Source organism: Epinephelus moara, chromosome 17 (assembly GCF_006386435.1).
Source record: "Epinephelus moara isolate mb chromosome 17, YSFRI_EMoa_1.0, whole genome shotgun sequence".
Classification (NCBI taxonomy): domain Eukaryota; kingdom Metazoa; phylum Chordata; class Actinopteri; order Perciformes; family Serranidae; genus Epinephelus; species Epinephelus moara.
The window spans coordinates 26,882,941-26,947,652 of record NC_065522.1 but is presented as its reverse complement, the minus strand read 5'-3'; the positions used below and the strand labels follow the sequence as shown (position 1 = coordinate 26,947,652).

Below are 64,712 nucleotides of genomic sequence, written 5' to 3'. Positions count from 1 at the left end.
TGGGGCGCCTGCTCTACCGATAAGCCACCGACGCCCCTGTATTTCTATTTCTACTTTGCACGGAGCATTGGAACAAAAACAATTTCCCCCCAGGGATTGATAAAGTATTCTGAATCTGAATCTGAATCTGAATCATTTCTTGCTGGGATAGTGCAAGGAAAGGCAGTTGGTTTTTAACCAAAATATCAGTATTTTCAGCTGTAATAGTGTCAGGAAAAATAGTTGTACTTTACAGAGAGAGCGCTGCATTTCCTGCAGGGATAGTGCCATGAAAAGTGTTTTTTTTTTTTACCAAACTATCACAGTATTTCTAGCCATGATAGTGCCACAAAAACACTTTTTTTTACAGGGACATCACTACATTTCCAGCCAGGATGGTGCTATTAAAGCGGTTGTTTTTTACTGAGACATTGCTGTTTCCTGCTGGAATATAGTTAAAAAAGCAGTTGTCTCTTACCAAGATATCCCTGCATTTCCTGCTGGGATAGTGCGAGGAAAGGCAGTTCGAGACATCGCTGCGTTTCCTGCCAGGATAGTGCCATAAAAAGCGGTTGTTGTTTTTTTACCAAAATATCAGTATTGTCAGTCATAATGGTGACAGGGAAAACAGTTGTTCTTCACAGTGAGATTGCTGCATTTCCAGCTGTGATAGTGCCACAAAAAACAGTTGTTCTTTACAAAGACATTGCCCTGTTTCCTGCCGAGTTTGTGCCATCACGACTGTTTGTTTTAAGCCCAAACGTGATCTTTTTCTAACCGTAACTACATGGTTTTTGTGCCTAAGCGTAACCACACAATAACCACAAAGTTTCAAAGTATCTGCTACATAATAACATACAAATGTCACGTCATCTGTGCTTTGCATAAATGTACAATGACCACATTTTCTTCTGGTGATTGGGTCGACCTTGCAGGAGGTACACAGTGAGCAGCAAGGCCCTGAAACCAACCTGGAGTCCCCCGATCTCCGTCCAGTCAGCACATCTGGACCTGGACTTCCACCTCAGACTCATGACAAGTGAGTCTGATAAACTATCTCCCATTTACTGTGAAGATGACCTACTAGAAAAATGTGCCAAGGCTCACAAACAGGGCCAAAGCTGCTACCATTACGGGCAGTGAGGTCCTAAAATTCAAATACAAGACCTGTTTAAAATCCAAGTTATAGCCCTGCCCTAAAATGCTCATTTCACTGAAGAAACTGCTGTGAAAAGAGGTGATTTTTGTTTTTTTGGTGTGTCTTGTGATTCCTCAGATGACTGGAGCAGCAAGAGAAGGTCATCTGTTTACTTCCTGGGTGACGTGATGAACATCGAGGCCTCTTTAGATCATCCTCACCGTCCTCTTCGTCTGTATGCAGACAGCTGTGTGGCCACTCTGACTTCTGATGTGACTTCTTACCCCAGATACGCCTTCATAGACCACCAGGGGTGAGTCATTGTGTCTGTAACGTCTCCACTGGTTCCTGCGATTAATTTTCCAAATGAAAACGACTTCCTTTTGAACACATTTCGGTGGCCCACATCAATCTGTATCCCATTCTTATAAAATGCACCCAAATTACTGGTTAAATCTGATAAGGACATGTCCGCTCTTCGCAGATGTTTCACAGACTCACAGCTGGACGGCTCCAGCTCCCGTTTCCTGCCCAGAGTCCACGACCAACTCCTCCACATTCAGCTCCAACCTTTCCTCTTCCACCAGGACCACAGACACACCGTCAGCACTATTTCACATGTTTTTAATATATCGACGGTGTAAAGAAAAACGCCTCAGCATGTGTCACACTGTCTCCTGCAGATGTATATAACATGTTACCTGGAAGCAGAGCCTGTCTCAAACAAGGAGCCTGTGAGAAGGGCCTGTTCTTTCATTGGTGGGAGGTCAGCATCACCAGTCTCATAACTTAAATGTTGAACCTATTCTCAAAAACATGTGGCATCTAAAAGATTTAATGGTATATTCTGAATCCGTCAGGTGGAGGTCAGTGGATGGTGATGACCGTGTCTGTGAGAGCTGCAGCAGTGGCGCCAAATCCAACCACAGGAGGGCGATACGGAGCAAAACAAAGCCCAGACACACTGGTACTGCAGCACTGCTCATGCTGTGTCTGATACTGAATACTGTGCATTAACACAGGCAGTTTATGAGACACCAAATTACAGACTGGTTAATTAACTCAGCCTTTCTGTCCTTGCAGAGCTGCATGGAGAAACCACCGTGGGTCCAGTGATATTTCTCCCTTTACAACACACATATCTGTATGAAAGTGACTGACTTTAATAAAGGTGTTTAAGCACTGTGACATTGTCTTTATGTGCAGACTAGAGTGGGTGGTACACACACACACACACACACACACACACACACACACACAAATGTTGTTCCCTGAGCAGTTCTTTGGCGTGGGATGAGGTGCTACATGGCACCGCTGCAACACAAGGAACTGTTTAAGCCCCTGTATTGTTTATTGTTCTTAAGAGGTTCTCTGGAATACAAACACTGCACTAAATAGCCAGCAAACAGTGTGTTTCTAGAGGATAACACATTAAAGCATGTTCATCTCATGTACACAGATTTTTTTTCTGACATTGCATTGTAAAATCTCAAAAACTGGTATTATAGTTTGATGTTTACATTGTTAACATGTAAATACATGTTGTAAATATCGATAGTGCAGGCAGAGGAGTTGCACTGGGGCCCATTGGGTGAGGAGGCCCATAGAGAGTGGGCCCTCCAACTATATGTCAGGCAGAAAACAGGCCCTTGTGAGTAATTTAGATTACCACCTTAAAATATGCCTGAAGCAAAACTCACATTTAAATAAAAAATGGTGTCAAACAATCAATTCCTGACTTTCCTCAGTATTTTTTGTCTTATACATATATGCAATGATGATTTTTTTGGGTGATATGTTGATGTTATCCAATGTCAAGTCTCTATTTGATCATGTGACGCCACATCACCTGAACAGGTTCCCCTGTGCTGATGAGCTGAACAGTTACTGTGGGTACTGTTTAGCTCAGTTTTGTTCAGAGTAAACTGGCACAACTTTACCATTTATATGATAAACATAATAAATAATAATGACCTTAACACAGGATTAAGTGCTTTAAGTGGTTTCGCCAGGATTAAAACACTTCATAGCTGCAATGAGGCAAATCAAATCAAATACTTAAAACCATTATGGAATAAAATACGTAACAATTATACAAGATTAAACAAAATATGAATTAAAGTGACTGTAAAATTGTTAACACTACACGTGTTGCTGGAGCTTTTACCTTTAGTTTAGCTTATTTTAGCTCAGTTTACCTTAGCTTAGCTTAGTCTAGCTCAGTTTAGTGTAGCTCAGTTTAGCTCATTTTAGTTTAGCTTAGTTTAGTTTAACTTAGCTTTGTTTAGCTTAGCTTTGTTTAGCTTAGTGTAGTTTAGCTTTGTTTAGCTTAGTGTAGTTTAGCTTTGTTTAGCTTTGTTTAGTTTAGCTTTGTTTAGCTAAGTTTAGTTTAGCTTAGTGTAGTTTAGCTTTGTTTAGCTTAGTTTAGTTTAACTTAGCTTTGTTTAGCTTAGTGTAGTTTAGCTTTGTTTAGCTAAGTTTAGTTTAGCTTAGTGTAGTTTAGCTTTGTTTAGCTTAGTTTAGTTTAACTTAGCTTTGTTTAGCTTAGTTTAGTTTAGCTTTGTTTAGCTTAGTTTAGTTTAACTTAGCTTTGTTTAGCTTAGTGTAGTTTAGCTTTGTTTAGCTAAGTTTAGTTTAGCTTAGTGTAGTTTAGCTTTGTTTAGCTTAGCTTAGTTTAACTTAGCTTTGTTTAGCTTAGTTTAGTTTAGTTTAACTTAGCTTTGTTTAGCTTAGTTTAACTTAGCTTTGTTTAGCTTAGTGTAGTTTAGCTTTGTTTAGTTTAGTTTAGTTTAGTTTAGCTCAGTTTAGTTTAGTTTGGCTTAGTTTAGCTCAGTTTAGTTTAGCTTTGTTTAGTTTAGCTGAGCTTATTTTCGCTTAATTGAGTTTAGCATAGTTTAGTTTAGTTTGGCTTAGTTTAGCCCGGTTAGCTTACTTTAGTTTAGCTTAGTTTAGCTCAGGTTAGCTTAACTTAGTTTAGCTCAGTTTAGTTTAGTTTAGATTAGCTTAGTTTAGCTCAGTTTAGTGTAGCATAGTTTAGCTCAGTTTAGCTTAGTTGAGCTTAGTTTATCTTAGTTTAGCTCAGTTTAGTTTAGTTTAGTTTAGATTAGCTTAGTTTAGCTCAGTTTAGCTTAGTTGAGCTCAGTTTAGTGTAGCTTAGTTTAGCTTAGTTTAGTTTCGTGTAGCTTAGTTTAGTTTAGCTTTGTTTAGTTTAGTTTAAGTTAGTTTAGCTTTGTTTAACTTAGTTTAATTTAGAAGGGACGGCGCAAAATACTAAATACACTTTGTATAAAAATGCCAAAATTAGCCAAAAGGTTATTTTTCATCCGTAGTCCCTTCGCTAAGATGTTACACAAGGCTACCTAAAATATAACAAAGCACAAAAACAAACAAAAAACAGGGTATACAATATAAAAGACCTCTTTTTTTAAGTCACAAAAATGTAATGATCATCAAATGCTCAACTAAACTAAGATAATCTCCAAAAAATAAAACATGTTTTCAGATGTACTTTCAGAAATTCTATGGGTGTTTTATGTGTAACTTTCTGAGCCTTTTTAACCTTAGATGGTTGTGAATATAGTTTGATGAGTTCCTGTTTGAAGGTTTTACCAGAAATCATGTGACATCACACTCACCCGCATCAGTTTTGTGATGCGTACTGTCTGGTAATCATGCCACTGTTTGGACACATGCTGGCTGATGAAAGACATCTGATTGGTCAGTCTGCAGTCTGATTGCTTTCATCATCGAGGCTTTCATCTTTGCAAGATGCACTTGAACCATAACTTAACTCCAGGAGTCACAGTCTGGCTGGAGGGATCAGTCAGAGGTTTGACATATGTAACCACTAATTCAAATTTTTATCTGTTTGTGTTTCTTTTTCAACCATGCATGATAAAACCTTAAATATCAACATGTGTCAGCACATCTGTATTACACACTCGACTTCTTCTGACGGTAAAACTCCAGCTAGACTCCACTACAAAAGCAAACATAAACATTTTTATCCTATTATGTGTTGACATTGGTGGTGATGTTGTTCGTGTGGAAGCTTTCATTTTTGAGCTTTTATTGGACGAGCTGCTCTCCCCTCAATTTGTTTCTCACTCAACTGTAAAATAAAAGGGATCTGGGAACGATCTTGTAATCAGATACCTTAATAAGAATGAAAAGTAGAAAACTTCTTTGATTTGTGGGCTTTTACTTCATTTGTAAAGGTGGGTAGTGGATAAAAATACAACATGCTGTGCACAAACAGGTGGTTTCTCTTTCTCTTGGCTAAAAAAGGTCTCTGATCTGCATCTTAGGCCCAAACGCTACCAGGACGTCCCACAGTGATAGATGAGTTTCTAAAGGAAGAGGGGACGGTGGATGACATGACAACGAGCCAAAATGGCTGCCAAGCAACAGACAGCAGCAGGCCACTGTTCAAGAGCATCAAACAACACACCAGGGATTTTTAAATGAGACGTTTCCAGCCATGTTTGTCATGACCAAACCAAGTGTTTTTAATGAGGTGCTGGGACATTTCCAGCTCTGTTTGTGGCGACACAATCGGGTATTTTTAAACAAGACATAGGGACATTTCTTGTTGTATTTGTGGTGACAAAACCAGTTACTTTGACAAGATATCGGAACATTTCCAGCCACATTTATGGCCACAAAACCAATTTTTTTTTTAACATGTCAGAGCATTTCAAGCCCTGTTTGTGATGAGAAAACGGGGATTTTTTCGAAAAAAGATGTCAGAGCATTTCCAGCCATGTTTGTGGCAACACAACCAGGTATTTTTAAACAACAAATAGGTACATTTCTTGTTGCATTTGTGGCGACAAAACCTAGTATTTTTAACAAGACATCGGGACATTTCCAGCAAAACCAGGTATTTTTTTAACATGTCAGAGCATTTCCAGCCATGTTTGTGATGAGAAAACTTTTTTTTTTTTTTAACGAGGTGTTGGGACATTTCCAGCTCTGTCTGTGGCTCCAAACCAGATATTTTTCATGAGATGTCGGGACATTTCCAGTCCTGTTTATGGCAACACAACCGGGTATTTTTTAACAACATGTCAGAGCATTTCCTGCTGCATTTGTGGCCACTGAACTGGGTATTTTTTTCATGAGACACCAGGACATTTCCGGACACATTTGCTGTAATAACACTGAGTAATTTTTCGTAAGAAGTCGAAGCATTTTTAGCCATATTAGTGATGACACAACTGGGTATTTTTAAACAAGACCTAGTGACATTTTTTTGTTGTGTTTGTGGGGACAAAACCAGGTATTTTTTAAGCAACATGTCAGAGCATTTCCAGCTGTGTTTGTGATGACAAAGCTGAGTTTTTTTCTAAGATATCAGGACATTTCCTGCTTTGTTTGTGGCAACAAAGCCGATTATCTTTTAATCAGTTGTCGGGACATTTCTGGCCACATGTTGCTACAAAAAATTAGTATTTTAACGAGAAGTCAGAATGCTTCCAGCCATGTTTGTGACGATATGACTGGATATTTTTGATGAGATGCTGGGACATTTACGACTATGTTTGTGAACAAAACTGGGTATTTTTTCAGTGATGCCTCAGGACATTTCTAGCCATTTTGTGCCAACAAAACTGGATATTTTTTTAACAAATTGTTGGGACATTTCCAGTCATGTTTATGCAGAGAAAACCGGGTATATGGAAACGATACGTTGGGGGATTAACAGCCATGTTTGTGGCAACAAGACCAGGTATTTATATTAACACATTAAAACATTTCCAGACATTTTGTGAGACCAAACCACTTATTTTAAGCCAAAAAAAGATAATTTCCTAACCCCAATCAAGTGGGTTTTTTTTGCCTAAACTTAACCATATATTAACCATAGTGTTGTCACAACATAAAACTGAAAAATGAAATGTAAAACAATGTAAAGTTTCAACATATTTGCTACATGTGATACATATTTCACATATTTGTGGTTTGCAGAAACTTACAATGCCAACATATTTTCTGGTGTTTAGGCTGCTATTGTGTGTGGCCTGATGAATTCCTGTTGGAATATCTGGATTTCTAGCTTGCTTTAGACGGATTTTTCTTCCTCTTGATCTTTGATCCCTTAGCAAAGCAGGTTAAGTTGCGGTTTATTGGTGAGTTTTCCTTCGCTGCACAACAACCGTCTGCTCCCCATCTCCATCCAGCACCTGTCAACACTCGCGTCAAAGTCAGGGAGGCTTGGAAAAACAAAAACATTTGGATTCATGGCAACCAGGATAATTTTCCAGTCTGCTCTTTTTGCCAACCATGTTTAAAAGCCAGAGCCTTCAGTCAAGGTTTGTTTTACAGACATCTGTCGCGTTGTTGCATTAAAACAAAAACATCATAGTTACCAGCAACAAAATGCTCCCTGTGGATTGTTGAAGAGTCACAATAAATAAATAAAACATCTAAATGTAAGTGTCAATCATCCAGACCAAAGTTCATAAGTCTGTTTCAGGGTCCAGGACAGTTCATTTTTAAAAGTCTGTCCGTCATTTCCTTCCTCTCCACACTGCTGCTGCGCACACTGGAGAAGGTCAGAGGGGAGGCAACATGATCTCCTTGAAGATCTACTCAGATGACGGGAGGCGACCCCTGAAATGAACGAGACATGTGAGATACACCTCCACGTTAGTAAAGGATCTTCTTACAACCTCTGAACCTTGAAGTAAAACATACAGTTATTTGTGCTCATTTCTTTACCCTAATTGATTAAGTTTTTCAGAAGATGCTCCTGTGCTAAAAGTTTGGACCAAACATCAGCTTGAAGACTTTAACACAGCGTGGGAGTAACTACTGTGACACAGTTATTTCTTTATCCCTTTGTTGTTGTTGTTTTTTGCTATCTACGACCAATTTGAATATGATCTAAAATAAAAGATCATGTTTCTCTTTTATTGTGGAATTATGATATTGTATTTGCCTTTTACCCCCAATTTTATTTGTATGACATATGTGTATACAACAGTGTCATCGGCATACATTTCCACCGTAATAATTGTCTTTTTAATTTACTCAGTTTTTATTTATTTCCTTTTTGAATCTTCATTGTCAACTCAGGTTTGCTTGTTTTATTTTATTTTGTTTTATTTTGCTTTATTCTATTGTATTTTATTGTATTTTATTTTATGAAGAGAGAGTCTGAGAAAGAGTGACCAAAAAAGGTGTCCTTAAACGTCAGCATGGTACAGTGCACGGCTGGTTGGTGTTATAGTTTAACAGCGCCTGGCAGTGTCATGGGGAAACGCGACGGGACAAGGGCAAAAGTTAAGACGATGAAAGTCTGACTGGGGCGGGTGGGAAAAAACCTCTATTCACGAAGTTGTACCGACATAGTCTGTTTATTTTGAAAGAGACTGTATGTAAATGTTAAATTTCCAGTGAAAACAGAAGTGTATCTTAAAAGAAGACAATGCATTTTACAGGCAGAACTTGACATGATGTCCCAGAACGCCAACAACCAACACACCCAGGATACCTTGTACGTTGTATGTGGACGTGGAAAGTCCATGACCAAACGTTGATATGTGACGAGGTCGGAGTTAGAATATGTTGAAACGTACAATTCTGACATTTTCTTCTGGCAACTAGGTTGTATATTAGTTAAATGGTAAGGGGCCTTACACAGATCCTTGGGGTACACCCATTGTCGTCAATTAATATTTCTCGTGCTCCGAGTTGTAAATTTGGGACCCTCCTTAAAAGATTATGAAAATGCTTCCACATTCATTTACTGTTACCTTTTGCCCCCTTCATTATATTGAGATAAAAATCTGATTTAGCTAACCTCAGTTGTAAAACAACTCAGTCTCTGAAGCCTTTATAATTCTACATACCATCTGCACCGCAGAGATTTATTGGACTGGGGTGAATCACTACTGTCTACCTGTACAATAAATCTTTCCCTTGCAGAGGTAATACCACTTGTTAATGTGCCACAGCCATATTTCAGATAATCAGACGATGGCACATCATCCCATTTGTGGTGCCAAAAGATGCATTTCAGGTTCATTTAGAGCATTCATGGTGTTTCTTTGCTTCTGTAATTAGAAATAAATGTATGCTGTGAGTGCAAATGAATATGTTTTATATAAATTGCATCTTCACGTTCACATCTGATCATTAAACCAGAGTACAAAGCCATATTGTTGCACTTTGAATATTTAAGCACAGCTAATCCATCAAACAGACGACGCCCATGTATTGTGAAATCTGCTCTTATTCTGTCATGGTGGCTTAATGTTGACTCTTATAATTACACCTCTGTGGTATTTTGTTTATTATGATTTGAGTCTCTCAGCACACTCCTAGCTGCAGGGTGCAAACGTTGGCAGCGCGCGGCACCTGTCAAGGACCACCTGAGGTGTTTTATTAAGCCGTTAAACTTTTTCCTCATATCGTTTTTAGCAATGATTTCTGTTATCAATTTGTGTTACTTAAATCATTCTTTAAATGGCACCAATTTAATCCCCCCTCTGCCTCAGCTCTCTGAAATCTCTTGTGTCTTTGTGTTTATGCTGCCAAAGTGCAATATTGACGCATAAACGTGCCATTTCACAGCTCAATTTACTTTATTGCACTTGTCCTGCGTCCAAGGATAGCATTTCTTAACTGCACTGTAACTGCCGCACACACACTCAGACACACACACACACACACACACACACAAAGCACACCTGGGGAAACATTCCTCGAGGGAAGTCATCAATCAGTTTTATGGCTTTCTCTGGGAAAGTTTCCTCCTCTCCAATCAAGCGTCTTCCCTCCCTCCCTCCGCCCTCCTCGATCCTCTTTCTTATATTTCCATCTGTATCAGTTTTGGTTCACATCTGAGAACGATCCACTCCAGCCAATTAACTTCAACCATTTTTTTTATTCCACTGAGGGATAATTGGAGCAAACTGGGGAGTGAGATCTTTGCCTGGACGGTACAAGATAAAGGCTATTACAACTGGCTTTCCTCTGTGTGCTCAATTTGCCCTCCAGTGGTAATAATCCTGAAGGTGGAGGATCTCCACAAGGTAAATAATGTCTTTAACAAGCTGTGAAATGTTGAATTGAGTTCCAGTTTTGTTTTAAAGAGGAAAAAACTGCCTTGTAAGTTGCATCTGAGGCAGATCAACCTGTTTCAGGAACTGTTTCCCCTCAAGTGTGTTGACGTTGGTTTGTCTGATTTTCTCCAGAGCTTGTAACAACAAATACAGTGAAATGGTTTGTTTTCAGATAAATTATGACACTCAGCGTGCCATCAAGTGACGTTAATGTGTTACCAGTGGTGGAAGAAGTATTTACTCATACATTAGACCCTGAAAATGAATTTCTTCAATGAGCTTCTTATTGTGAGCAACAGGATCCTACAAGAACAGGAAACAGGATTTTCTGCCAAATTTTAAACAGTTTTTGTCATTTCAACTGAGCGATTTTTCATTTGCTTTGCTGGAACAAGCTAACGCCACACATTTCCATGCACCAATTAGATTTTGGCAATATTTGAACAGAAGTTTGCAGCCCAGTCACCAGAAGAAAGCGTTTGTATTGTACGTTTTGAAAACCACGCAAGGAAAATTGTAATTCAAGTCAATAGGAGTACCCCAAGGATCTGTGTTAGGCCCCTTACCATTTAATCAATTTACAACCCAGTCACCAGTAGAAAACGTTGGCATAGTACATTTCTGCAAACCGTATGTATAATATCAACGTTTCTAAAGTGATGTAGTATTTGGGCTGATTTTGTCATTGGAAGGAGGAGGGGATAGTGCAACACATCCTTATTCCAACCTTGTCACATACCGACGTTCGGCCATGAACTTTTTACATCCAGAGATGACATGCAAGGTACCCTGGGTGCGTTGGTTGTTGACGTTCTGGGACACCGTGTCAAGTTCTGCCTGTTACATGCATTGTCTTCTTTCAAAATTCACTTCTGTTTTCACAGGAAATTTACCATTTACACACAGTCTCTTTCAAAATAAACACACTACATCGGTACGACCTCGTGAATAGAGGTTTTTTCCCACCCGCCCCAGTCGGACTTGGTACAACAGATTTGACATTTTTTTCCTAATGCACATAATTGGGTTTAGGCAACAAAAGCATGTGGTTAGGTTAAGGAAAAAAGAACAGGGTTTGTCGCAAACACCACTCTACCTGGTTTTTCTTGGACCCATCCATCACCTCTTCCACCCTAACTTTTGTTCTTGTTCCGCAACATTTCCCCCGATGCTACCAAGCATCTTTAACCTACAATGGTGACCGGCCGCATAGCATGCTGACAGGAAAGGACGGCTTTGTCCAGTGGCGTCTGCTTCAAGTCACTGCTCAAGCGCCGGATTTGGGCAACTTCAGATTGAGACCGGGTGGGATAGGTGCCAAGCTGCAGACCATTGTTCAAGACAAACAAAAATCACTGATTGTTTTTTTGGTGACCCGTTTACAAGTGGTGTTTGTGTCACCAACAGCATTTTCTAGTGTTTTATCAGACCGTCGCTGCAACTTTTGTGCAACCACCGAACATGGGTGTTTTAAGCCAAACCATGATCTTTTCATAACCCATAACCAAGTGGCTTTTGTGCCTAAACATGACATCACCTACAGCATTTGAGAAACAATAAGTTTCTAGCTATCGCTACAACATAATGGTTATTTGGTTGGTTTTGATTACAGTCATGGCAATGTTATCTATAGCCCTTAATTAAGTGACTTTTCTATGAGTTAAATACTTAATAAATGACAGATAAGGACTGTTTTCCCCTCAAACCTTAACTTTGATTGTTGGTTTGTGCCTTTTCTGTATTGTATCTGTATTTCTGTATTTTGTCCTTGTACTTTCATGTATGCAGAACTATGAAGAGTTAAGAATAAAGTTACATTACTGAGCACCAGTTTGAAAAATAATAACATTTATCTTTTCATTTATTTTAATATAAAATATGAAACACGCAACAACATAGCTGACAATTTAACCTCAAATGAAGAATAGTCTTATAGAAAAAGTCTTTCAAATTTAGGAAAAATATAGACATTTTTCAATATACCAACTGAACAATATTTGAGGAGACAGTTATGAAAACACAACATTTATTCTGTTGTGGTTAAGAGTGCTGTATGCTATGAAAGTGCAGTGTCAGCACCACTTTATTATGATTTAGTTCAGTTGCACTTCTTTAAACAAATAAATCTAAATTTAACAAAGCATTTATAATTTTTGTAAATTTAATATATCATTGCTGTCTTGTTAAAAAGGCTTTACATTTGGTGAAATGCACATGACAACTTGTTTAGGACTCGAAACTCAAAGTTTAAGACTTAAGACTTGCAAAACAATGACTTGGTCCAACCTCTGACTTATAATATGAAAAATAATAGTATACTTAATGCAGGATATTGCCTCTACAGGTGGATGATGTTCTGTATGTAAAGTCAATCAGACTTTTATTTTGACAAATTAAGGACATTTCCACTATAAACTGATGCAGAAAAAGGCACAAATTGGAGCATAAAAAGTCACCAGCATGCAGGAAATTAAATGTTTGACGTTTAAAATTTGGGGGGTCCTTCACCAAAAAAATCTGAGCATCAAACTTAATTTTCTTGAGTTCTGGTGAATTTTTATGCTTCAATTTGTGGCTGTTCTGGAGCCATTTATGGTGCAAATGACTTCTTATGATGATCCTCTTATTGGGGAGGACAAATGCACATGTTCTTAATATTGAGGGGGGACGTGTCCCCTGCGTCCCCCCCTCTGAAACCTCCACCTGTGAGACTCTGTTTAATAGAAAACACCCTGCTTGTTTGAGTTTGATACATTTTGCCATGTGAGTTGGTTTGGCTGCGCGTCAAGCAGGATGTGACTCCCCTGGAGGTGGGAGCACTTGGCTCACTTCAGTTACTATATGCAGAGACGCACCTCCCAGCTGATCCCGTTAATTTATCTTCCTCCCCTCTCCCTCCCTCCTCCTCCTCTTCCTCTTCCTCCAGTACCCGGTGTGTTGCCCTCTCTCGGTAGGTTTGTCTTCTTGCTCTGCTCCTCTGCAGCAGACGCGCCGGAGCTGGATGTGTGGACACTTGCTGCTGCTGCTGCTGCTGCGCTTCTCTTAATGATCCGGAGGAGCAGGAGAAGTGAGGAGAAGGAGAATCACTGGGAGGCACATGGTGAGTTGATTTATTTCTTCCTCTTTCTGAGAGTTTATTGGCTCTGCGTGGACTCTGTGGGGTGTTTGGGAGGTTTCATCTGGCGCTGAAGTCGCGCGTAAAGAGAAGAAATGAACGGCAGGACAGGGCGAGCTTGTGTTTTTGGCACTGAGGGCAAAGAAACGGCAGAAAATCATCGAAATTTATTTGCAAAATGTGCCATAAAAGACACGCATTCATCACTACTTTGTAATTGGTCTAATAATTGAGCGGATTAAGTAGCCTGGTATTTTTTTATGGCATCGCTGCTCAACTTATCCTTAGAAATCCAGCCGATGTGCGTCTATCAGACATTATTTTGTATTTTTGCAATATATAAATATTTAGTAATTTAAGTTTATTCTACTTTATTTGACTGATTTTAGTGCAGAAATTTATTTAGACAGTAGGCTAAATGGATACGTGTGCCTTAATCTTATTTGTGATATATAATTATTTTCCCTACAGCTCATAAATCCAAAGTTGACGCTTTTATTTTAAAATCTAAAACCGAATTTCCTTAAAATTAATTAACTATAAGAAGTGTTATAAACATGAAATTACTGCTTGGACAATCCCACCGTTATTATGATTTAATTACAAGTAATTTTACGCATATATGTTTGATTTTTGTCATTTTGTTGCGAGCTAAATAAAAAAAAATAAAACGTGAAAACATGCGTGTTTTAACCTTCCATGGTACGCGTTATGATGGCAGTTGTTTTAAAAAAAAATGTTTGTAATTTTTTCTCCATAAAATATACCAAGCAAATATAATTGAAAGATTTTTTTAGGATTTATTTATTTATTTATATTTTTAAAAATATTTTTTTTCACTTCAGGCTGCATTACTTTAATTAGTTTGACTGGATTTAAATTTGGAAAAAATGAAAGTTCGTATAGCCAAACATACATGACTAATAATCAAGATTTTTTCAAACCCTCTGAGTGAAGTTTTCAGATCAAACTGTGATAACCCACCTCTGTAAATATTATTTTTCCTCTCCTGCGAGATAAAGCCAATTGACTGCAGCCAATTTGTGCCTAACAAGTGCAATTAGCTCTGCAGAGTGGAGGCAATTAGGCTCCGGGCTCCGCTGTTTAACTCTCGCCAAAGTAATCACACTAAATATGATAAACATTTATGTTTAATGAACCGTGGGTGAGTGCATCATTATTCCCGGGTTCATTAAATGCAACGCCCGCAGAGTTGAAGTGCGTGTGACTGCGGGCTGTTTTCCTTTTAAGGTCTGTGGTTGATTAGTTTGTGTGAAAATCCCTCTGCAGAGAGAAACTTTACCGTATTTACTTTAATAGACATTTAAGGTGGGTTTTATTTATTTTACTTTACTTTACAGGGGCGTAGCTACACCTCTCAGTCATGCATCTAGCCTTTGGGTGGTGCGAATTATTCAAAACAGACTGTTTATTTCCTTCTTCTTATCATTTTAATAATAAATCAGCCAACAGAAAAATTATGGGTGCATTTTATTTGTTGTTGTGCTCATAAAGGCTGCAGCCCCGGAGTATTCCTGTGTTTTCCTGTTTATTAACCCCCCCCCCCCCCCTCCTCTGTAAGACATTTTTCTCTGGATTTAATTGACAAGCAATTACAGCCTACAGGCTCTACTTTTATTTCCACCGTGCCCGAGGTTGTCCTTGGCGTGACTGCAACATGAAATCACAATGATTTCATTTCCATCTGTTTTTCAATATCAACATGTGAAGCCGGAGCTGCTGGAGAGCGGCTTGCCAACTTGTGTGAGGCTGTGAAGGGGTGGAGGAGGTGGTGGTGGAGGTGGCGGTTGGGGGGGGATTGACAGGAAACTTTTAAATATCAAGTGGGTAACATGTGTTTTTTTATTTAAAAAATGAAGTTAGCAGGCTGTACGGGTCAGCGCAGAGGCACAGAGAGGTGCAGTTGGCCCCTGGAGGCCCCCCGTGCACATGCACCGGATTGGGCGTTTTGTTGGAGGTGCAAACGTGAAGGACAGAGGCCTTTAGCTAAAGATACAAGCAGTGATAATCCATTTTGTGCTGTCTGTTGCTCTCGCCTCCCGGGCTGCCCCCACTAAAATTAGATTATTACACCTAAAACAGAACGGGTGGAATCTGCTCCGTGTGGAATAACACACAGATGGGCTTCGACTGTGCCGGCAGGAATGCAGTTTGAGAATACAGACGTACCCGAAAGCCCAGTGTTGTATTTCTGAGCGGCTGAGGACAATTGCAAATTAACAAAGGTGTCAGTGTGGTAACATGCGCCAACAGGTGCTTTGGTCCGGCTTCAAACATGTAGGCTACGACGCAGAGAGCTTATATAATTGATCAGATTTATTTAAAGGCTCCGTGCAGAGCTGCTGCAGTGAACCCTGGGAAATCTTCCCAGCGACTACTGACCTGTGTTTATTTACCCAAACCTTGTTGTTTAGTCTTTGGAAGCTCGTCGCAGAGCAGCAAAACAGTTTGAATTCGAACGTATCTGCCTCCGTCTCGCCGGCCAGCGCTGCTCGGCCATGACGAGGAATGTTAAAACGTGTGAGACGGGCCAAATCCAGCTCATCTGCTCACCAGAAACAGCTCCGATAAAGCCAGACAGGCCCACAGCTCCGAAGTGTGAACAGGCCAAAGAGAGTTAACAGGTAGCGAGAGAGAATACCACACACACCCCGCGCTGCCACGCTTTATTGTCAGAGCTTAAAGCTGCTTTTGGGAAAAGAACTCGTCATATTTGCTGCAACTGTCACGACGTGCTGACAGGATATCTGTGGAAAAACTCACGTCCTTCCTCCTCTTCCTTCTGCCTCTGATAGCGTTTATTAAAATCAGCTGCGATGCACCAAAAGCAACCAATCAGAGCCGAGGATTCTCTAACACAGCTGTCAATCACGGCTCATGAAGGTAGCACTGATCAAATATGAATCAAGATTCTGTCACTGCATTGCCTGTTTCTCACCTTAGTGTACTGTTTAGCTGTAATATGAGAACACTTGCTCACCGCCTGTTTTGTTTCAGCTCGGTTGTTTCCAACATGCCGACTGGGTCACAAACTTTCTTACTGGTAAGGCCATTAGACGCACTACAATGCAGCAGAGTAGGCGCAGGGATGCGACTCATTTTACACACTATCTGGGCCTTTCCAAAACCGAACCGAACCCAGCCTTCAAAGGACGCAGCCTTCGCAGTCAACGTCGGCCGCGTCCTTTGAAGACTGCATCAGCCAAACCGAACGGTCTCTGTCTCTGAGAATTTCCTGGTTGCGTCACCAGTTGTTCTCGCCCCAGTGTTCCCGTTACCTAGCAACCAGCTGCGCCTGACGAAAAAAGGAGTAAGCTAGTAAGTTAGTTCGCCCTAAATCATGGACCCAGAAATTCTTACTATATAATTTTTATTTAATACTTGAGGAGACGATTCACCGCCGCCATTTGATATATTTCAGGCTGTTGGACCGTTTTTTTTAAGCTGTGTGCTTTTAGCTAATAGTAGCCAAATGTTAACAACAGTTAACCGTTAGCTAGTTAACATCTTGGGATAGGCTGGTCCACGAAGGCTTCATCCATTGCATCGTCCAAATTTTGGGAAAGAATGTTGAGTTTCTCGGCCGCATTTGAAGGAGCCTTTGAAATGGGACAGCCTTGGTCGCGCTGATGTGACGTAATCAAATTCAAATGTAGCCTTCGAAGAATTGAGACACAGCTCATTTGTAGTCACCTTCACAGCCAAATGAAGCTCCCTGTATGAAGGTGTAGGGCAAGCCAAAATCTCGAGGCACAACTGTATTTAAATCTGTGCACATTAGCTTCTAGAACACGATGTAAGACAATAAAAACATGACAAGTAGTTTTCGCTTTTGGTGTGTCACACAGTAATAATTCCCATGCACGAATGACGACAAATAGCTTCTCTGTGAAAGGGTTTTTAATTGAATTAAATAACAATTTTTAGCCAGAGTTTGCCTCTTTATTGGGACATGAGCGCGCACAACACACTGATACAGTCAGTTAAAAACTAATTCATAACGTTTTGTTTAGGTCCAGTTGAATTAGTGGTTAGCGCACCATTCGAGAACCACTGGTTGTCGTGACGAGCCCATACTTAAGTCGCTACTGGTTGCTAATAGGCTGAATTGTTTGGACGTGTACCCAGAAAATTACTCCCACTCTTGTCCGTAATGTCTGTGTAACTTCCGGTAAATACAGCTATATACGTTTAAATTTAAACACCAGCCAGTGACGTAAGCCACCTAGCGGCGTGGCGGGATACCAGTGATCAAACATATGGCTCCAGCGTTGGTGTACGGTACAAATACGGCAGCAAGCTTTGGCACAAACTTCCCTCTCTGTGGCGGATAAAGAAACTGTCGTAATGTTTCGTAACCATGTAAAATAAAGCTTCAGAGGTGAACTTATCCGGCCATATCAACTGGAAATCAACAAAGCCTCATTTATGCAATGGATCAGAGATGATGAGCACTCTTTAAAATATTCTCAGACAAAGTTTTATACAACCAAGATACGCTGTCCTTTGCTTGAGTTAAACATTAATATCATAATATACTGGTGCCCCTTTAACGACTATAATTATAGCAACAAGACATTCAAGACGAGAATTTACAATCTGACCACTCACGTCTTTTTCTTTTTTGTATTAACATATATAGTCAATTGAAGACAGTACTTTTGTCTAGTCTTTGCTGTAGTTTAATGTGCATGTATATGTCGACCTTGGAAGGGAGAGGAGGGAGGGCTCAGAGTGGGAGACATCAGCTGAAACTCTGCACCAAACTCAAATTTAAGTCTATTAAAAAAAACGAAAAAAAAAACTTTAATTCAATTCTATGTATTTGTCAAACTTAAATTTGATCTGTAGGCTACGTGCTGCCATTTACCAAAAAATTTTTTGTCTGTAAAAGAAATAAATAACTCAATAACTTAAAAGAAATAGTAATAATAAATAAATAATAAATAAAAATGAATAAATTGAAATTAAAATTACCCCTAAGCTTCCTTTCTCCTGCTCTTCTTTGGTGACATTTCTTTTTTTTTCCCTGCAAACATCTGCTCACTTTTAATGCTTATAAGCTGCTTGTTTTTTTGCAACAGTTCCTGTAAATATATAAATTTACAATCAAATGTACACGACCACTGTTTTCTAGACACTACAGAAGAGTATGTTTGATCCTAAATACAAAGGCAGGGGTGTCAAACTCATTTTAGTCCAGCTAATTTGATCTCTAAACCACTGAAACCACTGCATAATAACCTATAAATAAAAAGTGTTTCTTCCAGTCTGCAAACGTTCATCCATTTACCAAACAAAGAAGAAACAAAAATCATGTGCAGATTCAGTAGTATGTAATTTCCCACTAAAGCTGAAGCTGTTGAAGACGCAGGTGATGTCGTCCCCTGCCTTACAAACCATCTACAGTCTGATGTCCTACAGTCCTCTGATTGGACTCTTTGGTGCCGGTTCTTGGAGGATAGATAGATGAATAGATACAGGTTATTAATGAGCCAGAGGGACATTTAGGCACCCAGGAGCTTATTACACAAGGCATACAAAAACACAGGCACACATAGGGAAACAGAAAATAGGTAAAAAGAATATAAAAATATAAAAACACACAGCAGTGAAGTGAGAGAGCTGTTACAGAGCAGTCACACTGAACTTTATATGTGCAGAGCTTCTTCCGTGATGAACACAGTATGCCGTCGCACATGGTCAGTAAATCGGCAGGGTTTTATGAGCCACTTCCACTCCCCACTAGTTGGTCGGGGACGGCAGGACCCTCCGTGTGACCGCAGGAACAGAGTGGAAGCAGGGAAGATGAGGGTGCAGGGGGTGGTTTGAGAAAGGCCCTCGGTCTCAGCTTCAACGTTTCCTGTTTAAGTCACAGCAGTTTAGTTTGTTGCAGCAGAATAAAGCTGTGAACATGTAAATTTGTGGCGTAAAAGACTGATAAATGATCATGTTGCTACGTCTTGGTGATCTTATTTTACTGTCACTTCTTAAAAAAGGCAACAGAAGACATGCTGTACAAGAAATATAGACAGAAAACAAAAGCAATAATTAAAAACAAATAGACATGTGTGCAACACTGCTGCAAACATGCAAATAAAAATCTCCTTTGCATAGGTGTAGGTTTTGTTTCAATACTGGGGGGACAAATATGATATACATGTGCACTCTGGTTAACTTTTCTGCATCAGTTTATGGTGTAAATGTGTTTAATTTTGTCAAAATAAAAGTCCGCTGCTACTCCCGTGTTTTATAGAGGGGGACAAATGCATTTGTTCTAAATACTGAGGGGGACGTGTCCCGTGCGTCCACCCTGAAATCTACACCTACGCTCCTTCATGCTCCATCTCGCGTCGTCTCTGATCTCAGAACATTTTCTCTGTTTTATTAGTCTTGTTTAACACCACCGTACTCGTAAAAATACACTGCAAGTCAGAGTCATTGTTTTGCAAGTCACAAGTAAGTCTTTGTACTTAAGTCCCAAGTCCTGAACTTTGAATTTCAAGTTCTATACGAGTCAGAATGCACTCTCCACCAAATGTATTGTCATTTTAATCACAGAGAAGTAATACATTACATTTACAAAAGTCATGAATGCTTTTTAAAATTTGTATTTATTTGTTAAATCAAGTTTTGCAAAACAAGTGCAGCTAAACTTTATTATAAAAAGTAGTGGTGACATTGCATCTCATACTGGAGAACTGTTTTTATAGCTTTCTCTTCTTAAATTTGTAAGACATTTCCTGTAAGATTATTCCCCCTATAAAGACATACTGTACACTGTTGAGTGTTTTCCTCCCATTATTCAAATATACTCAAAATGACCACTCCAATATATTGATTAAAAAAATATAAATAAAAACTATTCTCCAACAGGCAAACACACACCGCTGTCAAAAATAATCATGTAACTATAATCAACAAATTGCCATTACTGCAGTAGTGTGATGTGGTGTGCCGAAGCTCTGTGTGTGGTTTGTCCCAGTGGTGTTGCCGTACCCCAGCAGAGCACAGCTCATAGGTGCATTCAACTTAAGTTAATGTCATTTTTTGTGTTATATTCAGTGGAGGAGGAAGTACTCAGTCACTTTACTTCAGTGAAAGTATGAATACCACACTTAAAAGTTAAAAAGTGAAAAGTGCTGCAGGGAAAACGTCACTTAATGCTACTTTTTAAATTTGTTTTGTTGTTTTGTACCGTTAAAGTCACTACTGTTTTAATTTTGAACCAATAAAAAATAAAAATATACTTTAGTAAATGTACGTAATTATAATCCAGAAAATGTACTTAAAGTATGAAGAGTAAAAGTACCCAATGCAGAAAAAAAACACCAGAAAAAACAACCTCAAAATTAGAAAAAAAATTGACAATTACTTAAATGTGTATCAAAATAGTTGCCAATTAATTTTCTGTCAATCAGCTAATTGATTATTGTCTCAGCGTTACTTTTGTAAACTGTTGAGCAGATTAATAAGTTACAAAACATCATACTTTATAAACTCAGATTTTTCTGCAAAAGTTTTAATTGTAAAGTAACTAGTAACTAAAGCCGTCAGATAAATGAAGTGAAGTAAAAAGTGCAACATTTCCAGCTGAAATGTAATGGAGTAAAAGTATGAAGTGGCATAAAAAGAAAATACTCAAGTATCTCATGTTTGTACTTGAGTAAATGTACTTTGTTACATTCCACCACTGGTTTAATTGCTAAAATAGCCCACGTGAAGTCTGAGTTAAGTGTCAGTGATTTATTTTGTGCTGCATGTGTAATTTACATAGACAGTAGGAGCTTTTATTCATTGCATATTCACACAGTATACTGTATAGCCGCACTTGCTTATGATAAATGATATAATATATAATAGATTTTTTTTTAGAAGGTGGGGTGGACGCTAGTTAACCATTTGTTATTTTCTCCTGTGACTTGATTTGATGCCGCCAGATTGGTTCAAGCAAACAAATTAAGTGTCGACTTGCTGGGAATTAATAGCGTCAGTTAATCAATTCAGGGAATAAATTGGGGAGACGTGAAGTCCAAGTGAAGTCACAAGTCATTGGTGTTAAAGTCCAAGTTCAGTTGTAAGTCTTTTATTTAAATTTCATTTATCAAGTTGAGTCTAAAGTCATTGAATTTGTGCCTTGAGTCCGACTCGAGTCACACCTCTGTTACAAGTGAGTATAATACTGACTCTGAGAGGGTGAAAACTAATTAATTTAAGCCACTAACTCAACTTTGACATATTAAGTCCCACTAAATCTACTTTAATTCAATGTTCTAAGACAATAGAGTAAACTTCCAACAGGGGGGTGAGTAGTTTATCTAGGCGATGTATATGCTCAACAAATGACTTCAGCCTGCACATATAACAGTGCCTTCGTTTCTGTTCACCCAGCAGACACATTTCAGCATAATGAAATATAGAATGGCATTATGAAACAAACGGGGACTGCAGAGCACGAACATGAGCGTCGCTCTCCCCGCTCTCCTCTGTTCGACTATGCTGTAAACATGCCCCCAGGTTGTCAGCAAGTATTTTTCCAGCCCCTTGCCAGCCAAGCATAGCTGCTTCTAAAGATCACCCGCCGGAGATGTTGATCTCATCTTACCACTATTTGGCTGTATAAGCTTTTTGAACACACACACAGATTGCTGCCAAGTCGCTTCAAAACTTTTCAAAATGGAAGTTTGTATTCTTTGAGGGTTAGACCTCAGAAAAAGGGTTGACGGCGTCTTTTAAACATTAAGAGACTTGGTGAGTCGCTCATTTTCCTGTTATCAGACGTCACTTTAGCAGGAATGCCGCTCGTCTTCAACATGTTCTCCCGACACCCGGCTGTGTGAATTTATGGAAAGCAGCAGAGAAAAACCGTTGAAACCATATCCGGTGGGTTACGGTGGCGGTGCCAGACAGATGATCTGGTTTCGGGAGAGTCTGGATTTGGCCTAGAGGGGCGCATTAAAAAACCTCAGGGGCCTCGCTCCGCTGAGCATCCATTTATCAAAGTGGTTGTAATGGGCCGATGTTTAATTAGTCATGTAATGTGACAAAGACAAGAGCAAGTGCATGTCATGGGAATGTTAAACAAGCGCCGCCTTCCTCTTGTAGCCTCGTCCCAACCCTGAACCCCCCCCCCCCCGTCCGCCTACGCTCGCTCCTCATCCAGAGTGAATTCCTCCACCGCTTCCCTGAATCCTCTGCTAACCTTTACCCTGCACATAATCCCTTTGACACTGGCTTCCCTTCGTATGCAGCCGGAGCACTGACACCGAATGAAACCAGAGATCTAATTAATCATCCGATCAACTTATAAGTGCTGCTTTCTATCAGTGCGTTCAGGTTCCCGTGGGGCATGTCTCGACACGTCAGGAATGACCAGCCGAGGCATTCTGGACCTCAGGAATGTGGCCAAGCGGCACCGGGGTCACAGACAGGCGCTCATCGCCGCGCTCTGTGCTTGTTTCCTGTAGCAACACCACAAACAGGCCTGATCTTGGCTTGTGTCCTAACCCAGGTCTGGCCGATCCACAGCGGTGTCAGGAGCAGAGCAGCGTGTCCGAGGTAGTGCCACGGCCTCCTCGCAGGCCCCTCGGAGCTGTGTGGTCCCCGAGGGGAGCCTCATATTTCGGTGGTTGGCTAATTGAGCGGGATGACGAGGCCGGAGAGGCTCTCAGCCCCGTCCTCTCCTACGGGTTTGGTTTATGCAGCCCTGCTGACTTTGCTGTCAGTGTCAAACGCTTGTTAGGGCATCATCAATCTCGCAGCAGTTAAGAATATTCCCAGAACAGAATGAAGGGGGCAGGTGATAGATGAGGAAGGGAAAGTTGTTTGAAAATGTGGAGGGAATATTGATGAGAAGGAAAGATACAAGGAAAGTAAAAGTGGCAGGTGTTCTGAGGAAGGAACAAATAAAAGAAGTGCTTGTTGGGAATGTGCTCCGGGCGGTGAAAACAATAAATCACTGCTTCCAGAGAATGCATTGTTCGTTTTGTCCGCATGCCAAAATTAACGCTCTCGGGTATCGAACCTTGACAAGAGAAATAAATTACACTCATCACCAGTTGCAAGAGACGGGAAGGGATTTGTTCACGCAGCGGACGTACACAAGTCCGTGTTTGTCTTTACCACGGAAGTTTCCATGTAGGGGCTCAAGCCGAACACACATTTCGATCTATAAATCATCTCCTACCATCCTCAAGACTAATCTCCAGCTCCTCTCCTTCCCCTCATTTCTTTTTCTCATTCTGCCCGATAACACTTCACACCGCTCATGCTCAGGCCCCTCGCTCGCCTGCAGCACTGACCGACGGTAAAGTGATTTGAAAAGGAGGGCCATAAACGTGATGGATGTGGTCCAGCTCAGGGTTTAGCCCCAGCTGTCGGGCATGTTTTTTGTCATTTCAGACAGACCCGCTGGGTGCGCGCCCTTCTTCATCCACTCTTCTCGGGGTCGAGGGGAGTTTTAAGACAGATATGTTCTTAAAGGCTGTCAAGGTCACAGGTTCAAACCGGTGGCTGACACTACTGTGAAGATCAGGGATTACATTTTTACGGGATGAGATCTTTACTGGCATCTACTGCAAGCCAATAAGGTGCAGTTGAAGTGATGCAGTGAGCTGGTATGGTGTGTTTTCAATAAAGGCACAGGTGGTCTATCATAGATTTCCTGCTCTGGCTTCAGATGTGAGTCATATAAATCAATCAGTTTGTGGTTTTTTTTTTCCGTTTATGATCTCGCTCCCATGGTTTTCTTTTAAACATCATCTTATTTTTCTTCCACAGGCTCGATGACATGATGTTCCTACCCTTCTCCCCTCCCCCCTCCACCTCTCTCTTCCCCATTTTCCTTCTACTCCTCCTTTTCCTCCCTCCATCCCTCGTCTCCTCTTCTCTCTCCCACACCCCATTGAGCTGGACTTCGCCTCACGACCCCTGCTACTACCTAGACGGCCGCCCGCGGCACTGCCTGTCGGAGTTCATCAACGCCGCCTATGGCGTCCCGGCCAATGCCAGCCACTCGCTACAAGGCTCCGATTATGACAGCAACATCACCACCCTGACGGACCTCCACAACCCCCACAACCTCACCTGCTGGATGGCTCGTGGAGGTGCAGACGCTGGAGACTGGATCATCACGCTACCTCTGGGCCGCCGCTTTGAGATCACATACATCAGTTTGCAGTTTTGCCAACAGGGGGAGCCGTCGGACCCCATTTCAATCTCCATCCTCAAGTCGATGGACTATGGGCGCACCTGGAGGCCGATGCAGCACTACTCCAGCGATTGCTTGGGAAACTTTGGGATGCCCTCGCAGACGGTGGCTCAGACAAGACACCAAGAGACAGAGCCGCTCTGCTCAGACCCTCGACCCCTGCAGAAGCAGAGAGGCGGCATGGTGTTGGCCTTCTCCACCCTGGACGGACGGCCATCCTCGCCTGATTTTGACTACAGCCACACCCTACAGGACTGGGTGACAGCCACGGATATCCGTGTGGTCTTCCACCATGTGTCCAAAGATGCTAAAGTGGGTACACCAGATAAGAAAGAGGAAGTGCGATGGCGTGACAGTGCAGAGGAAGACAGAGGGACTGGGCTTCTGAGGTGGAGATCGGGCTCCAAGGGTCGCACTGGAGGTCAGGACAAGTTAAACACAGAAAACACACTGGCATTTTTTGAGAGGGAGATTAAAAACTCAGACATAAGGGGGAGGCACAAAGTGGACAAACATGGACGGAAGGGACATTATAAAGGGTCAGATCAAGACGAAGATGGACACAATGTGACCAGCAAGGAAGGAGGGGACAGTTTTAGCATGCTCACTTCCTCAAAGAAAGGTGGGAGAGCCAGAGGGCGTGGCCGCAAGAAGGAAAACAACCACTGGCTGCCTTGCCCCGTTGGAGGTTGTAATTGGACAGTTGAGGGGCGGAGCAGGAACAACAAGGGGCGGGAACTGAGGAAGAGGAGGAACAATAATCTCAATGCAAAACAAAGCTCCAGGAATCTGCAGGCAGCCCCGCCCTCTGCCCTCCGAGCTGCCCTGGCTCTCTCAGACATACAAGTTGGCGGCAGGTGTAAATGTAACGGACACGCTTCCAAGTGTCGCCGTGACGACACAGGCCAGGCTGTGTGTGTGTGCGAGCATCACACAGCAGGGCCAGACTGTGATGTGTGCGAGGATTTCTTCTGTGATAGGCCGTGGCATCGAGCTACACCCACGCACCCTAACCCTTGTGTTGGTGAGTCCTGCATCCTGTCGCTGAATTAAATCATGAAAAGAAAATGTTTTTGAGACTGTCCTCCAAAATGCGACTACACAGGGTGTTTTTACAGGCAGAAATTACACCATTTATTTACACTTTTTATTGCGTGGCGACCTCTAATGGCCATAGTGAAGGAGGAAATCAAGCGACATAGTATAAGGAGTAACAAAGTCCGCTTACATTACTTACTTGAAATTTTAAGATGATGAATAAACATATGGGGGAAGTGACATGTGACATATTTGATTTATTTAGATATTTATTCATTATAGGTATATTTTTTTCTTTCCCCAAACACTACCACACAAACAAAATCAATCAAATATTCAATCCCAAACAATAGAAAAAAATATCTACACATATTACACAGTATTAAGCACTTCTAATCAATTTACGTGGTGCTCCAGCAATTTATTATAGCACTCCCGTCAAGCTGGGGAACACAGAGACACATAACCCAACACATTTTCACTCCGACCTTGCCACATATTGACATTTGGTCGTGGACTTTCCAGGTCCACATATGACGTGCAAGGTAACCTGGGTGTGTTGGTTGTTGACGTTCTGGGACACTGTGTCAACTTCTGCCTGTTACATGCATTGTCTTCTTTCAAAATACACTTCTGTTTTCACAGGAACTTTACAGTTTACATACAGTCTCTTTCAAAATAAAAGCACTACGTCAGTAGGACAACGCCATCTTAAGGGACGTGAACACCAGCCTCCTGGGTGAAAGTCGATGTTTGTTTGACCCATCCACCACCCCTCTTGCCTGCCCTACTTGGATTTTCGCAGTCTTTTTGTTCTTGTCGGTCCACGTTTCCCCCTGACGCTGCCAAGCGCTGTTAAAACTATAAAAAGGACAGGCTGCATATCATGCTAGCGTTAAAGGACAGCTTTTCTTAAAGGTGTCTGTCGCCGGCGACTTCAGAGTGAGACAAGGTTGCATAAATTGGTCAAACTTATTCCAATAAAAGATATTATACGGAGGAATATTAGGACCAGGCATGGGAGGGGAAATGAGAAGAAGATTTTTTTTATTTAGCATTTCAAAAATTAAGTTGAAATGCTGAGAATAAAGTCAGACTTTAAGTGTTTGTACCAGGCATAAGAAAAAAATAAATCAGGAGGAAGATTTTCTAATTTGCATTTCAGTGAAGTCAAAACGTCAAGAATAAAGTCAGCTCCTCTGCTCCATGAAATTGTGTCTTATCATACAACATACCCTCTCTGTATTGCACAAAGGTGTAACTATTAATTCCCTTGCATCTGTCTATGGAAAGCTATTGCAGACTGCACGAATGAGGTCACCTCTTACAAGTTTGTGAGTTTCTTCCCTCTGATCAGACGCATTTTTTGGCACAATCTCTTCAAAATCCCAATACTTTTACCACGCTGTGTCTCTTTGCAAAAAGATAAATAACTTCCTTGTTACTTAAACCAATTCTGAAGTGAGGTGACCATATGAGGTAACACTAGTAGTTTTATTTTCTCTCAAAAGTTCGACTTTAATCTCAAAATGTCAAGTTTAAGTCTAAGTTTTTTAACAACATTTCAAATCTTGTTATGCAAATTATTATTATTTTTTTTTTAAATCTTATGCCTGGCACTAATACTCCTCCTTAATATCCTGAATGTTCGGAGTATGAGAAACAGATCCTACATTTCCCATAATGCAACTGGATAGTGTCTTTTGTTCAACACTCTTTCTTTAAATCTCTACTCTGACATTTTGTTATGCAAACTTTAGCCTTATTCATTTACCAGCAGACCTCAAGTGATTTAAAACTCACCCCCCACGTCTGTGTTCTGTGTGACATGCTGCACAGGATGAGCAAAGTCTGTATTTCATTCCAATTTCCTGACATTATCCTTTACATATGATGCTCACAGTCATTTCTACCTCCACACTACACAACACAGAAACACCACAAAGCACTTATAGAGGTGATGTACGGTGTTCACCTCCATTTTTCTTTTAAACGTGGGCTTCAAACAAACAGCATCAGTTCTGTTTCATATTGTCACACATCATCCATCTCATCATCTTCTGAGATTTCGCTCTTCTGATGGATTTGAGCTTGCTTTTTCCAAGAACGTGTCTCCATGCTGCGTAGAGAGATGATCCTCCTCCTGCATCCAAAATGCTGTCAGAACTTTCTTTTATAACTGCCAACGCAGTCTCCATAACTCTGAACTGGGAGAGAGGCCGAAAAATACAACCGTAAATCACAGAGATGCTGAGTTGCAGGGGACTAATGTTATCACATGACCTGTGTTTGGCAAAATATGGCGGGTAATTTGCAGAGGAATTTTTACTTGACAAATTACGGACATGGCAGACTCGCAGGGGATTAGGATCACAGACAACCTCGGCAATTACGACAAATTAGTAGAAGTCCCCAGGTAATATTAGTCCTGTACGAGGAGGGCTTATGTTGATGTTGAGATGACATCAGGGTTATTTTCTCCCCCGGAGTCAGAGTAGAAATGATATCTGCTTTCACAGGCTGAGTAGTACTCCTCATGACAAGTAAACTGAACTTTGCGTATGCCTGTATGTGTAAAATTAATGTCTGTAAATCAATATACTGAGGTACTGAACCAGCACAAGCCAAGCTAACGCTGTTTTCAGCTTTGACAAACACTTTCCAATATAAGCACCATGTCACGAATTTTAATTTTGGCTGGCATTTAGTTACTTTACAATTAATTTGACTTTGTGGCGATAATATGGACAGGCTTTTTAATGTATCTGTGTGTAACTGGGGGTGTCTGTGCCGTGTCGTCAATTGACCTATGGCTAAGCCACGCCCCCCTCTACTCACTTGGACAAACTATCAACATTCAGTTGCGCTATGGCAGGTGTCACAGTACACGGCATTTCACAGGAGGCAATTGATGATTTTTGGGGACATAACGATCAGATGTCATTGAGAAGTAACCAAAAGGGCCTAAACTACGCATTGGAGGGATATATTCATCATTTTATTGTTGAGAAGGTCGATGAAAAGCTTAAATTACAAGCCAAAATTTACAGGTCACAGTGTACGCTTGTGAACCGCATCTGGTTGCCGTCACCATCAAAGACAACAAGTTAAAGTGCCACTGAAGTTAAGGTTTTTGGCTCAGAATATGAGAAAAGGATAACGGCCTTTTTACCATCTTTACCAAGAGTGTCTCTCCGTTAGTTTGGTGCTACAGTATTTACACTGAATCATTCAGCATAACGTTTGCCAACCTTTGTTATCTCTGCCATTACAGATAAGTTAATGAAGCTAAGCTCCAGAAGTTAACGTTAGCTTAACTAGAGCCCTTTGGACAACAGCTAACAATGATGTACGATCACCAAAGTACAAAACTAGAACAAAATAGGCTAATGAACTCCCAGCAAACAAGGTGACATGATGAACAACGCAGCTAGGAGCTAACGTTAGGCTAACTTTAGCTAACGTTAGCTAGAGATGTTAAAGATAACTTTATATTTACCTTGGTTGACCATATTTTGATTTCCAAAAAAGAGGACACTTGCTCCAGCCACGAGATAGCCTACTTAAGATAAGATGCCTTATAATTTTAATATATTTAAAGTTTATATGTATGGATAGAAAATTCAGTTATATTACAAAATAATATCTCTCAAAGACAGAAATTTAGATAGACTTCTCAGAGGTTACTCAACTTGCTGTTATTATGCCTAAAATAATAATCTTTTTACAAGTTTCAATTGTACAAAAATAAATATAAATGTAAAATCTCTGGAATGAAATAATGATAGAAATAATGTCTCTTCTGTATTAGAAAAATCAACTTGTAAAATAATAGCTATCTTTTCAAGTCTTACTGGACTAATAAATAAATAAATAATATGACATAATGTTCTAAATAATACCTCTTCTGTATTAGAAAATCCAACTTTGAGGTCCGCGGCACCTTTATTAGACACAGAATCATATGTGCCAGCTTTGCACACAGTGCACTCAGCCTCCCATATATCCCGACCAGGTTGGGACGGTAAGTTAGGAATTTTTTCTGCAGTTCATCTATGAAGCTGTACTTGCGCTTCGGCATCTTGGAAGCTTAGAATAATGCTGCGCCGCGGGTGTCTGCTGCTTCCTCATTGTGAGTGTTGGAGATCCGCCGATAAGGCAGCCTCTTGGGGATTACGCACACGCACACACACACACACACACACACACACGGAAAACCGGACGTTATCATCAATTTATAAACACCCCCAGACGCCCCGGGCAGGACGTGAAAAGTGGACATGTCCGGGCAAAAGAGGACGTTTGGTCAGCCTATATTTACCATGATTTACCATATAACGTTACCACACAACTTTATCCAAAGGAGACACTTTTCTCGGTTGAGATGTGGTTTAAAATGTAAAAAATACACCTCGTCGCCCAGCCTCTCAGGATACCTTGTGTCAGAGTTGCATGTACCCCATGCACACCGTTTGACCATTTTTAAACTTCAAATCTCTGAAAAAGCTCATAAAACCGAACAAAACTGACTTTCTGTAATGCATTTCAATGAACATCCAGGCAGAGAATGTCCGAGTGTATGGGAATGGCTGTGATTGGCTCATTGCGTTTGAGGGCGGGACTTTAATAAGGTCAATTATAAAGATGCCGTAACACCAGGCCCCACCTTTGTATCGTTACCCTGTGGCAGAGGAGTTGGTTTGGGCCATTTTACTTACATGGAGCTTCTGCATTTTTATCTGTCAAAGTCAGGATAAACAGAAATCAGGGAGCCCTGGTTGCCTCAGGGTTTGGGGCCCCGACCAAGAACTGCCTAGTCGTGGCCATGTGGTTCATGGTTGGAGTCTGGCACAAGGCTTCTTCTATTGCATGTCAAATTCCCCCTGTTGTCTTTCTGCTGTCAGCTCTTGATTGAGAATGTAAATGTTCCAAGTATACAAGAAAATAAACAGACGGCAGCTCCAAAGATGTCACAGCGTCGTGGCGTCTTCATAACACAACAATTATGCAACAACTTCCCCTTTACCAAGTTTCAGAGATTCAGATGCTTCCATCAGGGCAGAGGTTTTGCCCCCCTACATGGATCGTCCTTTGTTCCATCTGCTATCGCTTATCTTAACCACTAATTGTCCATGATTCCCCCCTGACAGTGTGTAACTCTGGATTCTGTGTGTCTGTATTGTACTGTCTGTTTTGTTTTACCCATGACTACTGTATGTACCCAAATTGCCCCTCTGGGACAAAGTTTTTCCCTTACCTTACCCCTGACCCTAAAGTTGCCTAAATGGAGCCAATCCAACACATTGGTTGTGATGTCTTATGATGAGCATTTCCATCGCTAATATTTATTATTTCTCTCCCTTGTCCAGCCTGTGAGTGTAACGGCCACTCCAACAAGTGTCGCTTCAGCATGGAGGTGTTTCAGCAGTCGGGCCGGCGCAGCGGAGGTGTGTGTCAGAAGTGTCGCCACCACACGGCCGGACGCCACTGCCAGTACTGCCAGAACGGGTACACCCGCGACCACAGCAAGCCGATGAACCACCGCAAGGCCTGCCAACGTTAGTCACTATATGTGTGTGTATGTTTAAAAGGGTTAAAGGAATGCTCCAAATGATCATTTCTATACTCACCCTGTGTAAAGCTGAATTTGGGGTCCATGTTCAACAACAGCGAAACTGTATCAAAACATCAGTTTACAAACTTGTGCAGCATGATTCAAGTCTCATTTATCCAGTCGTATGCTCAGTACCTCCCAAACACGCAGGCCTTTCCAACAAGGAGCTGAACGTAAAGTAAAACGGTAATTTTACTGTACCTTGCTGAACACAGGAGCTGCAGGTCTACTGCTGCCTTGATCTATCAGTTATCCCCGCCAGGTGTAATTATGTGTTTAGTTGTGTGTGAGAATGTGTGTATCTGTCTATCTGCAGCCAAGCTCACAAACTACTGGACCAGTCAGCCGAATATTTCGTGTGCACATGTATGACTATGCTGAAGGACTTCTCGTGGTTGCTGTGATTCACAGTTATTGAAAAACCTGTTCTATTGACTGTTTTATACCATCACTGAGTGCTTACTCTTCGCTCTGCTTAACCAGTTGGTAGGGCTGCAAGTTGTCAGGGAATCAGAGACTAAAAACGCCAAGCCTTTCCATCTGTTGCACGCCACATTTTGGCCTTCGTCACGGCTCAAAAACTGACATCCATAGAAAAGTTTGTACCGTAGCATCTGCAGATTAATCCCATAACTAATGTGTTATGATCCACTAAAGTTAGGCACGATATGAGATAATTAAATCCTCATTTTTTGTTATTTTTGCCACCATTTTGACCGTAAGGGAGCCAGGAGGGACAATTCCCTAAATTCTTTGCGGTCCAGCTACAAACCAGTTTTGTGTCAGACTTGCAGATTTTGTTGATTTGCACATTCTTCTTTGATATTTGTGCTTCTAACATGACTAAATTAGCAGAGTATGTAGTTGAATGGTTTCTTGTGTTTGTTTTAATTGTGTTTATTGTTGTAATTTCCTACTCTGCTGTGTCGTAGCCCTCAGACAAAGTTAATACTGTTCAGAGTTATTAATTAATTACATGTATTAAAGATTTGTGGTTGTTTTTTTAGCCATTAAAAATACATTCATCCTTCATTAGGCTACATTGTAGGCAATCTACATTTCACATACAGTGCCTATTAGCAATAAAAAAAAAAATTCAATCTGCTCTGTGCAACGTGCGGCAGCTCCATCAAAAATGAAGGAGACATGTTTTTTAATTCGCCTCTGGGATGCTTCCAAAATTCTCACTCCAATCTCGTCACATATCGACGTTTGGTCATGGACTTTCCATGTCAAGATATGACGTGCAAGGTACCCTGGATGCGTTCGTTGTTGACGTTCTGGGACGCTGTGTCATCTTCAACGTGTTTGATGCATTGTCTGTTTTCGAAATACATTGGTACAACGACTTGATGTTTTTTCCCTCCAATAACAAACGCACACGTGGTTGGGTTTTGCTTTACATTCATACGTGAGGCGAACACAAGCCTGTTGGACCCATCCACCACCCCGCCCTACTCGGACTTTCGTTGTTACAGAATAACAGCATCTGGCCATGCTAATGTGAAAGGTCTTTTTTTGCTGGTGTCTGACGCCAGAAGTCACTGACCAAGCACCAGTATTCGATGACTTCGGAGTGAGACTGGCTTGGCCTGGCAGAGATCTGTACTACACTGAGTAAAGCTTTCTAGTTTCTTTGTGTAGATGTGTGACTTTGGCGTTTTAGTGTTTGATTCGGCAAGGTCACACAGTAAAACAAACAGACTACCAATTGAGGCAGTGGTGCAACAGCAGCTCTCGTGTCCTCCTGGATTCTTCCGTCACCGTGGAGGCACGCAAGAAACCCAAGTTGTCTTCGCGAATTCAGTGTAGCACAGGGTGAGAAACTGATATACAATGGTCATCTGGGGGGTGAAGGATTCCTTTAAGGGGACGAAGGAAGTGTATATCTTGTTTGTGTATTTGCGCATAAGCATGGCCGAGTAACTCAAATAACCAACTGTGCATTCCTGGAAGATGAAAAGCAAAACACAGTTTGAGAGACGGTGTTTATGTCTCACTGTCTCTCTGTGTGTTTACATGCCCACTCTGTCTCCGTACACAAGTGTTTATGGGGTGGTTACATTGTGAGAGCGGGCAGCTATTCCTGTTAGCGATTCGCACACAAAAACACCCACTGAGCTGCCACCTGTATCCCCATCGTTACCACCGGCTGGCATCTGCTGTGACCCCTGACCTTTGACTGGTCACATGTCCTAAGTGACTGTGACACTCAGGCATGTGGAGGCTTGACCACAGGCCTAATATATCCAAAGATAATGGGCTCTCTTTGAGTCTGACACGCGCGCAGGGATGAAAAAATATCATCTGTGATTAAACGTCCCCGTATTTTATCACTTTTTATGAAACCATAGCAAACTGCAGATTCATATCCTCCACCGCACAGTCTCACGTCCCGGCTTTAATTTACTGATGCTTTATTTCATAGAGTTACTCTTCAGAGGCCGATTATTTATTCTCTCGAGTCAGGTTGTTTGGACTCACTGTAAGGATTTGTGTAAATATTACCGGAGTGTGAGCAGAGCCGCTGAAGTGCGGCTTCCTCTCCCTATCTGTCTTCTCTCATCGGGGCTTACGCTGTGATAGTGGTGATAAATAAAAAGCTTTGCAGTATAAACCGTGGCAAATCCAGGCAGTAATCATTATACAGCATCACAACAGCGACATTACCAGAACAAAAACAGAGGAAATGAATTAAAATAGACAAAGGATTGGTCTACGTCTTGGTGGGCTGAAAGCACCAGGGATAACAACGGGACCTTATTTCCTATTCCTGAGAAATCATGACAAATAACCAATTCAGATCATCACCGCCATCATGTGACATTCAGCCGATAGCTCTACAGGGGAATTTGTCTTTGTTTGCACAACAAGACAGCTACAGACCAGCTTTTATGGGGTAGAGTAGAGGTCTTTGCTCAAGGACATTCCCTCAGGACGGATGCTGTCAAACAGGATTAAACCTGGGTCCCGTCACTGATGGATGGTCTCTTTAATCCTGTTTACTGTCCTCTGTGCAGCCGTCACAAAAGTTTGGCTTCATATATCTTCAACTTGCTTTCGTGTTCTCTACACTCGATGTGGTCGTCTCCACAAATCCAGGACAACTCAGCCTAATATAACTTGTTTCCATGCCTATTGCTCTGTTCATACAACACATTGTCACTCTGACCTCATCACATATCGGCGTTTGGTCATGGCTTTTCTACGACGTACAAGGTACCCAGGGTGTGTTGGTTGTTGACGTTCTTGGACACCGTGTCAAGTTCTGCCTGTTACATGCATTGTCTTCTTTCAAGATACACTTCTGTTTTTACAGGAAATTTACAGTTTGCATACAGTCTCTTTCAAAATACAAGCACTACATCGGTACAACACCAGGAATTTATGTTTTTTTTCCTTCAACAACAAACGCAAGTGGTTGGGTTTAGGAAAACAGAACAGGGTTTGGCTTTAGAATCTTATGGGACGCGAACACTGCTCTCCTGGGTGAAAGTTGGTGGTCATTTGACCCATCCATCACTCCTCCGACCCACTGTTCCTGGACTTTTGCCAGCCTAACCTTCAATTCACTGCCCAAGTGCCACATTTCGACGACTCTGGAGTGAGACTGGGTTGTACAAGCACAACCACAGTCGTCTAGGACATGATAGCCGAAGCTTCACTGGGAGTCTCAACCAATCATAAGTCTACTTCTTTAAAACTGCACTGTGGACTTTTTTGTATGTCAAAAAATGTGTCAAATGATCAAGTGCAATGTGAAAGGCATCACTGGTAGTGACAATCCCGTAGAGCATGATCACCCATCTCTGCAGTTTCTGTAACAACTGATGAACCAGGTGAGATTGGAGTCAAACGCATGACTCTGAGGACAGTTTGAATCAGTGGAGGCATGATGCAGAGGTTGAGTCAATCAACAGGCTGAATCCAAAAACACAAGAAAAGGACACAGGGAAACAAAAGGCTGGAACACTGGACACACAAGCCAGCAAAACAAGACCTCACTAAATACTCTGATGAGGGGAAGGATAACGAGGCACAGGTGAGGCTAATCAGGGCGGAGCAGACAATCAGACACAGGCGAAGTCATCACAAGGGAGGGAAAAGACACAGGGGCAGGAAGTGAAGTGATCTGAAACAAGAGATGTGTGAATGAATGAAATAAGGAACATAACCCAAGAAACTTGAGCTGTGACAGTTTCCCTCATTTCTACGGAGCATTTTAGCATCTTTCAGCTCCATGTTTTGGTTTTACAGCGTGCAGCTTTTCTGTTTTGTTTCACTCTCACCACTCTCATCAGAAACGATATTAACATGCACAGTAAGGCCTGATCACATAGGAAGAATTTCAGCTGCTGGAGGCGGCTTTTTGTAATTTTTTTTATTGAGAATAAAGCTTTTTGCTCGCTGTTTTTGCGTCGCTACAGGCCTCGTGTTTCTGTGCTCTAGGCATCTGGCATTTTTGCCAGAGCGCTCTGAACTCCTCAAGCTGAAGGAAAGCAACCCCATCACCTCCACTTTTTTTCCCATTGTCCAACTGGATGATTTGAGAGGCGGGCCTTCTGTGGTGGTCAAGACAAGTTTACAGTTGGTAAACAGTGGAGGAGAAACTGGTGGTAGTGGTTGCTGGATACCCAGAGCTATACGGCCCGATGATAGACAGCAGGGTGTCAAACTGCCCCCGAGTCATCCTAAAATATGCCTGGAAAAAGCCATCATGGAGGAGGAGCTCCTGGACCAACTGGTGGTACTCCCCATGACCCACCCTCTTTTTTAGGCTCTCATGTACCCACACAGATCTCCATTTCCCTGTGACCAACAAACTATTTACTGACAGCCTCTCACCATCTGCCTCAACATTTTAGGAACTAGCTATGGTCAGTGCCGTTTCCAGCAGGCTGCTGTTTTGGGTTCAAAGTTTCGATAAACCAGTGTACACTTCTTGCCCTGCACCAAACAGCGGGCAAATTTAACAATTAGCTATGAACACATTGGAGCATCTAGCAGCCAGAGCCAGATGTTTCGTTCATGAGCGGGTGGAGACCAAAACAGAGATAAAAGAGGGCTGAAAATGTTAGATGGAAAGAGACACAGCATTACGCATGTTTGCTAACACGCCACACTGTTAACTTCATACGGTGAATGGTATGTCTGTAGTATTTTCAGCTTGTTTTACGGCCCCCAAGGAGCCTAAAAAACAACAACAAACATCAATTCTGGCTGCTTTAACCTCTAGGCTAAAAACATAAGACATCAGCATCACTTTAATCTTCTCGTTCTCCTTTTCAGCGTGTCAGTGCCATCCCTTGGGAGCAGTGGGTCGCTGGTGTAACCAGACATCAGGTCAGTGTCTGTGTCGTGAAGGGGTGACCGGCCTCAGGTGTAACCGCTGTGCCCCGGGATACAAACAGGGCAAGTCCCCTCTGCGGCCCTGCATACGTAAGTCAACTACCAACACTACAGCCTAGCCACTTGAAGAAAATGTTGTATTTTTACGATTTGTTAACCACAGATACGTTACATTTGTACGTTACACATGTCATGTCAGCATTTCTAAAGTGATGTGGTACAGTATATGAGCTGACCTATTCATCAGGAGGTGGAGGGGATGGTGGATGGAGTCAGTACTATATTTCCAACAGAGATAGTGCCATGAGAAAGATTTGTTTTTTTGTTTTTTTTTACAGAGGCATCACTGCATTTCTAGCCAAGGTAGTACCATAAAAACTGTTGTTTTTTACCAAGACATTGCTGTGTTTCTAGCCGGGATAGTGCCACAAGAAGCTGTTGTTTTTACAGATACATTGCTGCGTTTCCTCCAGTGATACTGCCACGAAAAGCCATTATTTTTTTACCAAGATGTCACTGTATTCAAGCTGGGTTAGTGCCACAAAAACCATCATTTTTTATCTTGACATTGTTGCCTTTCCCACAGTGATAGTGCCTTGAAAAGCTGTTGTTTTTTACAGAGACATTGCCATGTCTTCCAGCATGTTAGTGCCATAAAACACTGTTTTGTGTCACTGTTTACCAAGACATTTAGCCTTTCCTGCAGGGATAGTGCCTTGAAAAGTGACTATTTTTTTTACAAAGACACAGCTGCATTTCCAGCCAGGATCGTGCCACAAAAATGGTTGTTTATTTACCAAGATATCCCTGCATTTCCTGCTGGGATAACACCACTAAAATGGTAATTTTTTACTGAGACATTGCTGCATTTCCAGCACCAAAAGTGAGTATTTTAAGCCAAAACATGAGCTTTTCCTAACCATAACCAAGTGGGTTTTGTGCCTAAACTTGACTCCACGTTAACCACAGCATTATTAAAATGGAAAGAAACATAAAGTTTCAACAAATCTGCTTTTAATAACATACAAATTTAACATATCAGTGGTTTGTATAAATGTACAATGCCAATATGTATTCTGGCAATTGGGCTGAGTATTAATGTTTAATCAGAATCAGAAAAACTAGTGGAAGTTGTCTTTGAGGAGCAAAAGAAAAAGGTAGAACAATATTTTAGAGCCGAAAAAACATTAAAAGAGAAGCTCCCCTCGACACTGGCTTGTCATAACAGTTACCACGGCCTTTCCCTAACCTTGCGCAAGTAGTTTGAGTCTCCTAAACCTTTATCATGAAGAGGGCAGCTCAGAAAACAATCATATGAAGCTCAGATCAGATGCTCAAGGACTTGTTTTAATATGGATTATGGGTCTTAACTTCTCTCAGCATTCACTGCATGCCACCCCACTTAAATAAATCAAACTTTTAATAGTTTGTAGTCAATCATAACAAAGTGACCGCTTTAATTTCTCCTTCAACCTCATTTGCTTGCGGCCTAAATGGATTAAACCTCCTATCAAGCTCTCTAAGCCTTTATCAAGTAGTAGCTCAATATAAAAGGGGCCGCTGCCGTCCAGACTAATTTGGCCCGATCTCCCAGCGTGTCCCCTTCTCATCATCCCTAGAGACGGTTTCCATAGCAGCGTTAACATGAGCTGACCGCTACAGGGAAACCTCATCTCCAGCTGATGTGGGATCAGCGTCAGTTCAAGTGGATTGTTGCTACTCGTATCTGTGCGCCTGGCCAGCACCGAACCTCAGCCCCGAGCGCTAATCCACGTGCGCTTCCCCGGCTCATTGCGCGAGTGCCGACAACCACACAGGCACTGACGCTGGGTAAGCCCCAATCAGGTGACATAGGGAGCCAGCGGCGGCGAGCTTCACACCTGTTGTGCAGCTCAAAACGGCCCCCATCACAGGGCCCAGACCCATAACTCTCCCAGTGAAAGGAGTGAGTGAAAGAAAACCTTGTTTGTTTTTACTGCCAGACCATCTCAGGCTATGTATAGCATCTCTTACCCCCTACCACCACCTCTAACACCTCGCCTCTCATCAGACAGACCAAAAGGCACGCAGCAGCCAGGCTAAACTTAAAGTTAGCTCCCACTGTAGCTTTTTATCCACACTTTGAACGGCACAGGAAGTTTGGAGAATCAAGTATATGTCTCAGGAGCGTAGCTACAGTATGTTCCCCAGCTCAATATCCTCTTAACATGACACATAAAGGAGACTTTTCAAAAGGTTCCTAAGGAATGGTTTTGCCCATGGTCAAATGTTCAGTGTTTCTCTGGGTCAGTGTCTTAAAATCAAACATCTACTGCTCATCGATGTTCGTCTTTCAAACGTGCAACCTCAAATTTGCAGCAACACAGTGGGTTTTTTTACTTGCATTGTTGTCTGACCATGTTTCCCCCTGACACAATTGGGCGCCATTTCACACTGATGGCGCCTATCATACCAACATCAAAGGGCAGCTTCTTGCGTCGGTGTCTGACCCGGAAGTCACTGCCCAAGCGCCGGTATTTGATGACTTCGGAATGAGACCAGAGGCCTGTACTACAAAGCCAGTTCAACGTAAACAGGATATCTTCTCGTTATCTGGTTTGACTAAACTGCGATGAAGGATGTATTCACACTGGCACTATTTGGTCCGCTTTAAATGAACCCTGGTCCGCTTCCACGGATAGTTCGGTTTGCTTGGAGTGGTGTGAACGCTCATTCGAACTCTGGTGCGGACCAAACGAGCGAACCCTGGTCCGCTTGAAAACTGGGGGTCTCGGTTCACTTGCAAGTGAACCCTGGTGCTGTTCGCTTACCGTGGGAAATGTAAATGGACCAAAGAGAGGAAGTGAACCAAACACAGGAAGTGACGTAGAGCGCATCGCTCGCAGTATTTTTGTGGTGACCAAGCCCGCTGAAGGGGATGGATTTCTGTTTTTGGTCCTGGCCAGGTTTTCTTCTTCCCCGTGCTTTTTTCTTCCTGGTCAGTGGTCGTTTCGGGCAATACCGCCCCCAAACGAGCAGCTGTTGTAACTGCGTGACGTTGTCCAGGTCCGCTTTAAAAAGTGCAGTGTGAAAGTGAACCGAACCAAATGAAGGTGTGAAATTTTTCGGCATTCCCCGCCCAATCGAACCGAGTCCCCCGGAGTCAAAGTCTGATTTTTCATATTATTTTTTTAAAGGCAAAGTCTGTGTACGACTGCTTGTATTTAGATACAGAAAAATCTGTTTTATATTCTTCACAGCCAGATAGAGAGACATATTGTCTTAGTATCGGTAACAAAACTATTCTACAGTATCTAAAAATACAGATGCATTTACCCAATTTTGACCTGTCACATATACTGTATGTACGTATACATACAAACACACAGCACCCTCCTGTCTTTTTAAAGTGGGGGGTGTAGGGTGTCATTGGCCCAGTTGTGTCAGAGAGGACAGCACACGGACGGGGGGACGGAGTGTGAACTTGGTGAAATATGGCAGCACTGTCACACACTTTTACAAGAGGCCTGGATAATGTATGACCACACCGGTTCACGGACACACGGGCAACTTTAATATACTGTGTTTAATGTTTGAGACAAAACCATACAAGAAGTGATGGTTCAACCTTATTAAAAGTCAAGTTTGTATCCGTGTGTGTGTGTGTGTTAGAGTGAGCAGTTTTCTGGCCCATAAAAGGACCACACACACGTTTCTGACACTTGCTTATCTTCTGTGCAGACATGCCCCACGCACCGAGAGGCGTTCAGGCATAACACACACACACACACACACACACACACACACACACACAACCTGACAGCTCATGTGGGTACGCTGAAGCTTCTCTGTGTTCATGCTCCTGCCTGAAACTGTGCTTATGTTTGCAGGAATTCAAGAGGTTGCTCCGACCCCAGTTTACCAACCTCAGTACAGCATAGGTGAGTAGATCTGCGGGCAGAAACCAGTGACACATATTTTAACTATCAATAAATACTTACATCTGTTACATCTGTACTTAAAATCACATAACTGGCACCACATAAACAATACTAATGGAACATCGCATAGGATCTTTTGTCGTCATGGACCCATGAATTCAATGCCACACAACGGGCACTGGTTAGTGTTACGACCCCTCTTTATACCACACATGGCGTAGGTAGTGTGAAGAGCAAGAAAGCTGATGTATGAAGGAGGTTGGGGTGGTTCATGGGTCAAACAAACACGGGACTTTCGACCAGGAGAACTACCGCTCATGTCCCATGTGAAACAAAAAGTCAATGTCAGTTCTTTTAACTTTAAGTTGTTATGTTGTGTTCACACCAGGCATGAATAAAACAATTTGAGCAAGTGTATTACATGTAAAGTCAATGTAAAGACACGATAAGACGCGATGGGTGAGCGCGAATGATGTGAAATACGCAAATTAAGCGGCATGAATGAAGCAAGTAGCACGATTTTACGTCATATGCTTATTCATGAGAGTTGAAAAATCTGAACTTTAGCGACCAATCCGCGCCGCCATAGCCAACCAGCAATGAGATCCTCTGGGGACGTTTGACACAGAGGACGTACCGGTGGAAGTTCACTCATCGATTCAGTGATTTCATGCGCTTACGATGCAAGTTATTCGCAAATATGAAGTGAGTCAACACAAAATATTCCAACGTTCAAACTCGAATTGCATTTGGTGTGAACACATTATCCTTTAGGTAATTACGTTACATTACATGACATACTTTTGTTTCGTACAGAGCAAACGCAGTAATTTTGACTGAAAAGTATAAAGGGTTACCTAACCATGGAGGGATTACTGAATGGGCCCACCAGGCGTGTAAGGGGGCCCCCTGCCCCTCATCTATAACATGTCACTCAAATGAACACTCACAGACCAGGAAGAGATTCAAAGTGACCACAGAAAGATGCAAAGGAGGGGCGTCGGTGGCTTAGTGGCAGAGCAGGCGCCCCATGTACAAGGCTGTTGCCGCAGCGGCCCGGGTTCGACTCCAGCCTGTGGCCCTTTGCTGCATGTCACTCCCTCTCTCTCTCCCCCTTTCACACTTGTCTGTTCTATCAATTAAAGGCTAAAAATGCCCCAAGAAATATCTAAAAAAAAAGAAAGATGCAAAGGAACTGCAGAGAGACACAAAACAACAAAATGGGGCAAAACAACCACACATGAATTCAATGCCACACAATGGGCGCTGATTAGTGTTACGACCCCTCTCTGAACTAGCTATGGCATAGGTCGTATAAAGCAGTGAGAAAGTCGATGTATGTAGGAGGTTGGGGTGGTGGATCGGTCAAACAAACACCGGACTTTCGACCAGGAGACCACAGTTCATGTCCCATGTGAAACAATAAGTCAACATTTACTTTACTTTTTTATGTTGTGTTAACACCGGGCGCAATTAAAACAATTCGCGGGCATGAATCACATGTAAAGTCAATGTAGAACTGTATAAAGAACTCTGTAATTTACTCCACGTAAACACCTTCTCATTTACTGCCATTCTGATCAGACGGTTCCACAATCAAATCATTTCACATTTTCGTTGCACCGCTCCTGGTACCCAGCCCATGTCTACCTGAATCGCCGGGAAAGGAGTCTCTCTAAATCTATGAAGCCCCAGAAAACATTGTGTGGCTCTATTCTGTATCCTGTCGGCAATTTTAGATTGTTTTAAGCCCCATATCCCTGCAGCATATTTCAATATAGGGGACACACATGCATCATTGTTGGATTACAAATGCAAAGTCACTTACTCATCACTGTTTTCTTTATGATTTGGTGGGTTGGACGTCATTGAGGTTTTAACAGATCTGGAGAAAACTCCATTTTCCTTCTCTGCACCTTGGACATGGACCAATCTTCAAAAAGATCTAAAATTAGAAACACTTATTTCCATTGATGAATTTAAAGGCATCATAAAGAGACATGTGCTCGTTTCCCAGAGAGGCCACTATGAATGATTAGTTGTTGTTTTATTGTGGATTTTTGTATCATATGTTGTATTTGTTGCATTTTAAATGTGTTTTGATTGGCTGCTACCTTGACCAGGTCTCTGTTGTAAAAGATTTTCAATCTCAATGGGACTTCCTGGTTAAAAAAAGGTTAAATAAATCATAGAGTTGAGTATATGTAGAAAAACCAGGATTCTCACATACTTACAGCTCACTGATAATTGAACCTAAGGGTCTCCCACGCCGTCTAGTTTTCTTTTAGTCCCACTTGGGTTCATCTGCTCCTGTTTGGTCTTTTTTAATATCTATTTACATTATTGTGATAATTTTATAAAACACCTTGTAGCTACTAGTGTGATGAATAAAATGTACATTGCAATTAAATCAGACTAGAAATGTTTGTGAGACTCAAAAATCAAAATGTCTACAGTAACTTTCAGTGAAAGGAAATTACGCCTTTGCCATAATGACAGAGTAATTCACTCTAAACTTCCCTTGTTGATACAACATACATATTTATCATATGTAAAACATACATGAATCTCTGTCTCTTCATGCAGCAGCTAACCACTCCCTCCTAGTGGCGGCTTGAGGAATGTCCCACCTGCTGCAGACGGGGTCATCTGTTAGTCACAGGATACTGTGATGACAAATAGAAGCAGCCATATTGTAATTAGGGGAAAAGACATGTGCTGATATGCCCGCTATGAAATGATACCCTCTCATCTAATGCATTCTCCCCCTCCCCCTTTCTGTGTCTGTGTCTGTTGTAGCGGAGGAGTGTGTTTCATACTGCCAGCCCTCTCAGGTTAAAGTCAGGATGAACTTGGAGACCTATTGTCTCAAGGACTTCGGTTGGTGTCATGTTTTTTTATTTATTATCTTGTCAAAAAAGGAAAATAAAGTCCACAAACTGTTTGGTTTTCTTCACTTATTTTTGCCTCTGAAATAAAATCGAAGCTACTGTAAATCTGAAGAATGAAGCCAAACTTAAACTATATTTATATTGTGTGTCTGTGTTTCTCAGTGCTGAAGGTGCAGGTGAGAGGGATGGAGCGTTCAGGTCCCTGGTGGCAGTTCTCCATCTCCGTCCAGACCGTCTTCCGCACAGCGTCCACCTCCCGCGTCCGCAGGGGCCCCCAGTCCCTCTGGGTCCCCGACCGGGACCTCAGCTGCGGCTGCCCCGCCCTCCACGTGGGCCGGACCTTCCTCCTGATCGGTGCGGAGGAGGGGGAGCGGGGCTGGGGCCCTGAGGAGAGTCGGCTGGTGGCGGACCGCTCCACTCTGGCCCTCCAGTGGCGGGAACACTGGAGCCCCAAACTGAGGGGCTTCCGGGGGCAGGACAAGAGGGGCCGCTGCCCGGCGAAATCCCCCAACAGCCACCAGCACCACCATCACAGGGAGCACACAAAGCCCCAGTCTGGGTACATCCCCCCTCACCTGCGGACTGAGACACACACCGAGCCTCACAGTGAGGACACAGTGGAGGACACTCAAACGTCAGTGATGCCGCACACACACTCTCACACAGACAGTGAGGTCACACCCACAGAGGCGACCCCCTCGCCTGCTACACCCGCTCTGGTGTGCTCCACTCCAGGTCCTGGATGAACGACAGAACCCACATGCCTCTGCAGAGGTGCAAGAACTGCAAGCAGAGGAAAAAGCTCTTTCTTTTCAGACTCTTCATTTACAGTTTTTCCTGAACGTTACAGGAGAATCAGACGTGACTTTGCTTCCCCAGAAACACACAAACACATAAATATGGAAGCCCATTTCTGCCAATGTGATTATTAAAGTAAGATCCCACAATTCATGATGAGAAACTTTCCCAAAGTCACGAGATAGTGTGAGATAGTGAGAATATTTTTCAGACACTTACTCACTTACAGGGAAACTGTTAAAACACAACGGTGCAACAGTGATGACTTGAGTCTGTCTCAACACTTTCACAGTCTGCAGTTCATCTCATGTCCACTGGGTGTCCTCACCTTGCAGGCTCACAAAAGGTGTGTCTGTGACAACCAATCACACCTGTTAATAGAATGCATCATACCTAGCATCGGGGTCAACCACACCAAGGTAAAAGTTTCTGTCTCTTCCTTGCTCAGAGTTGCTCTGAGAACGTTCCTAATCACTCCTAAGCTAAGGACTCCTTAGTGAATGTTTTTAGGCTATGTTCAGAGCTCAGGAGTCATTATTTTGAAGAAAGTTTTTCCAAGATCTGCTGTGAGGGTCCGGAGACAGAGGGATGTTGTATGCTGTAAATCCCTCTGAGACAAAAAGTGATTGTGATATTGGGTTTTATAAATCAAATTTAACTGATTTAAATCACGCTGGCAGAAATTAGCTTCCATACATACACACCTGTTATGTGATGTTCAGATGCTTTTCTAAAAGTTTCCTCATGTACAGCTGCTGTTTTTTTTGTTTGTTTTTTTTTAAAGGTGAAGGTCACCTTCCTGCAGCAAATAATTGAAAAATATATATTAAAAAAAAAAATCCACCAACAAAATTGGTGCTATGTGAAATATTAACTGTAAGAATTTAAATATTTTCTACGAAAAGAATCTCTGACAATTAAAGTCTGACTAAACTCTGACTGAAATGCCACGCAGTATTTTTGTCAAAGTTTTTTGTAAAGATTGTTTGAATCATATTTATTCTTGGTTCACGTTGTGTAGCCACATACAAACAAGAAAAACTGAATAAATAAATAAATAAATAAATAAATAACATAAGGTACAGAATGTGCATTGAAGCTTATTGAGAAATGTTTCCTTTTATAAATAAAGAAAATAAAAGAGTGGCCATGTTCTATAAATGTTTTTTTTAAATGTGTTGATAAGTGTCACTACAAATGAGGGCCAATAAAAAAAATAAATAGAATAATAATTAAAAATAAATAAATAAAATAATAATAATATTTTTAAAAAATAAAACAATAATTTAAAAAATAAATAAATAATTGAATATAAAATAAAATAATTAAACAAAAATAAATAATTAAAAATAAAATAAAATGAATTTAAAAAAAATAATTAAAATATATAATTAAATTTATTTGTGTTAAATAAAATAGCTTAAAACTGGAAATAAATAAGTTTAAAACAAAAATAAACAGCTTGAATTATTTGGCTTACATTTAAGTTGCAGTGTCACAATGCAGTCGGGTGTTGTGGCAATTTGTCAACTATAATGTCAGTTAAATGTATTTTGTTTTTAATTATAGGGACAATTTTGAATCTGTATTATGTCCACAATTCATGTTTTTCCAATACAGGTTTGCCTTTTTCTGCTTTTGCCCTCTTCACATGTGTTTTCAGTTGGGATATTACAAGCTCAGTCAAACATGCACACACACACACACACACACACACACACACACACACACACACAGGTCACCTTGTGTTTACATTATTTGGGTAAACTGACACTATCTACAATCTGCTCCCTCATTGAACAGCTGACGCAGAGACCAAACTAACCTCAGCCTGATTTTCTAACCGTAAAGGAATCCTCAGATAGATCATTAGGAGCCCAGATATGGATCTAAAAAGCATCGGCCCGACCTGTAGTCATGACTTCTGTTTCCATTTGGGAGCTATGGCGTCATAGCCCAGGGGAAATGGCGGCAGTGGTAGCAGCGGTGGGGTGGAGGGTATATTAAGACAGATGTAAGAGCTCCTATTTGTTGAGCAGCCATGTTGTTTTGGTTGCGGCTGCGTCAGCGATTGGCTGCGCCACCGTGTTGGAGCCTGTGATTGAAAATAAAGAGAGAAAAATAGACTCGCTGACTGATGAACGCTCAGTGGGACTGATCATACGGCACACTGAGGGAGGGTCTGCGGGGTTTTTTATACTCATGTGGTCCAAATGTCTTAATGAGCTTCCTCAGCAGCTTAGGCCAGCACAATCCAGAGGGGTCCCTGCAGAAACTACACTGAAAATACCTGCAGTTCCCCTCAGGTCTACAGGGTTCTTTAGTGTCTTTCACCTCATTGTTTTGGTTCACTCTAATCACAGGCATTTATTGTGGCAGCTGATTTAAACAACAGAGTTAGTGACTAGCTGGTGAACATAAGCCCTGTTTCCACCAAGCAATTCGGAAACGTACAGTTTGGTACGCTTTTTGTCTGTTCCCACTGTGAAAAGTTGTGGCTGGTACCAATGGGACGTTCCGTACTGTCCCCATGTTTGGTCCCCTCTCTGTTTGGGTACCTAGCACACAGATCTGGTACTAAAAGGTGGAGCTGTGAACACTGCAGTCTGATTGGTCAGTAGACGACAGTCACTCTGCTCAGGGCTGAGCTGTGTCTGGTTCTGAGGCTCATGTAACCACTGTTCATACTGTGGAGAGTTTTATTAGTAAACTGTAACTATAAAATGAAAGGATGTTTTGCTGCCTCTCACAGCAGCTGGAGTCTGAGAAAAATATCTTAATTCAACTTTGACCATCACTTTAGTTTTTATATGACATACACTTTTAGTAATGAGTGGATCTTCAAGTGTTTAAATATATATATTAATTGCGACTGGGTTATGTGAACTGCATATATTCTAATCCTCTCTTGGAGAAAAGAAAGCATCATGGAGTGTTGTTCCTGTGGGCTACAGCAACACTAAACCCCTGAGCTTGCCTGAGAAGGACAAAATGCACAAACCTGCTATTTTTAAATATCCCATGGAGAGAGACTCGGCGTGCAGCCTGTTTTATTTTGTTCTGAAAATGTCGGCGTGCAGCCTCGTTCTGTGGACGATAAACGAGGTGCAGACTGATAAAGGAGGAAATACAGTGAGTGCTGGACGGAGCAGTGAGTGACAACAACCCCGCCCACATTTAAGGGTACCGTTTGCCATGGAAACACTAAGGTCTAGGTACCATGTCTGAAGGGTTACTGTTGGTTCCAAAGGTACCATTCCCAAAGTGTTTGGTGGAAACGGGGCTTTAGACGAGAATTTAGCAGCTATATATTTTTCTCAGGAGCTGGTGGAGACCAAAATTAGAGCTAAAAGAGAGTGACGATTGGACTGTGTTTGATATTGCATACTAACGTACTATTCATACTACATATGACGTCAAATTGAGGATATAGTGCATTCCAACTGCATTGTGTGTGGATTTTGTATACACTGCAGCGTAAGCGTCCTGCACATACTCAAGTGCCCCACAATGCATTGCTTCTCCTCAGACTAGCAAGGAGATTTTGAGTCAGGCTAAAAGCTGTTAGTATGTCACTTTATTAAGTTGTTTGTTTGTTTTTTCTGGTGAGAAAATAACCATTCAGATTCCCAATATTTTGTCAGTTTATCCAAATATCACCTGTTTGGAAATTTCCTGCAACATTTTTGATAGTGACAAAAACTGGTGAGAGTGCAACAAATCAAGTCTAGAAAGCACAGCAGCTATACCGCTAACATGTACAGTGTGGTGCAGGGTTACAGCTCACATCAGCACATGTTTAATAATACAAACTTTGTGTTGGAGGGAACGAGAGGGGGGAGGGACGGACAAAGTATGTGTGTCAGTACATGCAAAATCATGTCTTGGAGGCCTTTGTGTGTGTGTGTGAGCGCAAAGCACCTGCTGCGTTGCTGCAGGAAGCACCTGTCAGCGGTCGTCTCCTCGGTGCAGCCTCTGTCGACATGAGGGTTTGATCCTGAACCTCCCCAAACACACACACTTACACAGACACTAACAGACAACTTAAGCCCGCAGCTCGTTCTGCTGCAGGGGGCGAACGCGTCACGTTTAAACCGACAACACACTTTTCTGAGGCCAACTGTTTTGGAAAATGGAGCTCAGCTTCTTCTCCTCTGCAGCAGTGTGTGTGTGTGTTTGTGAGTGTGTGGCATTATGTTTACAACCTGCTGAGGGTACGTTTTACGAGAGGTGACTCCTTCCACGCTGCAGCCAGAGCCAAAGTTCAACTAGACCTCATGCAAACACACACACTTATTTTTATCCTCTCACTTCCTTTTTCTCACACACACTCGCTGTGACAGTTTGTGCATCTCCTCCTTACACACTCAACGTTTCTCACCCAAAAGCACACACACACACACACACACACACACACACACAGGGCTTCTGTTAACCTGAGAGGCAGAGGGTCAATCCCTGTGATCCGCAGCCTGCATGCCTTCCATACAGACACGCCGCCGACACAGCAACCTGACTCCCAGCTAGATTAGGACTAATCAAGCATGGCACAGCTCCGGGCAGCAACACCATGACACACACATGTTTGTACTGCACCACAAACATGTGCACACCAGCAGCACTGGGTGTTTTACATTTTCTACACATCATTGCTGAAAGTAATGGAGAGTGAAATGTTGTTTTCACGAGCAAAACAGAAAGTGACACCCACTGTTATCACCCATGTTTCTGTCTCTCTGCGTTCACACAAACCTCCACCCTGCAGAGATAAATCATGCATGTCAAATTCACAATCTTCAACCCTTCAAGTGTGACAACAGTTGACCAAATGTCTCTTTTAAAAAGCCCTCAAACTCTGATGCATCATGAAATTGTTTTAGTAAAAACTATTTGTGGTAATCTTGCTAAAAATTCAGCTATTTGTTCATATTGATCTTTCATAGTCTGTGTTCGGATGTTTGCATTCACAAAAAGTCTGCTAAATTGTAGATTCAATTGTAGACTGTAAGTATACAGTCAACTCCACCTGACGGGGGCCTGTAAGATTAATGGTTGTTTGCACGTGCTTGATTTTAAAAATCCAGAACAATTTGGGCATTTAGACAGGAGAGTGAATATAAAATGGAAAGTGTGCAGCGGGACCTGCTTTTGTCAAAAGTACACTTCTGTCAAGCAATACTCATCAAAAGCATCGAGCACTCGACCATAAATCAGGTTTAACTCTGGTTCGGTTGAAATAAACCCTTAATTCACCCAGTTAGATGTGAAAACATGCTGCCTCTATACACACTAAAATTACTGTTTATTTAAATGGAGTCTGGTGGGTGTGGCGATAGCGATTTTGTGGCTGTTTCTGGTTAAACAAAAAGGTCTATCTCTGTAGGGATCCTTTCCATAATGTTGTCAGACACTGATAATAACAATCTGAGCCTGTCAGTGGCAAAAACAAGCACTTTTAGTCGACGATAATTGACGGTGCGAATATGCAGGGCTGTTTCTGGTTAAATAAAAAGCATCTTACTGTTTAACGAAAAGGTCTATCTCTGTAGGGATCCTTTCCATAATGTTGTCAGACACTGATAACAATCTGAGCCTGTCAGTGGCAAAAACAAACACTTATATTGAACGTTAATTGACGGTGTGAATATGCAGGGCTGTTTTTCGTTAAATAAAAAGGATTTTATTGTTTAACAAAAAGGTCTATCTCTGTAGGGATCCTTTCCATAATGTTGTCAGACACTGATAATAACAATCTGAGCCTATCAGTGGCAAAAACAAGCACTTTTAGTCAACATTAATTGACGGTGTGAATCTGCAGGGCTGTTTCTGGTTAAATAAAAAGGATCTTAATGTTTAACGAAAAGGTCTCTCTGTACAACCTGGTCTCTTTCTGAAGTCGTCGAATACCAGCACTTTGGCAGTGACTTCTGCATCAGACACTGACAAAATAAAAACATCTTTTCACATCAGCATGATACGCAGCCGGGTGCTGTAAGTATGTAACGGCGCCTGACGTGGTCAGGGGGAAATGGGGCCAGACGACAACGCAAGTTAAGGGGGTGAAAAGTCCGAGTTATGTGTATGGGGGTCCAACAATCACTAACTTTCAACCGGGAGGCCGATGTGCACTTCCCATATGAATGTAAAGCCAAACCCTGTTATTTTTTCTAAACCTAAAAGTTGCCTAAGTGTAACGGGTGTGACTGAACCCAAATGCAGCACTCTGAGGTAGGCAGACAGTTGGTAATGACCTTTTTTATACACGAGGCAATAGGAACACGAGCAGATGGGTAATTCTTTGGGCTCAGAGCCCATACACAGTCTCTGGTTCAGGGTCCAGGGAATAAGCCGACAGGCAGGTAAATAAAGGACGGTTTGGTTTAGTTTTACGCACTGATTGATGATCCAGGTGCTTCGGTTGGTTTTAAGAGTCGACTGATTTGCAGGATGTGTGGAGAGTTGCAGGATGACGCCATGAACTGACAGAAATCCCCAAACAAACATGGCTTTCAAATCAATGGGGTATTAAACGACTTCATCAAACAATAAAACACTATGATAACCCAAATAGGCAGCAGTTAAAAATCTGTAACCCTGTGGCGTCTTCCATACTCCACACTTGCTTCAGGTTCCCAATATGCCAGGTCAGGTGGTGCATTAAAGTGACTAAAAAAAGTGACTTTTTCAATATTGGAGACTCAAGAATGCACGTGGTCATCTAAAACAACCGGATTTTTAGTTTCTAACCTTAAAAATTTGGAGTTCCATGTTGGTCTGTTACTTTCAAACAGGTCGATACTCTGCCACCATATGTAGAGAATAATTTCCACATAAACGCCATGACTGTATAATCTTTGTAGCCTGGACAGTTGGTACGAACTCAGAGTGGAACAAGCGCTGTCACATGTCCAGAAACTGACTTCTCCTGTAAAAATGTTCCCACCAGCCCCAGGTGTCGACCAGTCGTCTGGTCCTGTCTTTGGTCACCAGCGTCTGGGACGTCTCAGGCCAACCCTCGGCTTTGTAGTCTGTAGCCTGAACCTCTTTCTGTCTTTGTAGTCGCCAAGCGGAACTTTATTTTGGCAGCCACCGTGTTAGAGGGGACAGGTGATTTATGGCGCCGGGGGCAGCGGGGTGAGCCACCATTTTGTGTTTCAGTTTGTTTCTGGATGTTGTTATGGCGTCCACGCAGAGTCTATTAGTGCTGGGGAGCTGAAGTCGGGGTCCGGGATTAGCGATCAAAAGAGTGAGGTTGAGGGGGGGTAACACTAGCCCGGCCTGCCCAGGTGGCGTGGTTGAAAAGAGACTCCCCATCTGTGGTGTGGACGGGTCGAACATGGGCCGTGTGTGTGTGTGAATGACTTTTATGGGGCGTGCACTTCGTGGTGAACTCCGTCTAGTTGGATTTGAACCGTAACCGATTGGTTTTCAGGCTCGGGGAGGTGACCCCCGACCTTTTTTACAACATCTGCACCCCTGAATTTTCCTCAGCCACAATTTAACTTCACATTACTGCCTGTACAAATACAGAGAACACAACTGCACCGCGAAAGACATATAGTGATGTTCTCACCACTTTGATCCAACTTAAAATTCATGCAATCTATTTTTTTTCTTTACTAGTTTTTGCCTATTCGACAGCCTGTGGGGACCAAGAGTAGTAAATGCCTCCAGTAAAGGTGAGAAAAGGGACTGTTTTTAATTACATTTGCTTTATTCTTCCAGGTTAATCCAATTTCTTTGCAGTCTTGGGTACATATATTAGTCAGAACAGTCCGTTAATCAGCTGTACTGGTGTCCAGATTTCAGTTTTTATCCCTTTATATTTACTTTAATTGTAAATAATGCACTCAAGGTACAACCCTATCATCAAGAATTAGTTTTATTTATACAGCCAAATATCACAAATCACAACTTGCTTTAGCGCAGTGGTTCCCAACTGGTCCAGATTTCTCCTTGGTCAAGAGTTCAAGGTCCCACAGTTTAATACACTCAGCGTCATACTTGCGTTTGGCCATGTCATCGAGCTAGTTGGCTGTCTCTGTCAAGTAATTGTTAGTCACTCCCTCTACAGCAGGAAACAGCTGGAAATCCACTGTGCTTAAAAATAAAGTGTGTTTTTACAAACTTGACATGTTTGCGAGTCACTTGCTGTCCGTTCAGAATGGACCTGTGACTTACTTTTCGACCAGGACCCACCTATTGGGAACCACTGCAAGGAGGATAAGAAAATGAAAGTTGTTTTCTTGCGATAGATTTAGCTTGTCGGGAAAATCTGACGTCATTTTTTTTGAGAATCAACATAAATTAACCCCTTATCTCGAGATAATGAAATTTTTAACGTGTGATCTTGAGATTCCAGCTTGAAAAAATAAAATAAAAAATGCAAACACGGCTTTTTCCGGCTTCCGTATCAGTGGACTTTGAAACTCAATTTTTAAACTGATGTGGAAAAGTCCAAACAAAAAAAAGCTGCTATTATAACACACGTGTAATTACGTTTTAAACATTTAAACAGCTATTAAAAGGCCGACATAGCAGGTCTTTGAGAATGAATGTAATGTTTTAATGTAATGTTTTTAACACTTGTCTTTTAGTATTTGTTCTTTTAAATGTTATTAACTTTAAATATTTGAGCATTTATTATTGTTATTGTTTAATCTTGCTCTGAAGCACTGTAGGCTGCATGATTGTGTGAAAGGCGCTATATAAATAAAGTTTGACTGCATTTTGATTTAGTATATGGAAGAAGTGTGGAATAAGTTTGTCGGCAATCATTTTAAAATATCTTTATTTAGTGCAGTCGCATTTTGTCAGTCTAAAATTCTCTTTTTTGATTAGGTGGTGTTGCTGATTATGTATGAAGAGGATGAACATAATAATTTTAATGCAGGGATGGACACTGGAGCAGGACTAAACAAGCTTGTTGCTCCATTTTGGACATGAAATGTTAATTTAAGTTGCTTATTGAGAGTCTCTTTACTGTTAATTAGTGATTTGTGTGTGTGTTTGTTTTTTATATTTATATTTTATTTTTAAAAACCTTTGAAATAAAGTACATTGAATTCAATATGCTGCAACAGATTTAATTAAACAAAATGTTACAACTGAGATTTTAGAAGTTGCAAAAAGTGACAAAAAGTCCATATTTCTTCTGAATAAATACTTTTATTGTCTCACCTTTCAAACGCAGATACATATATATTTACATAGTTTGAGTTTCCTGCCAGCCGTCGAGACACTGATGGTGGTCTCACATGTGGGTGGTCTCATCCTCAGAGTCTGTGTCATATGGCAGAGAGGTCTGGGCTTCAGGGAGGTTGTTGCACTGCAGGTAGCAGAAAAGCACTTGGACCTGAAACACACGCAGAAAAGTTTGTGAAGTGTCATTTAACCTGTTCGCTGCGGCTCGGTTTCTCATGAAAGTAGAGACCTTTTAATATTCGTCTTTGCCTAAATAACATTCAAAAGACAAACTTATTTTACAGTAAAGTGATTTTTTTTCTACACGTTGTCTTTATCTTATTGTACATGAGTTTCTACCATGATACACCTTTTTTAAAAGGGGAGGCCAATTTTTATATACTAATGGCATCAAACATACATTATACATAATGTCTCAGCTTTATCATATTAAGACATTTACATTTAACTTTTAACAATATGTATCAAAAGGGTTTTGTTTCAAAAAAGTTATTTGTAAATAATTTATCTATGTCCCGGGCTGTGGCTACTTTTGAAGACACTATATTTAAGTCCTCTTTATTTTTTGTTAATTTTATTTTATTTAATTTTATTTTTTATGTATTTATTTATAAATACTTTAGCAACCTGGAGCAATTTACACTTAAAAACTAATTTGTGGACAATTAAATTAATTTGTGGACATTTAAATTCATGGACTAATTTAATTTAATTTCATTTAATTTTTAATTTAATTTAATATTTTTTTAAATTCTATTTTATTTTATTTATTCATTTTTTTAATGGAACTTTGGGGACTTCAGCAACCTGGAGCGATTTACAATTAAAAACGAACTGGTAAACGTATAAACAGACTCTATTAGTTTTTAAATTTTACTTTACATTTAATTTTGACTTCTTTTTGGTCAACAAAAATTTACTCTATATTTCCTTACAATTATTTCTATTCTTGTCAGTGTGGAGAAGGCTTTATAAAAACAGCTTTTAAATTTTTAAATGTTGCAAAATAATCACAACTAACTGAATAAATATAAAACATCTACAAATAATTTTAAAAATGAGACAATATTTTTGGAGTAATTACCTCAGTTTTTTTTTCTAAAACTCTACTTTTAAAATAAATTAAAATAATAAAATAAAACAAAAAATAAACTTCACCCTCACAAATACTGTTTTTCCAAAAGCAAAGACAAAACAAATCATCATTTTCTCCAAGCAGTACTTTTCGCTGCTTCATGCCCACCTGCACCACCACCTCCTGAGAGATATCCATGGTGGGGCCGTCATGTCCCAGTCCAACCACAGGAGGGCGTATGAGGCTGGGCCCGAACACTGTGGCCAGGTTCATCAGAGTCATCTTGTTGACGTCCTGCTTCTCAGAGACCCTGGGGAAAATGATTAAAAAAAGAAATATTTAGTGCGGTGAACTGGCAGCAGCAAAACATCTACAGTCTCTCTTATTATTTCCTGACAGATAATTCAGTCAGGAGATGTTATGCTGTGTGTCTGATTGTTGTCAGACCGTTGGAGGTGGTGCAGGAGGAAGAGGAAGGTGTGGCGGTTGGGTTCAGGACAGGAGTGCAGCAGGGACAACATGGAGACAAGCCGAGAGTTTATGTCCTGGATGTCTGCAAGGGACAGAAACACATACAGAGCACGTTTAAATTCATTCGGAGATCGGGCCGATTTAATTTCCTTTGGGATTTTACTCCCCTCCTGTGCAGACAAATGTGCTTCTCCCTACTTTACTTTTTAGATTAGATTGTTTCAGGTTAGACACACTGGCCCAAGGTCTTACCACATAACTGCTATTTTATCTTGTCTTCACTGGCTCCCAATAAAAAAGAACTGACCTCAACCTTTTTCTTAAGGGATCCATATTTTTACCATTGTAGACTTTAGTTTAGCTTGCAGGGTTTTAAACTTTCATTTGCCAGTTTCTCACCACAAAAGATGCATTTGGCTCTAATTTTGTCAAATGCCTCTATAAAGTCAAACACAAGATGACTCTCTTGGTACCCCCCATTTTTCGCTGCCGCTCTGACGCTTCGCCATCTCACCATCAAGTGAGACCCAAGTGCGGTTTTATTATCATATGGTGGAGGCGCGTGGAAGGGCAGAGGGGTTTGCGCTCTCTGCCGCAGGCTTTCCTCATATGCGTGTGGAAGGGCAGACAGGTGTGATCTCTCTACCTTAGGCTTTCTGCGTAGGCCCTAGGAAAGGCAGAGGGGCCCCAGTACGGAGCCATGCCACCAAATATAATTCTGCAAATGGAAATAAAGTTTTCTTTGACTAAAGTGGTCCTGACTGAAATCTGCCGCTTTGTGTGTGACATTGGTGTAAGACACCGACACACAGAGGCACCCTTCATAGCGGCATGATATGCACTGGGCGGCAGCAATTTGTAACTCCGCAGGCAACTCATGCAATATATAGCCATATAATAATAATTAATCATTTTCTATACTAATTTATTTATTCTTTTTTTTTTTTTAATAAATGAATAAGCTTTTAATATAACCCTTAATTTTTACACATTAAAATTATTACATCCTTTAAAATCAAGAGGGTTTCATGACCCCCCGTGGCTCTTTGGTGCTCCCCTGAACATATGAAAACACACTTAAAAACCAGATCTAAAGAGTTTAAAACAGCCTAATAAAAGAACAAACAGCAGTTGAATCCCTCCAAGTCACAGTGAAGAACATCTTTTGTCTTACCCAGCGTCCTGGCCAGACCCTGAAACAGCTCAGTGGGCATAAGAGACTCCGGCAGCTCTCTGAGGTACAGTTTGAGAACACCAGAGACGGCGTTGACCTCAGCACTTCTCAGTCTGGTTACTGCTTCACGCAGATCTGAGGGGGGCAGACACATGGTGGCTGTGATCAGTATTACACCATCTTGTTTTGGTGTACACGTCCTTCTTTAGAGGCATGAGAAAAAAACACCTTGTCATAGTGCTGAGAATGTAGGCCAGCATCTTACTGTATGAGTCAATGCACGTGTTTTTACAGTGGTGATGTGGCTTTATTTGCAGGCATGACAAACATAAAAAAAATCCAACATGATTGTCATTTTTCAACTGTTGAATGGACTGGGAATTTTGTTTCAGTAGCTAACTAACCAGCTAGCTATCAATATATTGTTACTGGTGATTTGTGTGTGACAGTCCTGCATTTTGACATATTTCTAAGTTGCATTCCTGCCTTTGATGGCACATGACGCCCAAAATTTACCTGAACTACAGTGGCAAAGTTGCTGCCCTTGTTACTGCAGTGCAGACCAGGCCCCCAGGAAGTGTCCCGGGCTTTGAAGACAATTTTTTGTTGTGGCCAAACAGTGCAATTACACTGTGACATGATGCCTCACGGCCTAAAGACTTTTCCCAGTTGACTAGCATGGCGAAAATGAAGTCGGTAAATCAGTGAATATAGTTTTTTAGCGTCACAACGCCCGCAAAATGACTCGTTTCACTCTGAGGCTTTGATCCATTTCGTCCCATGGCATTTGGAAAGTCTAGAAGTGCTTCAAAATTAAATAATTTTATCCGCATTCAAGTTAGCGGAGCACTAAGCCAGAAGATGGAACCACCTGACTGCCGTTGAGTCCCTAGCTTGCTCTGTGGGCCGATCATGAATGAACTAGGAATGAACGGGGCCCCGCCTTCAACGCTGTATCCAGTTCTCTTCAAGCCCAGATCACACAGAAAGCATTTTGAAGGTTGCAAAACGCGAGGCTGTTTTTTAAATCAAATGGCACAAGTAAAAGACTGTTGCTGCGCCTTTTTATCGTTGCCAGACAACCACCCCATCACCTCCTCACCCTCATCTTGCTGCTTATTTATTTGACAGTAATCAGTATCTAGTTCCTGAAATGTTGAGGCAGAGGGTGCTTGCTGTAGCTCTGGTTGAGGGTAAGAGGCTGTCAGCAGATAAACAGAGATCTGTGTGGGTACATGAGACCCTAAAAAAGAGGCTGGATCTTGGGGAGTACCACCAGTTGGTCCAGGAGCTTCTCCTCCATGATGGATGTTTCCAGGCATATTCTAGGATGACTCGGGGGCAGTTTGACAACCTGCTGTCTATCGTTGGGCCGTATAGCTCTGAGTAATCCAGCAACCACTACCACCAGTTTCTCCTCCACTGTTTACCAACTGTAAACTTGTTGTCGTGACCACCACAGAAGGCCCGCCTCTCAAATCATCTGATTGGACAACGGGGAAAAAAGCGGAGATGACGTGGGGCACTTTTCCGTGATGGTAGGGGCATGGTTTGCTAACCTTAGCCTACAGAGCATTGCTGGCTAACGCACCAGCTAGTTGGCTGGTAGTGAAGAGTGTTTTTATTTGGTGACTTTTTTTGAATGATTGATAGCGTAAAACTTCAAGTTGTGAACAAATGAAGAGTGTCCATGCTCTTCTATCCCCATCAGATAAATGGTAAAAGTCATTGTGATAATACCGTTATTGTCAGAGTCGCACCTGTTTCCGTAAACATCAGCAACTACCCATAACATATCTTGGTCCTGAAGGGTCGTCCCATTTTATAGGGGAAGATTTCAACCACTACCCCAAAGCTCCAGAGGGCAAAGAGGCACTCGGAAACAAAGGGTAGAGGTAACCCAACATAGCGCTTGATTTACCACCAACTCTCTGACGACCCTTATAATTCTATTTTAACTACATGTGGCTATAAGCGCTGATCTTTGTGAGTCGCACTGTTGTTGCAGTGAGGCTCATTTGCATAGAAAGGGGCCAAATTTTCAACACATTTACTGATATGACCTGATTTAGATACATGCAAATTGTACAGGGACACTGAGGCGCTGTTTGCTAAGCGTTGCCGTTAGCGGTGCATTTCACACTTCGCAGACGCACTGACAATTACATTTTATTTTTGTCTTATTTTTGCAAGTTTCGCTGCTGCTAAACCCGCAGAGTCTTTTTGTGAATTCCCCCCTGAGTCTTGTTTTAGTCCCCAGGAAGCTGAAGTGCTTCGGTATAGTGACCCAGTACCAAGTTTACAAACAACTAGTCAGAACTTTGGAAAAAAAAACAAGTACACTCTTGCAACATATAACCCGCATGTCAACAGAAAACTTGCAGTGTGCTTTCTTACTGCTGTTGAACGCAGTCTTGAGTGCGTTGATGTCACTGGTGGTTCCTGAGACTCTGTAGATGCCCACCTCGTCCATGCCTCTCCTCTCCACCTCCTCCACGCAGCAGCGCACCACATGTGGGACGAGCACTCCCTCCTGCCTGACGGAGAATTGAAATTGTTGAGAAAGAAGGAAAAGCACCTCAGATGTTTGATACGATGCGCTTGTTTCATTTCATGTCAGATTCCACTATTGCCACACTTCTGCTTCTCTTCACCCGACTCTGCCACACAACACACCGCCTCACTTCTTAAAACCAGCTGCAGAAAAACAGCACATGAGGGAAATAAAACTGCAGACTGAGCTGCTGCTCTCAGTTTCAAGCCTTTAAGACGCTCCCGTGAGCCCTGGCAGGGTCAGCGACAGTTCTGGAGGGACTTACTGAGCCACAGTTTGAATGGGGACACAGAAGACAGGTTGTTGTTGTTGAGGCGTGGAGCTCGGGGGTTCGAGCGGGTGGGGACAGTACTTCAGGGAAAGAGTCACCTCCACCTGGCCGAGGTGTAGAGTCTGTCTCCTCCATCTCTTAGTCAGGGTTTTAGAGTCCAACTGACAAACAAAATATGAAAAAAGACAGCAGAGAAATAAATATTCATATTATGAATCTAAGCATTAATTGATTTCTGGCCAGCTGGGGGCAGCAGCACAAGCTGAAAAGACAACATTGCCATATGATGAGTTTCACTCTCTTTACCAACTGGCTCTAAAATGCTCCAGTATGTGGTTATATGCATATAACTGTGTCTGTTAGCAGTTTGGTGCTGGGCTGGTAACATACAGTCAGTTTATCTGAGCATTTCTTGTCGATAACAGCTGGAAACACTGATAGGAGCTGTGGGAGTGAACCCAAAAGATGACCAAAACAATGAGCTGAAAGACGCTAAAAAGCCCTGCAGAGCCAAGGTAAACTACCGCCGCATTCTCACTTGCAACTTGTCAAATATGGCAGCTTGTAAAATCTATTTATACAGCGCTTTTCACAGCCATAGCTCACAAGGTGTTTTGCAAGGGCAGTATGCATCATACAAGAAAGAAAACACAGACGATTAAGTGACTACTTTTGAACAGTACATACCGCTTGTCTAAACAGGTGTGTCTTTAGCTGGCTTTAAAAAGAAATAGTGTCCTCAAAATAAACTGGCGTGCATACAGGAAACTTGGGTTTCCTCACCAAAAACAACACATTCTCACTCTGATCTCGTCACATATCGACGTTTGGTCATGGACTTTCCACGTCCACATACAACAAGGTACCCTGGGTGTGTTGGTGGTTGACGTTCATGGACACCGTGTCAACTTCTGTCTGTTACATACATTGTCTTCTTTCAAAATACACTTCTGTTTTCACAGGAAATTTACCGTTTACATACAGTATCTGTCAAAATAAAAACACTACATCGGTACAACACTGCAAATTGACGTTTTTTTTCCCTTCATCAACTAACGCAAGTGGTTAGGTTTAGGAAACCAGAACAGGGTTTGGCTTTATAATCTTGCAGGACGCGTGCACCAGCCTCCCGGTATCATGCCGACATTAAAGGACGACTTTTTTCATTGATTTCTGATGCCCAAGCGCCGGTTTTCAATGACTTCGGCCAAGTACAAAATTACTTATAGTTTAATAACTAAATATAACTTATAACTTATAGTTTAGTGTTTGGCTCTACAATCTTACAGGAAGTGAACACCGGCCTTCCGGGTGGCAGTCGGTGTTTGTTGGACCCACCCATTACCGCTCCCACTTGCTTCACTTAAAATTTGCGCCACTTTAACTTTTGTTCTTGTCCCACTGCAGTTCCCCGTGATGTCACTGGGTGCCGTTTAACTAACAGTGAACATCCGCGTATCATGCCAACGTTAATGGATGGCTTTTTTGTCGGTGTCTGACACTGGATTTCGACGACTTCAGAGTGAGACCAAGTTGCCAAAACTTCTTTAGCTTTAGGCTACAAAACTACTTGTTTATATTGAGAGAAAAGATCATGATTTGGGTTAAAATAACTACGTTTTTACATAACTTACAGCAACGAGTATGTTACAAATATGCCATAGTTATGCACAGTAACTACGTTACAGAGTACTTTTGCTTTCACATGGGACATGAACAGCAGTCTTCTGGTTGAAAGTCCTGTGTTTGTTTGACTCATCTACCACCCCTTCATCCCATGCTACGCAGACTTTTTTACTCTCCATTCTACATCATTGTCGTGGATGAGTTTACACTGGAGTTAGTCGAAATGCTGATGCGTCTTTTACACACACTAAAAGTTGCCTTGTGTGTTGGAGTCAGACACCAACAACCACCCACCAAGCTTCCAAATCTGACACCTGAGCAAGAGCGTAGGTTTCGTTTTAACATTGGCCAGGATACATATGAAAAGGGGGGTGGAGGTTGGGGGTCCGCCACCAGAAACTTGAGCATCAAACACTTACTTTCCTGCATTCTGGTAATTTTTTATGACACCTGGCTTAAAACCTGGCCCTCAGTCCATCTTCATACCTTCACAGAAGCTTTCCCCAGGACGCTACCATCCTGTCCATCAGACTGACTCACGCAGAGCACCCTCAGCTCCTGCGCTCCGTCCACCTGGAACGACAGCTCCTGTTTTCACAGAGAGAAAGAAGGTGGTGTTAAAAACCGGCAACGACAGCGGTGTCCTGACGCTACAACAGGAGCATTCATGTCAGATTTAAGCCTTTTGATCCTGGCTACCAGTTGGGTTTAGTGTAGGTTTTACTGCCACTGATCATGTTTAAAGCGAGGCACGGTCTGGCCGCAGCGCCGACTTTTAAATCCTGCTGAAGCCTGACATCATGTCGGATACTGTCTAGACATGAAGAAGTCATTTACCACCCTGCACTGGCTGACAGATCATCTGCCTTTCAGATTAGTTTTATGTCACTTTTATTTTGTAAAAAGAAGAACTGCACTCTGACCTGGTCCCAGTGTGGGTTGAGGCTGTGGATTGACGAGTGTGTCTGGGCCTGTTTATCGTAAAACTCGTAACCATCCACTTCCACACACACATACGCACCTGAAAAAGAAGAACCAAAAACTAAGTGACCTCCAGCTCATCATCCAGATACAGGATGTGCTCACCAGCCTTTCTATCTCTGTGGTGATTAAAAAAGAAATATCATAAACATACAGGCTGGCTGCTGCAGGCCGCAGGCGGAGTGGATCGCCACACTCAGAGTCCCACACAGAGACGCCTCGTCCTCTACTGGTGAGAGACAAAGACATTAATATCCTGAAGCTGAGCAAGAAGACAGAGACATACTGTAAAGTGTTAGAGGTTTGAGGCCAGCATTAACAGATCAAAAGCCTGTTGTATGTCTGTGTCTGTGTATCTTATTTCAGATACAGGATGTGATTCTGCGAGTGAGGAAAATAGGACAGAGGTCAGAGAGGCAGCAGTTGTACCAGCGTTTGTGCTGTGGAGCGGAGGCTGCTGGGTCATTCTCAGTTTCACACATGCACTGGTGAGGGTGAGCAGGTCTGGAGGGACAGTTTCTATGTCTGATGAACAACACACAGCAAATATAGACACAGATCAGCTCACCGTAACACAGAAACACCACATTAGACCGAGTTATGATGCTCGTGCTCCAACTGGTATTGTACAACTTATAGAGTAAAATCGAGGAGAGTTGCTGAAGGCCTCAGACCTTAAAAAAAAAAAAAAAACTTTCATTGTTACCATCTTTAGTGCAACTTCATGAAATCAGTGTGTTCTTAAACAGTTTATAGTTTTTTACATAAAAAAAATACTTTTTTCCTTAATTGTGCTTGATTTATTTATCTTTTACTCATTTTATTCTGTAGTTCAATTTCACATTTTTTTTTTAGTTTTTTTTAAATTTAATTCATTATTTTATTATTTATTCATTATTTAATTTTTATTCATTTTATTCTGTATTTAAATTTCATATTATTTTTTAAATTTAATTCATTATGTTATTTATTTATTTATTTATTTATCAGTTATTTACTTTTTATTAATTCTACTCTGTATTTTAATTTCATATTATTTTTTAAATTGTATGCATTTTCTTATTTATTTATCTATCAAGTTTTTTTATTCATTTTACACTGTATTTTCATTTCATATTATTTTGTATTGTTTTTTAAATTTAATTCATTTTATTATTTATTCATTATTTATTTTTTATTCATTTAATTCTGTATCTTAATTTCATATCATTTTTAATTTTTTTTTTACATTTTATGCATTTTTTATTATTTATTTATTTATTCAATGATTATTTTTTATTAATTTTAGTCTGTATTTTAATTTAATATTTTTTTATAGTTTTTTTATTTTATTCATTTTTTATTATTTATTATTTATTCATCTTTTATTCATTTTATTCTGTATTTTAATTTCATATTATTATTTATTGTTTTTAAAATTTTATTCATTCATTATTTAATTTTCATTCATTTTATTCTGTATTTTAATTTCATATTATTTTTTAATTGTTTTTTATTCATTTTATTATTTATTTTATGCTCTATTTCATTCATTTAAGTTATTATTTTATTCTTTATTTTATTCTATTCTTTGATTTGTTTATTTTTTTTGATTTCTTTTGTTTTTTGTTTGTTTTTCTTCTTTAAATAACTTCATTTATTGTATTCTATTTCTATTTATTTTAATTATAATTGTTTTGCACTATTTTTCTAGTTTCATTTATTTATCCATTTATATATTCCTTAAATTGTCTAAGTAGTTAACCCGTTGAATGTTGTCATGGGTGATGGTAGGTGGGGATATGTTAAGTCCACACATGTTTATACAGTGAAGTGTCACAGTTGTATTAACAAAATTTCAGAATAAACTTTGTTAAAAACAAATTCAGGCTGAAGACGAATGAACGAATGGCCATCACCAAAGTTTGCTAAAGCACAAAGTAATACCATCAAATTACGTGTTGTGGTCAGACTATCAGAGCAAAACCCAAAATATTTAGTTTATATTAACATTTGACACTGGAATGACACATGTGACCTCAGAGGAAGGTGTTTTAGGGTCCACAAGACATTTCAAGTTTGTTTCACACCTATGCAGATTGATTCACACCTACATCCCACCCAACACCATCACTTACTACTTCTCAAAAACCAGCATGGTATGGACACCTCTGTGTATGTACTGCCCTACAGATGTCTTGAATTCAAACTCAACTCAAGTATAGTAATGAGATTGGCCAAAGCTGTGAACTTACTGTCTGTGGTGAGTTTGTGAATGGCTTCCCTCCATTCTTCCAGCTCGTACAGGGACAAGAAGAGGAGAGTGTGACTCTGCAGAGACAAAGCAGGTTGGCCCTATTGTGCTTTTGGGGTTTTCCCTCTTCTTTAGTGTGTTATATAGCATGTTTCTGCCTCTAGAAGGTCTGCTACTGTCAGTAAAAGAAAATAAAGGCCTTAGCTGTAGGCCTCGTCTAAGTGCCTAACCAAAGCTTTTGTTTAAAATGCTTTTGCTACTCAGCTTACAGTCATTGTATTAGTCAAAACTATGACTTTACTGACACTATGATGATGTGTGTGTATCTGTGTGTGTATGTGTGTGTGTACCTTGCCACTTGGGCTGTGCAGCTCCAGTGTGTAAACAGGTGAGTGTGTGAGCAGCATCAGCTCCATCTGCTCCAGTTTCTTCCGGCTGCGAGCTGCAAAGCCCCTGGACCCCCTCTGTACACACACATTTACATTTCACTGGCTGTTAAACACTGGTCACTCTCGTCTCTGTATCTGACACATGAATATATAAGAGCCTGTTTCCACTGGTGTGGTGAGGAAAACATGCTGTGGTCACCATGAGAAACTCTCCATACAATGAGTTACAGTGTTGAGCTAGAGCGTAAGAAAGGTCATCCATCCATCTTCATCCATCCACCCATCTCTATCCATCCATCTTCATCCATCCACCCATCTCTATCCATCCATCTTCATCCATCCACCCATTTCTATCCACCCATCCATCCACCCCCCTTATCCACCCACCCTATCCATCCATCCACCCACCCACCCTATCCATCCACCCATCTCCATCTGTCCATCTGCATCCATCCACCCACATCTATGCACCCATCCATCCACCCACATCTATGCACCCATCCATCCACCCACATCTATGCACCCATCCATCCACCCACATCTATGCACCCATCCATCCACCCACATCTATGCACCCATCCATCCACCCAC

General features: G+C 41.4%; 3 protein-coding genes across 4 annotated transcripts in view; 2 read left to right on the top strand and 1 right to left on the bottom strand.

Moving 5' to 3' along the window:
• LOC126404465 (zona pellucida sperm-binding protein 3-like) overlaps positions 1-2,327 on the top strand; it is a 6,190-nt gene extending 3,863 nt beyond the window's left edge. The window contains exons 3-8 of the mRNA XM_050067696.1: positions 915-1,018; positions 1,256-1,430; positions 1,602-1,719; positions 1,801-1,883; positions 1,978-2,084; positions 2,201-2,327. Of these exons, the coding sequence (XP_049923653.1) occupies positions 915-1,018; positions 1,256-1,430; positions 1,602-1,719; positions 1,801-1,883; positions 1,978-2,084; positions 2,201-2,277 (664 nt within the window). The 3' untranslated portion in view covers positions 2,278-2,327. The remainder of the gene's footprint in view (positions 1-914; positions 1,019-1,255; positions 1,431-1,601; positions 1,720-1,800; positions 1,884-1,977; positions 2,085-2,200) is intronic.
• A 10,839-nt stretch (positions 2,328-13,166) lies between these two features.
• ntn5 (netrin 5) lies at positions 13,167-44,923 on the top strand. The gene is made up of 7 exons (XM_050067671.1): positions 13,167-13,288; positions 24,104-25,557; positions 30,941-31,129; positions 36,475-36,624; positions 40,404-40,454; positions 43,254-43,334; positions 43,508-44,923. Exons 2-7 carry the CDS (start codon positions 24,114-24,116, stop codon positions 44,089-44,091), a joined length of 2,499 nt encoding a protein of 832 aa, XP_049923628.1. The 5' UTR covers positions 13,167-13,288; positions 24,104-24,113; the 3' UTR covers positions 44,092-44,923.
• An 8,368-nt stretch (positions 44,924-53,291) lies between these two features.
• The window catches only part of si:dkey-33c9.6 (active breakpoint cluster region-related protein), a 27,149-nt gene continuing 15,728 nt past the window's right edge, over positions 53,292-64,712 (bottom strand). Inside the window, exons 12-23 of one of the 2 annotated variants that reach the window (XM_050067673.1) lie at positions 64,083-64,196; positions 63,734-63,809; positions 61,929-62,024; positions 61,654-61,725; positions 61,442-61,539; positions 61,005-61,106; positions 58,887-59,053; positions 58,465-58,604; positions 56,068-56,202; positions 54,870-54,975; positions 54,591-54,732; positions 53,292-53,498 (exon numbers count right to left, since the gene is read on the bottom strand). In XM_050067673.1, the coding sequence (XP_049923630.1) occupies positions 53,397-53,498; positions 54,591-54,732; positions 54,870-54,975; positions 56,068-56,202; positions 58,465-58,604; positions 58,887-59,053; positions 61,005-61,106; positions 61,442-61,539; positions 61,654-61,725; positions 61,929-62,024; positions 63,734-63,809; positions 64,083-64,196 (1,350 nt within the window). In that variant the 3' untranslated portion in view covers positions 53,292-53,396. Of the gene's footprint in view, positions 53,499-54,590; positions 54,733-54,869; positions 54,976-56,067; positions 56,203-58,464; positions 58,605-58,886; positions 59,054-61,004; positions 61,107-61,441; positions 61,540-61,653; positions 61,729-61,928; positions 62,025-63,733; positions 63,810-64,082; positions 64,197-64,712 lie in introns of both variants that reach the window. The other variant, XM_050067672.1, reaches the window with a different exon arrangement.

Coding starts and splice junctions, on each gene's coding strand:
- ntn5 (XM_050067671.1), top strand. CDS start 24,114: ATGATGTTCCTACCCTTCTCCCCTCCCCCCTCCACCTCTCTCTTCCCC. Junction 31,130..36,474: donor CCACCGCAAGGCCTGCCAAC/GTTAGTCACTAT, acceptor TCTCCTTTTCAG/CGTGTCAGTGCCATCCCTTG. Junction 40,455..43,253: donor CCAACCTCAGTACAGCATAG/GTGAGTAGATCT, acceptor TGTCTGTTGTAG/CGGAGGAGTGTGTTTCATAC.